A 70987-nucleotide genomic window follows, 5' to 3' on the forward strand; every position below is an offset into this window, starting at 1 on the left:
ATCCCAACAGGGTTTCCTAGCAAACTGCGGATCGCACAGGAATTGTGCGGCCGCAAATGAAGAACTGGAGATGAACTTTAGAGGGTGTGAAATTTTCCAAAGTCCAAGTCCCTCAAGAATGCGGACCGCACAAGAATTGTGCAGCCACAAAAGTAAAGATGCGAACCGCAGAAGACCAGGTTGCGGCCGCAGTGATAAATCTGTGGACCGCAGAAACAATGCCTCGCAGCCGCAGTGGCGAATTGTGTGGCCGCAGAATCCCAGCTCCTGCAAAGATGAAGACTTTTGCGGACCGCACATGTTTTCTCCGGCCGCAGAATCTCCTGAAGGGCATTTTTATCCGAAATTTCCATCCTTGTATAAATAGACGAGTTTCACAAAATTAGGTTAATTTTTGACATCAGCAAGTCCTATAGTCATTTTTCTTTTCTTCTTTTAGTAGTTTTCTATATTTTGGGATATTTTAACATAGATTTTGTCATTTTGACTTTCCAGTATGAGTTTAATTAGTATTTCTTCTTCTATTTCTTCAATTTCAAGCATAAGTAGCTAGATGTTTACTAGGGTTGTGACCCAACCCTAGTATGTAAACCTTATGGGTATCTAATTTAGTGTTTTTTTATGATTGGGTGTTTATTATTTAGCCTTGTTCATGATTTAATTTGTGGAATTAATGGTTGCAAATATTAGTTCATGCCTAATTGACTTAGTCTCTACTTGAGAATGAGAGACTTAGTCTAGAAAAACTTGGCTAACAAAAAATTGGGTCAATCGAGAGATTGATCAACCCAATTAAAGGGTTCAACCTAGAGATAGTAATAACCTAGCTTGAGCTCTTATCAACCATTTTGTGTGATACCTATTTGGATTTGAGAAAGCCAAATTGGGCAAAACTACTCCTTGACAGAGAGGTACTGAGTGGGTAATTGAGAGTTGATAGCTATAATACACTCCGATCAACAAAACAAGCATTAAGGTTTATATCCCATTAGGCTAACACCTAGGCGATGGTCATAACCCTAGGCTTTTTACAAACTTGAAAAACAACAAAAATAATTATCTTAGTTTTATTTCTTAACTTTGCAATCTTAGTTTTAAAAATAGAAATAGAATCAAAACCAATTTGTGTAAGTGTAAATTAAGATAGTTCAAACTCACGTACATGAATATATACTCCTAACTCCCATATAAACTCCCTGCAGATTTTATCCCGAATCTTTGTTGGGTTACTATTATTTTCAATCGATCGTTTCATATCCTTGTTTAGAGGTATGATTTGGACGAGATCAGCGCATATCCCTTCGTGGAGTTCTCTCATGACGTTTCTGACGCTCCTAAACACAGGGTCATCGGGCCTTGGAAAGATTTTCTATACAATTTTGAAGCTATAACGTGCAGCTTTGGGGCGTAACGCTCGTGACACTTTGGGATCGTCGGGCAACTTTTCGTGATTGAGGTAGTCGATTATTTCGTTTCTCCAGTCCCAAACTAGACTAGGCGAATTCACCTCATAGTAACCATCCGTATCAAGGACTGAACATATCAGTTGTACCACCGTTCCGGACTCCGATCCCTTTATTTTCGTCGAGAACCTAAGTTTGCTAATGCACCCATTTCTGCATTATCCTCGCTCAAGATATGAGTGATTGAACACTCACGGAATCGTGCCAAAAGAGCTTGGACCTTTATCACGTATTGCTGCATACGTTGTTCTTTGGTATCAAAGATCCCATAAACCTGATTTACCACCTACTGTGAGTCATATTTGATTTCGATAACCTCGGAATCAAGTCACCGTGCCAATTAGAGCCCTGTAATAAAAGCTTCATACTCTGCTTCATTGTTAGTTAAAGGAATTGTTCGGACCCTTTTATGTTCGAGGCTCCATCCGTAAATAAGGTCCAAACCCATGATGTCGATTCCAATACCATGACTGCCTCCTTGGTTGCCAGAGGTGGCAGTCCTGGACTAAAATCGGCCACGAAGTCAGCCAGGACTTGTGACTTAATTGCAGTCCTCGATTTATATTCTTTTTCGAATTCACTCATTTCGACGGCCCATTTGGCCAATCTGCCCTAGAGCTCGGGTTTATGAAGGATGTTCCGCAAAAGGAAAGTAGTCGCCACACCTATTGGGTAGCATTGAAAATAGGGCCTCAGCTTCCGAGAGGCGACTACGAGAGCTAAGGCTAGTTTTTCCAAATGTGGGTAGCGAGTTTCTACTCCCGTTAAAAATTTGCTAACGTAGTTAATAGGTACCTTAGTCCTCCCGGACTAAAACCTCACTTACCGCAACTTCTGAAAATCACGAGGTAGACTAGCAATGTTTCGCCTTCTTTTGGTTTCGAGAGAAATGGAGGGCTTGATAAGTACTTCTTCAGGACCCTCAAAGACTGTTGGAACTCCGGCGTCCATTCGAAATTGTTCTTCTTTTTTAGCAATGTAAAGAAGCGATGACACTTGTCCGACGACCGGTAAATGAACCTGCTCAAAGCTACTAACCTTCCTATGAGTCTTTGGACTTCCTTCACGTTTGATAATTGATCCGGGATATCGTCTATGGCCTTGATTTTGTCGAGTTTACCTTAATTCTCATTTGTGAGACCAGAAACCCTAGGAACTTACCTTAGATGACCCCGAACGCGCACTTTTCGGGGTTAAGTTTCATGTTATGCTTCCTCAAGATATCGAATATTTCTTGCAAATGCTTTAGGTGGTCACCTGCATTCAAGGACTTAACGAGCATATCCTTTATATAAACTTCCATGGTTTTTCCTATTTGCTTTTCAAACATCTTATTTACGAGCCGCTGATAAGTGGCTCCGGCGTTTTTTAACCATAAAGGCATTACATTTTAACAATATGTACCGAAATTTGTTATAAATGAAGTCTTTTCCTGATCTTCTAGGTTCATATTAATTTGGTTGTACCCAGAATAAGCATCAAGGAAACTCATCAATTCGTGCTCGGCCGTGGCATCAATCATTTGATCAATATTTGGCAGTGGAAATGAATCTTCCGGGTACGCCTTATTAAGATCTTTATAGTCTACACACATACAAAATTTATTGTTCTTCTAAGGATTTACTACTACATTGGCTAACCAATCTGGATTTCTTACCTCTATGACCGAACCGATTTTAAGCAAGCGGGTTACATCTTCTTTGACGAATTTATTCCTGGCCTAGGCAATAGGGCGCTTCTTCTGTCGTATTGGTGGTACGTTAGGATCCAAACTCAGTTTGTGCGCGGCTATTTTCGTCGGGATACCTGTCATATCCTCGTGCGACCATGCAAAACAATCATCGTTAATTTTAAGGAATTCAATAAAACCAGACCTGATCTCGGGGTGCAGTCCTGTTCCCAAGTGAAATTTTCTTTCTAAGAATTCTTCGAACAATGGCATTTGCTCTAGTTCCTTTGCCGTGGATTCGTTGCATTCGTTTCTTCCGAAACTTGGAAATATCTCGGCACCTGATATTGTTCTGACGATTCTGCCCCTGGAATAACCTCTTATAACTCGGGAGTAGGCGCTGATTCCTATAATTTCTATGCCGTGCGTTCCTTCCCTTTGCTACTGGAAACTGAGATTGCATTAATTTCCCTTGCTGCCGGTTGATTCTCCTCTTATCTGCTTGATTCCTTCGAGCGTTGGAAACTTTAGCAATTGGTGATACGTCGAGGGTATAACTTTTATCTCGTGTAACCATGGCCTTCCTAAGATGATGTTGTATCCCATGTCACCATCCACTACTTCGAAAAGAGTTGTTTTCATTACTCCTTCAGCGTTCGTGAGCACAATATCTCTCCCCAAGTAGTCACGCTCGCAAGGTTGAATCCAGAGAGGAGTTTTGTCTCCAGAATAATGCTTCTGATGAGTTTAGCTTGTTCCAATACTCTTCATTGTATGATATTAGCCGAACTTCCTGGATCCATTAGAAAACGCTTAATTTTAAAATCTAACACATTTAAAGAGATTACTAGTGTGTCGTTGTATGGTAACAGCAATCCATCTGCGTCTTCCTCCGTGAAAGTGATATCGTCCTCCTGGATTCTTTTGATGTGAGTTATCGATACTTTAGTCTTTTTCTCCACCGAAAAGGTGACCCCGTTAGTCTCGTTCCCACCAAAGATCATGTTGATCGTTTGGCGTGGGGTTTCTTATCCTGCTTTCGAAGATTCTGCGTTGTCTCAGTTGCGACACTAATTGTTCTTAGCTCGATCACTCAAAAAATTTCGGAGATAACCATTCTTCAATAGCGTTGCCACCTCATCCCGAAGATGTCGGCAATCCCCTGTTCGGTGACCGTTCGTCCCGTAGTATTCACACCATAAATTGGGATCCCTCTGGCTAGAATCCGACATCATAGGTCTCGAGAATCGTGCTTCTTTAATGTTCCTCATGGCTGACATGAGTTCCACTACACTGACATTGAAGTTATATTCTGATAACCGGGGATAAGAAAGATCTCGAGACCCTGACGTTTGTTTATCTTGAAGTGATTTATTGTTTCGACTACGATCAGTCCCTCCGTTAACGGTGAACTTATTTGCTTCTCGGAAATTTCTGCAATGGCTTTCGGTACGCTCGTAGGGCAAAACCCGACCCCTCGAAGTCTGCCTATCCACGTCATAGTCATCCTTTGATTTTTCTCTGTTCTTCTTCCGTCCTTTGGCCGATGATGTAGAACCGGCCTGGTAATATTCTATCCTTATCATTGACTCGTACCGGTTGTGAACATCTGCACAGGTTGTTGCTTGAAACTCAAGAAGGCTCTTCTTCAGCTTTCGGGAAGAGTCTGAACTTCTTGGATTCAATATTTTGGTGAATGCTTCAGCTGCCCATTCATCCGGAACGGCCGGGACCAACATTTTTTCTTTCTGGAATCGGGTAACAAACTCTTGTTATATTTCTGATTCTCCTTGTGCAATTCTAAATATGTCAACCTTCCGGGCTTGCACCTTTCTGGCCCCAGCATTAGCTTTAATGAAAGAATCTGCGAGCATCTCAAAGAAATCTATGGAATGCTCGGGCAGTAATGAATACCACATTAGGGCTCCCCTCGTGAGAGTTTCGCCGAATTTCTTTAGCAACATAGATTTAATTTCGTGAGGAGCTAGATCATTTCCTTTCACTGCCGTTGTGTAGGTGGTAATACGTTCCTGCGGGTCTGAAGTTTCATCATACTTTGCAACTTCAGGTATTTTGAAACACTTCGGGATTAGTTCTGGTGCCGCACTTGGTTTGTACTGTAATTGAACATACTTCTTTGAGTTCGGGCCTTTCAATACTGGTAGTGCGCCTAGAATTTGATCCATGCGGGCGTTTACTTCCCTTATTAACCGTAAAAGCTCATCTTTGAATGAACCGTTCTCGTTGTTAAGACCTTATCTGCTCCCCCTAGCCCCATTAGAGCAAACATCATCCCTAGGAGTATTGTTGTCGACTCTCTGCGTTGTTTGGTCTGCGAGAACAACGGGGGGAATTGGAACGCGTCTGTTTGCATTATTCGAAGCATCTGATAGCGCCTGCTTCAGTTCCGTCATAACCTGATCCTGCCGCGTGAGATGGCCTAGGATGATTGCTTGTTTCTCTTGCAGGATCCTCACATCATCCGCTACTTGCTCCTCGTCAGCATCATCGGGAGTTATCTCCCGAACCCGCCGAGGGTATCGCCTGTCATGCATCGATGTGGCGCAATTCTCCTCATTGCGGGTGTCACTAATTGAATCCTTGAAATGAGGCTAATCCCTTCAATTTTCAGGGCTGCGTGCATCGTTAATAATGTTATCTGCCATTTTTTGTGATTTTTTCTAAGACAAAATAATCAAAGCACGTTAGTAAAAAAGGCAAGGATCAATTTAATTGCACGGCTGTTTAGGCCCCACAGTGGGCGCCAAAATATTTACCCGTAAAACGGTACAGTTGAATTTATGTGTGATTTTTAGACAAGTGAACTAATTTGATCCTGAAATAATATAATAATCGAAAAAATACACAAATACTTGGCCTTAGAATGTAGATGAAATAGCAAATATGGTGATTCCGTGAACACGTTTTTCGAACACAGCAATGATGAGATCAAAAGGAAAGAAAATAAAATTGTATAAAATTCTGTATAGAATATTGTATATGTTTTTGCCCGAAAATTCGTGTACTTTATAATGGTAACTGAGCTCACTATTTATAACTATGCCTAGAGAAAGAGGTCCTAAGATCGTGCCCTCCTTTAGTGCCAATTATGAGGATCATTGATGAAGATGTAACGGTGAATATAAATGCCAAATTCTCTGTAACAGACCGTCGCTCTTAATGATGCAGAATATTTCTTAGTAAATGCCACCGGGCGCAGAGTATTCAATACACTTTCATGAACGTTATCCTTTCCGGTGACAAGCAGAGTGGCTGCGCTCGGTCCTCAGCCATCCCATCTCGGATTCCACGTGTCCTACTTTTAGTGAGTCACGTGTCATATCATATTTTACTCTATACAATTTAACCCCCTTTAACATTTTGAATTTAGGAAACAATAACTCCTTTAAATCGGGATAAAGAATCCTCCTTAACTTCAAAGTCAATCTAATAGTCAAATAAAGATATTGTAGAAACTTTAAAATATAAAAATTGTTCGTGTGGAAACATTACTTTAATGATGAGTCAATTTTCTGTAATTAAAAAGCTTTCATTTGATTTTTATGTCATGCTTTATATATTTCATGGTCTATTATTTCAAAATATTTCATTAGTTTTTGAACATGATCATACATCAACAATAACAGGCCGTTGGTGACTCTAAATACTCTTATTGGAAGTCGTTTGGGCACCTCGATATTAACTCAACACATCCTAATTGAATAAGGTCCTAAGTGCGTAGTGCTTAGTCTAACATATGTTATACACTGTTATTAAGCAATGTATATACATTATAGTCCGCCTTAAACGATATATATAAACCAATTTATTTATTTTTCTTTAAGCTTTGCTCCCCTTTGTAAAATGAAACATAGTATTTTCCCTCTTATATTAATAAGTAAAAAAAACTAAATGTTTACAGTATATGATTTTCATACGAATACTGCTCATAAACTTCACATAGGACTAATTCTTTAGCTTTCTAAATTTGAGCTAGTAGTAGAAGCGGAGCCATAATTTGAAGTTTATGAGTTCTGAGCGTATCATAATACGTCTTAATTCAGTTAAATAGTTATACACATTTACTAATTTTTTTAATACAAATATAAAATCTAAGCAAAAGTTACTGGGGTCGTTCGAACCCGTAAGTAGTACTCTACCTCTACCCCAGACTACTAGCTATCTCTTAGCAAACAAATAGACAAATTTGAGCAAACATTTAAAGGAAATTATTTGTAACAAATGGTTGCACCAAACAAGGTCTTTATAAAATTTAGAGGAGCATTATATACAAATTGAGGTGAGTTAATTTTGCTATATATATTCTTTTTCCATTATCATTAATTCTTGATGCGGACTTTGTAGTGTTTTTCTCTTACTTTTGAAAATTGTATTTCAAGTTCAATGAATGATATATACATGATATAATATTTATAAGAAGTATAAAAATAACCAAATAGATTTTCAATATATATTGTATTAGATTTTTCACGATATTATGTAAGAATATATATTAATTACGTTAGTTGTTTTTAATGGAAAATCCCAAGTATCAAAACAATTCCAACTTTCTGTGCTGACAATTTATAAATTTCTTACAATTTGTTCACTTGAATGGCATAAAAATAATAAAAATTATTTTATCGTACCAGTGTAAATAACTTGAAGATGATAAATATAATCTCATAATATGTTTCTTTTTAAAACTACACAAGTATCACTGTTTACAACTTGTTTGGATGGTTGTTACGTATCGTTTCATAATTTATCGTATTGTATTGTATTGTGTTATATTGTATTATATTATTTTGTTGAATATAACATTTACATAGATTGTATCATTTGTCGTCGTTTCATGATGTCATTCACTAGCAATATGAAAAAATAAATTTATAATATTATTAAAAGAGTATGTATAGGATAAATTTATTATATAAAAAAATATGATAAAAAGTAAAATAAAATTATTTAAAGAAGGACAAAATAAGAATTTTCATGGTTACATAATAACAAATTTAACAATATAATAAAATAAAATAAATATATTTAAAATAACAATATGAAAACTATACAATAGGTAACAAATTCTGTTTGGCCCTCTGTTCTTTGTCTGAAAGGCACACCTATGCACAGGCACCAACACACACACACACACACACACCTCATCTATCCATATTCTGGAGCGGTCTGTACTTGTCTATTTCCTTGCACCATCACAAAACCCTCTTCAATAATCTGAGCAAACCCGAGTTTCGGTCCAGAAAATTTGGTCACTTAACCGATCATCTTCTCCATTTGATTCTCAGGTTTTCTTATTGGCCCCTTTACTGAATTGCTCAAACATATATATATATATATATATATATATATATATATATATATATATATATATATATATATATATATATATATATATATGTAATCTAAATTCCAGCTTCCGATAATTATCTAAGTTCCTTTTTCCTTTTTACGTTTTCCCCCCTTGAATGTACTGGTGCTTTTCTTAGTTTTTGCAATTTTTTTTTTTTTAAATTAGGATCTGTAATTCTACTGAGTTCAAATACTTCTATTACTAATAATTTTGTTCTTTTGTGTTTTGATTGAACGATTTTGTGTCGGAGTTTTTGAGTTTTCAATTGCTTCTATAACTCCGTTCGGTGGTACCGAGAATTTGACTTTTATTGGTCAAAGTTGTTGGGTTTTGGTGATAGTTCCAAAGCTAATATATATTTACTGCACCACATTTTATGACTTGTATGTTATAAGTGTGAAATGAATAGAACCCTTATTTTGTGTTAAAAAAAATACTCCTATCTTAGTATTTGAGGGAAAATGAACTTGAATAGAGTGGTAAGGCATATAAAGGTTACCTATAGTCCACTCCAACTAATTTCGGATTGAGGTAGTTGATTGTTACATATTTTATTGTCTGACAATTTTTTTATATTAATCTTTTATCTGGATATTGATATACTTCTCCATCCTTAACAGAAGGCATGGATATTCTACTTTTTTGTTATTTTTTATTAGAATACTGAAAATTGTTCATGATTGCTATCTCAGGCATGAGCAATCAGCTTTGTACTTGTCGTTTAACGTTTTAGTTTCTACTAAATATCGGAAAATAGATTCTGTTGTAACCTTTTTCCTCTCTCAACTTCTTTAAATGTAGATCTTTTAGAGAACTCCTTCACTGGTGCTCTTAAGGACCTTGCGTTTCTCAAAATTGGCTCACATGCAAGGGGACAGAAGTATCTTGGATTCCTTTCCAGAGAGACTATTGATCTTAATCAGGGATTGATTTCTAATAATGCTTCCATGGATCAGACAGCTCCTTGGGATAGCTTTCTGAATCCAGTAGAGAATCGATTGTCAAATTCCATGCTTCCTTCCGCTGGAGGAAATCCTAGTTATGCTAATGGTGTTAACTATAATGCTCAAAGTTTTAGTAACTGGAATCAAGGTGAGTCCAGCTCCACCGCTAATTTGCATGACCGCATACGTGGCAGTGACTTAAAAAGAGGACAAGGTTGGCCTTCTTCATCTAATGATTATGCTATGACAAATTCAAGGTCCGAATGGCAATTGGAACCTTCTAATGTCTTTCCTACACGTGGTTATGGTGGCAATCGTCTTATGGGCAGGCCTCCTAGTATATCATCAAGCCTTGCCTCGGATCATAGTACAGGAAATGCTAATTTAAGTGGTAGATACAATAACGATGATGGTCGGATGGTGATGCGAACAAGTGTACCTTCAATTGTTTACAAATCTGACAGGTCAGAAGCGGAGTGTCCTCCGGCTTTTGGTGCATCTGATGACAGTGGTACCTCTTCAGGTAGTTCTGGTTATTTGGCAGGGACCAGTAATATATCAGGTTCGTCTATGGATAATTGGGGTTTATCCTGCAAGCGCAAGGTCCTTGAAGGCAGCTCGGGACAGCCTTTTATAGGTGGAAGTTCAAGCTCCAATGCAGGACATGAGAACATTGTACAGGATAACCATCCTAGTCATTATAATGCTTCTAGCAGCTTAAACATATCATCCCCTGCTGCAAATATGCAGAATGCTGGTTATCTGGAAAATCTTAATCCAAGAAATGGGGTTGGTACAAGTATATCTGCTTCTGATATATTTCCTCCTTTAAGTGCTGGTGGAGTTGCAGAAAGCTCTGCAAGAAATTTTTGTGTTAGAGCAAATCCTGCGAATCAGGATCACACTACATTTGGCTTACCACCAATTGGGACTACTGCAGGGCATTCTAGTGTCAGCCCCGCCCATGTTCGACCTGGACCTGCCTCAGTAACTAGATCTTTGGACTCGAGACAGCCATTTTCACTGCCAATGAATTCAGGTAACCTGGGAAGCCAGTCTCACATGATGCATGCTCCTGGTCCTTCAAGAGGCTTGCACTCACCTCCATGGGATGTATCTCCTAGTTCACGAGGTGGTAGTTCATCAGTGATTTCTAGAGATAGATGTGTTGCATCGGGGGATGAAGCTAACTTCAGTACTATCAGAAATAGTGGAGACTCCCATCCATTTTTTCCTGTTCCTGAGACGAGAAATATGGTACTTGACCCCACAAACTGGAGCTTAGCTACTGCAAATGCAAGCTCTTCTAGAAACAGTCCTAGTTCTGCAGTTGGTCCTGGTCCAAGCGGACACAATGCTCATACTGCGTGGACTAATCAGAACTCAGCAACTACCAGCCATCATACATTACCAGAATTTGCTCCTTGGATTCTCTTCCCACCAGTTGAGCCTGAGTCTGGAAGCCAGAGAGGTCATTTTTCTCTGCTGCCTTCGGCTCCTTCCTCAGAGGATCCAGTGATGTCCTCCCGATCTAGTAGCCGTGGTAACCGTCAGCCACGTCGTAGAGCAAGTTTGATGGTTGATCGAGGTGATGATGTGGATGGTTGGCGTGCTTTAGCTGCTGACGTTGAGGGTCGACACAGGCTGGTATGGGGTTTACTTTTCACAATAATATCTAAAGCTGTTGTATTTTGACTGTCCGTGTAGGTATCTGAACTTTGCTGTCTTGTATCTGGCATGGTGAATGTAAAGATATTTGCTCTCATTTGCTATTTTGTCCTCCTCAAGACAACTCTTTTTTATTGCTTTGGTTAATAGCTTTATTTCCAGTTGGATATTCGGTTATTTTTCTCCGATCTGGTTCACTCATATTATTTAGGATTGGGGGATTTTATGCTGGCCCCAAAATGTACATATTCTAAGAACACATGCAAAGAGTAAGTTTCCTCGACAATCAGCATCATGGGATCTTATAATGGTGTCGTAGAAGGATATTTCTGTTTACTTTCTTGATCACTTATGCAGCTGCTTTGTTTGTTGTTTATATGTGTCTTGATTATGAGATACTTTACACCCGCCAATAATTTTCTTCTGGATTGGAGACATTGTCAATGCTGATTAATCTTGCCTACTTATGTCCAACAGATTCGTCAAGTCCTGAATGCCATGCGGAGGGTCGAAAACTTTCGATCAGAGGTTTTATTTCAATCCTTTAAATAATCTATTGAATAAAGTAGCAGAAATGAGTTGCAGCTTGTTATTTATATATTGTAATAGATATACTTTTAATTCTTCTGTAGATCCCTGTAAACTTGAAAATATTTGCATTATCCTGATACTTTTGTAAGCTGCGCTATGTTAGCTTAGTAAGAAAAGTAGGGAAATTATATTGCCTTGCATGGTAAACATGATTGCCTGGATCGGGGAAAAGGACTATTTACCTGATTTTTCTTCTTTTTAAATTTTTGATAGGGTTAGTTTTAGTTGTCTGATTGCAATTTGGATGGATAATATTGTGCGCATTTTCATCTTGTAGTATTCCAACTTTATTTTTTCGATTGTCCTACCACGAGGTTTTAAGTGTTGGGAGCCAGTTATTTTGTTTGTCTTCGTGACAATATCAAATTTCAACTGGTTTTTTATCATGAAGCTTCTAACTTCTTGTGTTGTTGTTATAAGAACAATTTTCATTGGACAGTCTAATTCCAACCCTACATCATAAATGTGCTCATTACTTGGACCCAACTGATGAACATGTTAATGAGTCCCAATAGAACAACTCAATTTTGCTTGGCCACTTTATGTGTTGATTTCTTATTAGTAAATGTAGTTTTTGGTGACTTTTGTGGACATTTCTTATGTAAATTTTTCGCATTTCTTTCGTTTCTTAGGATTATATGTTGGTTGATCCTTTTATCAATGGAGCTGCTGAGTTCCATGATAGGCATAGAGACTTGAGGCTCGATGTTGATAACATGTCCTATGAGGTAATGTATTTCATTTTTGCTGTCACTAAATTTTGAGATGCGGGTCTCACTGATTGCTTCGTCTATATTAGGAGTTATTGGCATTGGAAGAACGTATAGGAAATGTAAACACAGGCTTGAGTGAAGAAACCATTTCGGTCCATATGAAACAGCGGAAGCACGAGTCTGTATATGGACGGTCCTCATCAAACTTGGAGCCGTGCTGTATATGTCAGGTAAGAATCTTATCTAATGTTTTTACATACCTGATAGTATTACTTTTTGGCAGATTTGTTAGCTAAAGTTTGTTCTATTTCTTGTTCTGTTAATCAGGAGGAATACACAGATGGAGATATCATTGGCATGTTGGATTGTGGGCATGAATTCCACACTAATTGCATTAAGCAGTGGTTATTGCTGAAGAATATCTGTCCCATATGTAAGACGACTGCGTTGAAAACTTGAAAGAATAACCTCACACAACTATTTTTTCATCTTTCATCTATACCCTCTCCTGCCCAAGTAAAGAAGACGACAATACGAAAAAAGAAAATAAGGGAGGTTCTTGTCAACTATACTTTTGTCACCTGGAGCCCTGCTCATGAGGGATCTGGAGGGGTTGTAAGTACAAAGATTTGTCTGTGTTGAGGGAATTATTTGTGCACCATCCTTTATTCATGTTACGGACATTTTCTTGGATTAATACATCACTTAGAACAAAGATTGGCTTCGGTGGTATTACTCATTTCTTGATTTGTTGTGGGATTGTAATGCGATAGATTAGGAGTCTCGAGTCCTATTGAACGATTTCGAGGGTGTTTGGATTGGTTTTTAAGCCGGTCAAATCAGCTTTTAAGTTCTTTTTAGCTATTTTCAGTGTTTGGCAAAATTAAAAAATGTTTTAAATAAGTTAAAAAAATTGCTTAAAACAAGTCAAAAGCAACCCCAATTTATTGCTTTTCGGCTTAAAAGTCATTTTTTTTTTTTAAAGACGATCTAAACGGGCTCTTGATCATGCCTAAAAGTGTGCAACTGCGTTGAAAACTTATAAATCAAAAACAAGAGAAAACAACCTAGCATAGATCACGCATTTGTAAATAAACTGATGTATGGTAAATTATACTAGAAGGATAAAAGCCAACTCAATCAGCTTTTAATAGTGAATCCAACACCTTAAATTAAGACTGTCTCAGTCAGCTGTAATACAGTTTCCAAGTTAACTCTCAACTAACAATTGTTAACAAAATTAAGACAAAGGATTTGCTTGGCAACATTAAACCAAAAAATAACTAGGAAAAAGTAATCCAACACGCCCGGTGGGACTCGAACCCACAATCGCCTGATTAGAAGTCAGACGCCTTATCCATTAGGCCACGGGCGCTTGCGTACATTTCCTTGCCAATTAATTTTTTGTTGAAGCTTTACGAATTTATGACTATATTTGTTAATTATTTAATACTTTGTAAATTATACCTTGTACTCCCTCTGTTCCAGTTTATGTGAACCTATTTTCTTTTTGGTCCGTTCCAAAAAGAATGACCCCTTTCTAAATTTGGTAACAATTTAGCTTAAATTTACAATTCTAACTTTAATGAGAACCTTTTATAACCACACAAATATTCTGGGCCCCTTTTTGACTTGTTTAGGACCACAAATTCAAAAAGTCTTCATTTTTTCTTATACTCCGTACTTAGTCAAACAGGTTCACATAAATTGGAACGGAGGGAGTATTTATCATTTCCTTAAGGGACGCGAAAAAAGCTGAAACGACAATTAAAAAGGGACAGAGTAAGTATAACCCAAAAGAAGAGAAACCACGTTGATTCTTGTTCTCCCCTACAACAAAAAGAAGCTTCACCCCTTAGTGATACCTTTCCTAGAGTTTGATCTAAAGGAAGTAAACAATGAGAAGAAATGGAATAAGCTTTTTCCTTAAATCTCAGCAAGAACCTCTTTCAACACCATTCTGTCTTTTTCCTTTTCCTTTTACACAAGTTAGTTATTCAAGACCATTATCTAAGATAAGCTTTTGATATAATGTTGAGACTACCTTCAGATTTTAACAACCCCACCAATTGAAGATGGAGAACAACAACAATATGTACCAACATTTGGTTGAAATAGATGAACCTGAGAATGACTTCTATCTCCCAGATTATGATGAAGAAGAAAAGGATTCCAACTTCATTTTCATCATCAACACAATCCTAAGTGGTACGGCTCGCCTCAACGTTCTCTTACCCACTGTCACAATCCTTGCCTTCACCATTTTTGCACCCATACTAACCAGTGATGGCCAATGCAACAAGTTTGAGCAATATATAACAGGGATTTTCTTGATCCTATCGGCTATTTCTTGCGTGTTTTTCTCTTTCACTGACAGCTTTAAATCAGCAAGAGGGAGACTACACTATGGGGTGGCAACATTCAGTGGCATTTGGACTTTCAATGGAAGAAGGATTAAGCCTTGTGTGCCAAGAGATTATAGACTTAGATGGTCTGATATTTTTCATGCATCACTTTCATTGATTGCTTTCCTTACCTTTGCAGCATCACACAATGATGTGCTTCACTGTTATCATTTTGTTGTTCCAAGAAAGGTCATAAATACTGTTCCATTGGTGATTGGATTTGTTATTAGTCTTCTCTTTGTCATATTTCCTTCTAGGAGAAGAGGGATTGGGTATCCCTTCTTGCTACAAAGTGATATATAATGCAGAAAAACTGAGGTGATGTTACAAGTTTTACTTTTTCATGTTATCTTATTTTATATGTTCTCTAAAAGAATATTAGAGAAGGTTTGATTGTACATGGAAAACAAGAAAATGTAATGTTCCAGAAAGACTTTTATCCTTGTGTTATATCTTTACTTCAGTAGAGGGATTGGGTATCCCAGATATGTTAATTACCTGGTTCATGTGATAATCTAACTACATTCTGTTTTGCACCTTGCATCTAATGTAATTCAAACAAAAAGCAGAAACTTTATGCAAGAAGCTCATTTACACAATAATACATACAGTAGGACAAGCCACAATCACTTATATATATACATATAGCTATCAACAATATGATGAAATAAGATCTGAATCAGATCATAATATCACATATTATAACTCCTTCCGTGGATCTAACTATTTTTCTGAGGTTGTACACTGGATTTGGCACCGCTGGAGGTCTACCAAGGTCCTGTTAGTGTCCTTCTCAAGCATCTTAACTTATTTCCCCACGGCATATTCATCTTTTCCATTAACTGTGATTTGATAGAACAGAATAGTTAACAAGATGACCAGGGGCATTTAAACAAGCAATCAAGTTTAACTGAATCACATGCATCACTCTCACTCCGTCGCATAGAACGCACATTCACTTTTAAAATTGTGACATCTTAACAGGTGATGCATTTTCACAAGAATGTATGATCACGCCATTCAACTCAGGTAACATGATTGACTGTTAAGTTATGTACTATAGGATTCATTTCACTAGCTTACCCTATGGTTCATTGATTGCATTACTTAGTGCTTTTCTGGTATTTTCACTTTGGTTTTCCGATTGGTTTGCTTGTTGTTGCCCCTTTCTTTTATCTTTCCTGAGCCGAGGGTCTACGGGAAACAATCTTTCTGCCTTCTTAAAGGTAGGGGTAAGGTCTGCGTACGCACTACCCTCCCCAAACCCCACTTGTAAAACTACACTGGGTTTGTTGTTGTTGTTGTTACCCTATGGTTCATATTTGTTTAACTTACGATTGCTGTATCTAGTCCATAATTAAGCAGGAAAGGTAGGTAGTTATCGAATCCAGCAAGAGGTACATGTAGTTGTAAAAGAGGTTAGTACCTGATCTTTCTGCATCTCGATAAATTCAGCCTACACGAAACATTGAAAAAACAGCAGTTATTACAGTAACTTTAGTGTAGGTGCTGTAAATTTGAACAATTGTCAATATACCTGTTTTTTCTGCAACTCTTCGTTTATTTCTTTAAGCTTCTCCACCTCAGCTTCCAACTCTAGAGTGTACGCCTGTCATATCGAAGTGTCATTACAGAGTTAATTCATTCAAAACCTAAATGTATAAACACGATTCTACCAATATCTCCCTCAGTCCCAAAGTTCCACCAGTTATATTTAAGATTAAAGATTCTAAAGCTTTAGTGAAGAGCATATGCACTTCCCACAAGTCAACCTGCAAACTTACTTGCTTCATAATGTTAATAGATAATGAATCCCTTTGTCAAGTTCTTTATTATTCACATTTTTCCGGGGAAATGTTATGATTATCTTCTTGACATGAAAATTGTTGAATGCTGAACTACCAATGGATGTTTCCATCAGCTGCACGAGTTAGTTTCATTGTACAACAGCACAAACAAAAAGATAATTTGAAGTAACTCAACATATAGAATATCAACATATGAGTTCACCTGCTTCCGAGCCCTTGATCTAGCTGCGGATTCTCTGTTCTTAATCATCCTCTTACGTCTTCTTTCCACAACTTTTTCCAAAGAATTGCATGATCTCCTCCCTCTTCCGCCTTCACCAAATGCATAAGGTGAAGGTGAAAGAGATGATGTATCCTGATCCTTCTTAGCAATCATGTCCCGTGACAGTTGATTTCCAGGCGATCCTCGTTTTGCTAGTGCAACTCCATTATGCAATCCGGCCAAGCCTTTAACACCACCCTGCATAACACTGCCTTGAACAATAGTACTAGTATTTACAGAAGGACTCAACATGCTGACAACAGGTTCCCTAGCAGCCGTGCTAGCCAGTTGGCCATTCTTCCCTAATTGCATAGGAGATGCAAAGGCCACATTCGGTTTTTGTTGTGAAGATGTGGCACTAACCACATTCAACATGTTTTTCTCTTCAAATTGATTACTGAACAGTCCAGGATTTTGAGTAGGTTGCTGAAAAGCTATATTCAGACCATTGTTGTTAGTACTAGGTTGACTTATACCACCGGTAAACCTAACATCATTCGTGCTTCCAGTTGGTTGCATATCTTCTCGGACCACTCCTGCTCTAACCAAAAACTCCTCCAATGTCATTTCACCCAATGTAGATTGACTCTGTCCAAGATTTGGCCATTCCGTACCACTTACATCTTTAGAACTAACTGTTGTTTCTTTCTGGAAATCTCTCCACAATTCATCTACAGTTTTCTGACTAAGCGTCCGAGGTAGTGTTAAAGAACCTTCTCTTTGCAAATTTCCAACACCAGCAGAAGATGCTACAACTTGAGACTCTTCAGCTGTCCAAATGTTCTTCAACAAGTCCTCCAAATTCATTGATCCGAGATCTTTTCCAAGTCCACAAGTACTCTGGAGCTCATCAAAAGTTAACGAGTATACGGAATATTGTCTTGCCAAAGGAAAATTACCACTTCCCATCGACATCCCACTGTTGCTCTCTGTCTGTGGCGTGTCAGCAAAGTTCTTGAAGTTCATGTAAGATCTGAAATCTGATCAAAAGTTCAGTAATAACAACATTACTTATCAACATTATTAGATTTGAATGGCGCAAATCTCCCAAAATTTCAAGACTTACAACAACAACAACAAAAAAAAACCAGTATAATCCTCACATGTAATCTGGAGAGGACAGTGTGTACGCAGACGTTACCCTACCTTGAGTTTAGAGCTATTTTCGATAGACTCCAACTCAAGGAAAGATGAAAAGAAAGTAGTAGCAACAAAGTAATAACAACAAGATAATAAGAAAACCAAAATATTGAGACTTATGTTTCATTATCAAAGCTTTATATGGAGTTATTAGAAATCCAAATTCAAACACAAAATCCATTGCCAAATTGAAGTAAAACAAAGAAAGATGCAACCTTTATATTCTTACTTCACTATAGCTTTGAAAAAACTGAAAAGTAGCAGTAAAGAAAATAGAGCTATATGTACAGATCACGGTTCAAGGTCAAAAGTTGATTAAAGAATCAACTTCAATCTCAAACTCATTCATCCAATATCAGCTATAAATGAAAAACACTCCATAATTAAAACAAACAGCATATATATTATCACAACCAAGAATTTTGATTTATAAGCCTTCTTCAAACTCATTTTGAATCCAAAAAGAAAAACTCAATCAGTGAAATTAATAATACTAACTACAGTAGTACGTCGTTCTAAATTTCAAAAACAAATCAAAACCAAAAGATAATCGAGCAAAAGGTTTGATCTTTATTGTTATTTTTTCAAAAGTAAAAAGGCTTGATCTTTATTAGGATTGCTGTTAGCAGTATCAGACAAAAGAATATTAGCAAACAAAGACAAAAGATGTAAAAAATCCAAAAATGAGCCAAAAACAATTTTGAAGAAATGCCCAAAAACGAATACCCATTACTACAACACCTCTATAATCTGAAAAACAAATCAAAATCAAAACAAGATCAAGAAAAAAATGTTTGATCTTTATTAGGTAATTCTTAGCAAAACAAACAATAGAATATGTGAAAAAGCAAGCTCATTTAAATCCAAAAATGAGCTAACTTTTTGTCAAGAATACCCAATTACTACAAGAGCATTCTAGTTTAAAATTTTAATCAAAATCAGAAAATAATCTAGAAATAGTTTTGAACTTTATTAATATGTGAAAAAGCAAGCTCATTTAAAACCCAAAAAAAAAGGAACTTCAGGAGACGCCCAGCAAAAGAGATAAGAACACCCAATTACTACAAAAACATTCTAGTATAAGAAATTAATCAAAATCAGAAATAATGAAGAAGTAGCTTTTAATTTTTATTAAGCTTGTTCTTAGCAGAAACAGACAAAAGAAGAACGTGAAAAAATGAAGAGAAAAATAACAGTAAGAAACAGAAATTTACCTTTTTTTGACAGAAGGAAAGAGAGAGAAATAGAGCAAGCGTGTCGATCCCTTCTTCTTTCGCTAGCTTTAAGGCTTGGTAGAGTCGACAAGTGTCTCTCTCTTTTTAAACTGCATTTTCTCACTTTTTCTTTATTTTTTTTAAAATGAGATGTGGTGGATGATCAACACGTGGGCCAATTAGAGGCTGTATCTTTCCCTGAGTGGTCTTAGGTCATTGTGAAATTGTCTCTATCACCTGTGGGTTACGGATTCGTCGTGTTACACAACAAACCATTATACTTCTACTAGTGTGGTGTAGGGCAAGTAGTTTATATGCATACATTATCTCTATCCTGAGATTGAGAGGCTGATTTCGATAAATACTCGATTATCTCTCTTCAAAAACTCCTCATATTATTCTTGGGTTGACTCGAACTCACAACTTCTTAGTTGGAAGTGGAGGGTGTTCTCCACTAGAATAATCCACTCTTGTCAAACATTAATTTGTGTTAGGGTAGGCTCTCTATATTATATGTCCGATCCCTCTTCGGATTCTGCGTGATTACTTTATGCATCATACTACTCTTTTTTTATTTAATTATTATTGTTATTGTGTAGCCAAGGAAATTGTGAAAAGTGGAAGGATCTGGACCATTAGTTAAATGGTTCCCGACATTGAAGTAGATGGCATTTGTTGATTTGTTGTTTTTTGTTTTGTGCTTTTGTCTTAAAGAAAAGAGAAAGAGAGAGTAAACAAGCGGTAAGCGGAGAGTGCGGAGACAGAATGAGACGGGGCTTGAGCGTGCGCTCGTTTGGACATATATTTTCCCTATTTTTTAACAAAACAAGTAAAAAATATTATTTGTTCATAAAATTTGATCAATAAAAAAAAAATCCAAGTTTCAAAAATTAGGTAAAAAAAAATCTTCCATTTACAAAACTACAACACGTGTAAACACAATTTAAACTTTCAAAAATTACTTTTCAACATACCTTTAATTTTTTAAGTTTCAACCAAATATATATATCCAAACACTAACTTAATCCTCCTCGGTTATACCAGTACAATCGACTTCCCAACTTGAAGACTTGGGGATCGTTTGGTACGCGAATTAAATTATCTCGGAATTATAATTCCGAGATTATAATACTAGGATAAATTTATACTGTCAACCGAATAAATTTAATCTCACATCTTATCCCACCTTATCCCTCGTACCAAACGACCTTGGGTACAAGTGTCACGACCCAAAATCTAGCCCGTCGTGATGGCGCCTATCTCAATACTAGGCAAGCCGACAATCTCAATAAACCACATATCTTTTAAATACGAAAACATAATGATTAATTTCAGCGGAAGGAAATCTCACAAGTACAAATATAAATACTCCCAAAATTCGGTGTCACTTAGTACATGTGTATCTAATATGAATGCAAGTCTGAAAAATATGGTATATAATAGTTTGAGACCAAATACAGTAAACAAGGAGATAGAGAAGGAGAGACAAGTTCTGCGGAACACGGGAACTACCTCAAAATCTCCTGAAAATCAACTGCGCGAAAGGATCAACACCCTCTATGTCCGGGAATACCTGAATCTGCACACGAAGTGCAGGGTGTAGTATGAGTACAACCAACTTAGCAAGTAACAATAATAAATAAGGAACTGAAGATAGAAACGAACTACACAGTTATGGTTCATTTCCAGTAATTCCAGCAAAGAATAGATATGCTATCAAATTGGCAGTTTAATGTCAAATCAATTTCTATACAGTTCCTGTTCATGTAATCCGTAGATAAAAAATCTTTCAGAGATTTCACAATAATGACAGATAGCAATTAAGTGCAATAACAAATGAAAATCAAGTACAACCTCTGAGGACAACAATCACTCACTGGGCTCTCAACCCTCATCACTCACTGGGCTCCCAACCCTCATCACTCACTCCCAATGGGTACCCGCGCTCACTGGGGGTGTATAGACTCAGGAGGGACTCCTATAGCCCAAGCGCTATAATATGCACGGACAACTCACGTATTGTACGGACAACTCACGTGCCATAATATAACTATCTGGATCCGCACGGTCAACTCACGTGCTATAGTATAATATAAGGATCCGCACGGCCAACTCACGTGTTGCACGGCTAACTCACGTGTTGCACGACCAACTCACATGCTATAGTATAATATAAGGATCTTCACGGCCAACTCACGTGCTATAGTATCAATATCTCACAATCAGGCCCTTGGCCTCGCTCAGTCATAAATCTCTTCAGTCTCTCGGGCTCTTAATAATCATGAAATCAGCCCAAACAACAAAGATATGATGTATCAATAATAACAACACAGAGTGAGATAAAATGTGCAAGTAAAAGCTGAGGCTGAGTACATATAGCATTTAGCAGGCAATTCAACAAGTACGCGACCTCTGTGGGTCCCAACAGTACTATCACATAGCCTAAGTATGATTTCTAACATGTTTTACGGTCAAAGTTTATCAACACATAGAGAGCATATAGCTAACAACAAATTATTTTAACTTTACAGTTTTTCGGGACGGACCAAGTCACAATCTCCTCGGTGCACGCCCACACGCCTATCACCTAGCATGTGCGTCACCTCCAAAATAATCACATGATACCAAAATTCGGGGTTTAATACCTTCAGAACCAGATTTAAAACTGTTACTTACCTCAGAGCGTGAAATTCTTTACTCTGCTATGCCTTTGCCTCGCAAATCGGCCGCTAAATGCCTCGAATCTAGTCACAAATAATTCTTTTCAATCAATAAAATTTATTGGAATTAATTCCATAAGAAAATGCTAATTTTTCATAAAAATCCGAATTTTAGCTCAAAAATCGTTTGTGGGGCCCACGTCTCGGAACTCGACAAAAGTTATAAAATCTGAAAGTCTATTCAACCACGAGTCTACCCATACCAATTTTACCAAATTCTGACCTCAACTCGACCCTCAAATCTACAAATCTTATTTCCAAATTTCTAAGTTCCAATCTCCGATTTACACCTCAAAATCATGTAATCTAGTCGGATTATTCGATAATAATTCAATATTATGGAGTAGAAATGATCACAAGGGACTTACCTCAAGTTTTCTTTAAAAATATATCAAAAATCTCCTCTATTCAAGCTCCAATTTATCAAAAATGGCGAATGGGACGAAGTCCCTATTTTTATAATTCTACCAAGACAACCTCGGATCTGCCTCGATCTTGGCCTTCGATCCTGGCCCTTGATCCTGGGCCTCGATCGTGGCTTTGACCCTGCCTTCGACCGTGGCCCTTGACCCTGGGCTCGATCGTGGCCCTCGACCCTGGGCTCGATCTTGGCTCGATTCTGATGGATTCTGGGCTTGATTTTGAGAGATTTCTAGGCTCGAATCTGGCAGAAGAAATTTCCAACAAAAGGAAATTGCAGCAGCTGTTGTAGTTCAATATTTTTGATCCGTTAACCATCCGAAACTCACCCGAGGCCATCGGGACCTCAACCAAATATACCAACAAGTCCTAAAATATCATACGAACTTAGTCCAATCCTCAAATCACCTCAAACAACGCTAAAATTATGAATTACACCCCAATTCAAGCCTATTGAACTTTAAAATTTTTAATTTCTACAAATAACGCCGAAACCTATCAAATCACGTCCGATTGACCTCAAATTTTGCACACAAGTCATAAATGATATAACATACCTATTAAAATTTTCAAAATCGGATTTCGACTCCGATATCAAAAAGTCAACCCATCGGTTAAACTTCTCAAAAATTCAACTTTCGGCATTTCAAGTCTAATTCCTCTATGGACCTCTAAAAATTCTTTCGGACACGCTCCTAAATCCAAAATCACCATACGGGGCTATTGAAATTATCAGAATTCGAATTCGAGGTCGTTTATATATAGGTCCATATCCGGTCCACTTTTCTAACTTAATTTTTTAATTATGAGACTAAGTGTTTCATTTCACTCCGAATTCCTTCCGGACCCGAACCAACTAACCCGGTAAGTCTTAAAACGACTGTGAAGCATAAATTGAGTAGTAAATGGGGAAACGGGCCTGTAATACTCAAAACGACCGATTGGATAGTTACATCAAGATAGGCAATGAATTGTTATTCCAAAGTCCTTAACATTCATATCATCTCGAAAAAGATCCATAAACCCACTACTATGTCACATGTGACACGTCTTGTTAGTCTCATCCCCATGATTATGTTATAGCACATTAGCTTTGAAATAGAGGCTAATCTAGAGTTTGAAATTTACGGTAATTTCTAGAGCAAATATGCAATAGCAATATTGATTCATAGTCAAATATTTATAAATATTTAATAAATTTTTAAATATATGCAGGATCTGCATAAAACCTATTGCGTTATGTAAACTCATAAGTTGCGCTCTGAATCCCCATCTTTGCCAATTAAGAGGTAGTAATTCATAAGTATTTCATACCATACAAATAAACAAAAATGGAGCATACAACGCATAAGAGGGAAGAAACAAAGAAGACACTGGGGCTATTGCAACATAGACGACTAGGCAGGACCTCGAATGCACACCATAAGGAAGAACCTTAGGAATTACTACTACTACTATTCAATTATTTTACTTCTTCGACACTCAATAGACTTTTTTTTTCGTTTAGTAGCATTTGAATGGTTAACTTGAACTAATTATACGTAAATATAACTTGGATGAAATTCAGTAGAATAAACCAAAAGTTGATCTAACCTTATCATGTTGATAGTAGATATATAATAGTGTACTATGTCACAAAATCAAAACATAGAGAATATGGCCGCCCATTTTCATTGGAGATATAATGTTACTGTGGAAAGAATCAAACCGACAATTGCCATATTTGTGCATGGCTAGCAATAGTCATACAGTGACGATTACGGACGGATTTAGTTGGTTCGACGCCAAGCATAAAATACAATTCACTAAAATTTTAATAAATATTAAATTTAAACTCATAATTTTATTTTAAAAAAATTACATATAAAGAATCTTAGATTAATCAATCAAATTAAAATCTTGAATTCGTTCTGTGCTGATGTATAGATGCAGCCAGATTTTGATACAACAACAATAACTCAGTAAAATCTCATTAATGGGATTTGAGGAGAGTAGAATATACGCAGACCTTACCCCAACCCCAAAAAAATAAAAAGATTATTTCCGGAAGAACCTGACTTAAAAGACAATAGATCCGCGGCAAGAACATAATCTAGAAAACTTCTTTGGAGTTTAAGTGGTTGAGAAACAGGTACAGGTATAGGTAGAGATAGCAAACCTCTACATCCCCTCTTATAAAAAAAAACGTACACTATTAAATTGTTGACGTATCTATCACTCTATTCAAAGATATAATAAAAAATCTTATCAACTCCCAAAGGGAGAACATGGCACTTTTGCTATCCCTTCTGAGGCTCCCCCTACCCACCACCACCCACCATTTTTTTTTTTTTTTTTTTTGGCATTATTGTTGTTGTTTAATTTGTTTTTGTGTGCTAAGGAAAAGAGGAGTGATTGGTTTCATTGTATTTGGGTGAGAAAACTTGACGCTGTTGGCCAGTGCCTTTAAATTAAAGTTCATTACTGTTCTTCTCTCTCTGCCGACTCATTACTCTCTCCTTTTTTGAATTCCACTCTCCTTTCATCCAAATTATGTTAAAAAGAAAAGAAAAAAAAAAAGAAAGAATCATTCACTTCACTGTCTTCACAACTGAAAGTTTGGTATATAATGAAGTGAAAGAAAATTTTATAAGTACTCCTAAAATATTTAAGTATTATGCGTCTACGATGCAAACGAACAAGTTACTAATCTAGATGAGTTAGATGATAAAGTCTAAGAAAACGATTACTAAGAAATTTGATATAGGTACTCAACAAAACCACGAATGTATAAATAAATGATTCAAACAATTGCATCCCTAGAAACAAATAAGATCATAGCCGTTTAAAAAATAAAATAAAATTGAAGGTCTCGTTTTTAGATTTCGCTTTAAGCCACCGAATATGTTGAGCCGCCCTGAGTTCTACGGTATAAAAGACATTTATTTATACAATCAGATTATGACTTATTAGGTGTAATTACAATTCACATCGTAAATTCCATCTGGCCCAATTCTTTTGCGATTTATGAGACAAGATGCATTTTCTTTCTAGCCTCTCTGCTAAAACAGTTAGGCTTATAGCCTGTTTGGCCAAGCGTTTCCAAATCCAGCAACACCTTTTTTCTTTAAAAAAAGTATTTTTTTTTTAAAAGTTGAAGTGTTTAGCCAAACTTTTTGAAGAAGAAAAAATATTTTTGAGTTGAAGCAGAAGCAGTTTTGGAAAAACAGAAAATTATAACTCTCCCTAAAAGCACTTTTTTGAAAAGCATTTAAAAAAAATACACTTAGAAGCACTTTTTAAAATTTGGTGAAATACTAATTGCTGCTCAGAAGTATTTTTCAAATTAATTAGCCAAACACAAACTGTTTCTCACCAAAAGTACTTTTAAGAAAATTATTTTAAAAAAAAATACTTCTCAAAATAAGTTAATTTTTGAAACTCGACCAAACAAGCTATTACTCTCGGAGGCATTTGGGTTATTATCCTTGAGTGATCGAGAGAACCACGTTTGGACTGGCGTTTCAATGTGTGGTGCATAGGTTCTACCGTTGATAAATCGGAAAAAGGTCAAAAATAACCTTAACGTATTAGAAATGGTTCAAAAATGCCCTCCTTCCACCTATAAGTTCAAATTTGTCCTTAATGTTATTTTTAGGCTTAAAATGACCCTCTCTTAACGGAAAGATGACATGGCATTAATGGACATTTTAACATTAAGGGCAAATTTGAACTCATAGGTGGAAGGAGGGCATTTTTGAACCATTTCTAATACGTTAAGGGCATCTCTGACCCTTTTCCGTTTTAATTAAACATGTAGCATTTATTTAGTCTGGAAAAAAGTGAATTTCTTTTACTAAAAATTGAAAAAAATAAAAATATTTTTTTTCCAGTTTTTACAAAAAAGCTACTTTTAAAAAAGCTGAAAATATATTTTCTAAAACAATATTTTTGTAAAAACTGAAAAAAAAAATTGAAAAGCAATTTTCTAAAGCAATATTTTTGTAAAAGCTGAAAAAAAATATTTCTTCTTCTTCTTCCGACCTTGTTTGTCCATATGCTTTATGAGTTCATTTTTTATATATATTTTAGTTCTTCTAATGAGTTAGTACATCAAAACTGAAATATTTTCGTTTTCTTTTTTTCATTTTTTAGTAAAAATAAATTTACTTTTTTCCATACTAAATAAATGCTACATGTTTAATTAAAACGAAAAAGGGTCAGAAATGCCCTGAACGTATTAGAAATGGCTCAAAAATGCCCTCCTTCCACCTATGAGTTCAAATTTGCCCTTAATGTTAAAATGTCCATCAACGTCGTGTCATCTTTTTGTTAAGAGAGGGACATTTTTAAGCCTAAAAATAACATTAAGGACAAATTTAAACTCATAGGTGGAAGGAGAGCATTATTGAACCATTTCTAATACGTTAATGACATTTCTGACCCTTTTCCGTTGATAAATTATACCACACTCACAAATTAGTTGAGTTAATTACTTTATAGGAGTATGAATTATTTACATCTCCATCTTGCTTTATTTAGGTCCAAGTATTCAAAAAGTTCATCTTAAATGAACTATTTTGTCTAGTTCGATCATTTAGTGCTCTTTCTAAGACACAACGTAGCTCAAGTGACTCATGTGAACAGAGGCGGAGCTAGGATTTGAAGTGTGTGGGTTCTAATTTTAAAATAAAATACTGTTTTCAGCAGAAATCGAACCCCCATCTTTCCCAGCGAACCCACAACCCTTACCGTTGAACCAAGACCCCTTTTGTTACTGGGTTCGGCAGTATATATTTATATAGATTTAATAAATATTTCAATACAAATACATAATTGCGAAAAAAGTTACTGCGTTCGTCCGAACCCACACCCACTATTGTAGCTCCGCCCCTGCATGTGAACGGTAATATTGTTCTATATCATTGAATTACAGCCGAGGAAGACGTCGTATACATAGAAAAACAGTCCCGAGATGAAAGACCATTTATTGTATTGGCCGTCAATGCACGACAATCTCCTAGTCATCATAATTAGGGCCCAATTATATTTTTCTTTTTACTTTTTCTATCTATACATATGTTATACACTAATTATATATTATATATGTTATGTATATATATATATATATATATATATATATATATATTTTAAAATAATCGACAACTATTTAGATTAATTATTCAAAACTAAAATCTTTTGCTATGACCCCTGATGACGTGGACCACAATAAAAAGCGTACTGAAACATGGGCCCAATAAAGCGCTCTCCAGGCCAACCCAATATGATTCGAATATACGAAATCCTCGTAAGATCTAACAAATATCCAACTCAGTCCAGCCCAGTAGTATCCCACTCCCGCCGACTAATGAAATTCCATAGTTAAATTGCGCTTATATAAAATCTCAATCAAGCTTTTCATTCCATAGCGGCGGCGCGTGTAATTTTCTGCAGACGTCATGTCGGAACGGGAAGCTCTACCGCCGCTATTCAAGCAGAAATCATGGTCTCCCGATATGCTTCGAGAAGAAGCCTGGCTCAAGCGAAAAGGAAATTACCGCTCGAAGCTCGCCGACCGTCGCCGATCGAAGAGCGTCACCGACGACGACCTCGAAGAGCTTCGTGCTTGCTTTGACTTAGGTTTCGGGTTCGATTCGCCTGATTTGGATCCGAAACTCACCGAAACCTTTCCTGCTTTGGAGCTATATCAAGCTGTGAATAAGCAGTACGGTTATACATTATCTAGATCTTCTTCATCGTCTACTGTAGCTTCAGATTTTGATACGGCGTCGTTTGTTGGAAGCTCAAGCTCTATTGTTGATCCAGGTAAATAGAAACTTCTAGAATTTTCTTGTTTCTTCACAAGCCGAAAATTGTTTTTCTTTTAAAACTTAAATTCGTGTTTTTTTAATGAATTACAGGTGAGGATCCGGAGATGGTGAAGACGAGATTGAGACAGTGGGCACAAGTTGTGGCTTGTTCAGTACGGCAATCATCATCATCTTAAAAGGCGTCTTCAAAAATTCGAAGAAAATTTTCAGCAGATTTTTTTTTACGTAAAAAAATATTTTTTAAAACAAAATTTTCAAAATTTGAAACACCACTTATTTGTTCCTTTCTCTTACTTACGGAAAAAGCAATCTCTTTACTTCCAAAAATCAACTAGGTACTAATATATTGTAAGCATTTATTTTCTGCACTTTTAGAGATTTAAGTGTAACCATTTATTTTTTTGCACTTTTTGCAAGTGGTGGATATTACTATTATTCTTGGTATATAATAACATTGACATGTTCGTTCTAAGTTCTACTTAATATTCAATACTATGATTCAATCTATCGCAATGGCATATGCTAGCATTTTATTTTTGCTTTCTCGTTTTCTTTTGTATTTAATCTCTAGCGTTTTAATGACTGTAAATATCTCTATGTTTCAATTACTTATTTTGTCCATTTTAGAATCAGATCTAAAATAGTCAATCTCTTTTCAAGATAAATATTTAGGGGCCCTTTGGCCATACAAAAATTTTCACCTTTAAAAAAAAGTACTTTTTTCCGAAATCAGCGTTAAGCCATAAAATCTTTAATTTTCACTTAACATGAATTTCGAAATTTTTCAAAAATTAAAAAAATTCCATAAGGATATTTTTCAAAATTTTCACTTCAAATCACTCATAAAAATTCAAAAACAATCTAAAATTGTATTCATGTCCAAACATAATTTTTACTTTCAAATATCATTTTCACTTATATTTTTTTTGACTTTTTCCCGAAATTTTACAATTCTTATGTCCAAACGCGTTGAACTTATTTGTCCCAAAATGTGTCACTTTCCCTTTCGCGTATCCAAAATAAATGGACTTTAAACAAAATTTTAAGATATATTCACCATCAATTTTGATACAAGGAAAAATGTATCTCATAGTGCTTTTGTGTAAATGTTGAACATATAAATTAAATTTAAACATTAAATTAATCTAGTCTGATTTGACTCCAACTAAATTAACTTTCGGTAAGCCAAACTGTCACTCGAATTTGGATGAAGGAATACATGCTATAATAATACATACAATATGATAAAAGCACGGGCGAAGCTATGTTGGTCAACTTACCAGCCTTTGCCGAAAAATTATACTACGTATAATATAAAATATTATTTGTTATTGATTAAAAATAGATTTTGAATATTCTTGCATAGCCCACTGACAAAGAGTGTTTAAAATTTAAACAACTTTATTGAATTTTCTGGTTTCGACACCAAATAAAATCACTATAAAAGATTATCAGTTTTGATTTTTTATTGCTTACTCTGAGTCTCTCACAAGGATAAAAATAATATCTTCCCTATGGAACCCAAACCCGGTTCAAGTAATTGTGAATCTGTGATAATCTATAGTATTATCCACGACAATGTAATTGAATCATTTTTTAATCTTTGACGATGACAACAGGATATTTCAGTAAGCACTATTATTGAAATTGCTCACTTTTCACTTTGGTCACTTTATTATATTCTCCTATTGCTATTATCTTATAGTCTAACTTCCATAATACAGCTAGCACTAAAAATATCTTACAGGTAGATGTATCCGGGGCAGGCTCTAAGGTGTCTTCTGCCTCAAATTTGGAGGGCCCCATTTTTTAGAAATATTGGATTTATAAGTATATAAGAAAAATATTTAGTACTTTTAGTACAAAAGTAGAATTTTTTACAACAGTTGCCTAAAAAAAATTCAAAATTATAATTGATAAAATCTTACCTAAGATCAACAACGTCTCAAGAAAGATTAAATAAATTTATTATACTCTAATTTGAAAAGGAATTATTAGAGGAATCAATTATAGAAAATTTATTAACAACTTTGCATCATAAAAAGGTAGAAAAATAAACTTTAAAAAAAAATTTATCATATCATTCTTTTAAAAATTTAGGCCTCCGATTAATTTTTGTCTTTAGGCCACAAATGTGATTGAGCCGCTCCCGGATGTAGCAGAAGATATCTTAGTGCAATTTTTCAAACACCTTTGGTTCAGACTTCAGAGCAAATAATGTTAAATCACAGAGACTTATATCCAAAAAATAGCTTAAACTGAAGCTTAAATATCAATTCAAATTGCTTGTGTTTCCCCTTCAAGATGTGTTTATTGTTGTGCACTTTCACCATGTGGAGATGTTTAGTTGTGAAAAGAGGGGTCGACTTTGCAAATCGTATAAGTTGGGAGGTGTTATTTGTGTATAGAGCCTATGATTTATTGAAAATTGGAAATCTTGATTAATATCTCTTTATTTTCATGATTCACTTGGGCTACCGATTATATTATTGGACCATTAGACATGACAAGAGACAACTAAAATATCTCACTAGATATTTGTTCATCTTAATCGTTCTTTATTTGAGTTTCATTTTTTTTGTTTGTTCTTCATTTGGAAGTTTTAAAAAGGTATTCCTCAATTTCATTTCCAATCTTTTGACTCCGATAGATACTTTACATATTCACTCGAAGGTAGAAAAGAATAAAAACAATAAATAAGGAAAAAGGAGATACATACTCCCTCACTTCAACTCATCTGATACTTTTTTCATTTGGAGACATTTCAAAATATTTCTACCAAAGCGACTAATAACAACCATTTTCGTTATGACTTTTACAAAATACAACATAAAATTATCTTTCTTAAGTTTAGTTTTCTAATATTATCATCATACTTATCAAACTAATATCACTTTGAATTTATATATAAGAGAGGAGGACTCATTTGTAATTGATATTTTAATGAAATCAAATATTTATTATATTTAAACAATAAATAAATATTACTTTACCGTAATTAAGTGCTAACTATATATTTCGCATTCATTCGTTTGGGACCAACATCCTGTGCAAATAAATATTTTTCAGCTCTAATATTAGATGGAGTGAATAAAAAGTGTAAAATTTCGAAAAAGAAATAAAAAAGTGTTAAAGTGCAAAGGGACCCACCCTTACATTGCAAGAACACCAAAAATATCTGGCTGGTATTGGCCGAAGATATTATCATTCTCGCTGACGTGGCGACGGGCCATGTTATTACACGAGGAAAAGCGTCGCCACGTAGGAATTCGTGGGCCCCGCCACCGTAACACACCCCGCTTTATCAGACGTCCCTAACCCCTTCACCCCAAACTTCAGACTCAGATATTTTTTATTTCCTCTTATTTTTTGAGATCTTACATTCTTCAGAGACCAGAAATGGAGGAAATTTACCGGAGGGATTCGCCGCTTTCGTCGGAAAATCTGCCGGAGAGTTGCACTGCTGAGTTGACTCGGTCGAATTCCGAGTGTTCTTCTCCGACTGTTGAGAATTCCAAAGATGATTTGCTTCACAGTGGAAATGCAACCACGGTAATTATATTATTTCCACTTTTTCTCCTTGTAATTTGATGTGTCTTATATATATATATATATATATATATATATATATATATATATATATATATATATATATATATATATATATATATATATTTGCAACAAATAATAAAACTACTTTCTTCGTTTTTATTTTAGTGAACAGCTGTAACACAATTTGCTAAAAGATCACCTGGTTGATTATCTTTTCGTGTTTATTTTTGTAAATCAGAAAGGTATTTTTGCTTAGATTTTGAGAATTTTACGAAAAATGATTTGCTTCAGAGAAGAAATGCAACCACGGTTAATTATATTTTTCACTTCTTCCTGATAAATTTTCTATTATCTTTCAGTTTTTCTGTATTTAGCTATTTGACTAAATTTTTCTTCCAATTTCGATGATTATGTGATGCAGCTGTAACACATATTGCTGAAAAAGTTACGTAGTTGATTGGATGTTCTTGTATCTTTGTGTACTCAGGTAGTTATTTGTTTAGTTTTTTAATTAGTTAATTCAATATCGGTATTTTTTCTCAGTTTTTGAGATTTTATGATGTGTCTGTAACACAATTTGCTGAAAAAGTGGCTGACATTGATTAAACTCAAGTAACCTAGATACTTGATTTAATTATTTGTTAGTTCCATAGTTTTACTATAAGAGAAAATTTATGCTGGTGACCATCTGCATTCATTGTAGTTCGTGTGCTATTATAGCCAGAACAAAACCTAGACAGGATATAAGAAGGATATTTGTTGCATACTTAGTAGAACTGGATGAAGAAATCAAACAAGTCCATTGTTAACTTCGGAGATCCCAGCTTAAGAGAAACGCAGAGAGGGTGCTAGCAGGAGAGATGTGAGTGAATTGGAGAAGTAGAAAATATCTTCATTGAATGTTGTCTGAAAGTACACCACATTTGGTCCTTTTTATACAGTCATTACAACCTCCAGTTAACCAAATAACCATGCTAGCTTAAGTATTAAATAACTACCGACTTTAGCTAATCAACTAACTGCACTGTAAAGACTATTCTACTCTCAACCATTCACTTTTTTAGAGATCGTATTGACAGTTCTATATGTGGTGTGTGTTATGCTTAATTAATCTCTGCTTCTGATCGTTTTAATAAAACATCTTGCATTGGTGTAAGTGTGATTTGTTGTACGATGAAATGACTGGACTATCCCAAAAAAGGTGTAAAGTGTTTTATAATTGGAAAAGAAGAGTGCTCCTCATTATTGAATTTGGTTAGAAAAAAAATAGACTTCTTTCTCTGTAAATATATGTCACCTTTCAAATACCACAGAGGCACAATCTGCAAATTTTGCTCACACAACTTCTGTAGCTGTGAAGCCGCAGTGGAGTTGTAACAAACATCAATCATCCTGTTGTACTAGTGTGCCTGCCGCCTGCGTGTGTTATTCTTCTCCTTTTTTATCCCTCTCTTTCTTTGGTGTCGGGGGGTTAACTCATATGACCAGGAACTTTTGTTTGCAAAACGAGCAAATTGAAACTGAACTAGGAGGAAGTAGAGGATTATCGATGAATTTAATCTTCCTCTCATGATTAGCCATTTGCTACTTCTCAAGAAAAGATTTTGCACCCAAGGGTGTGGCTTAGTGGTCAATGAAGTGGGTTGAGAATCTGAGGACTCAGGTTCAAATCCCAGCGGAGATAAAAAACACTAAGCGGTTTCTTCCCATCTATCCAAGCCTTGGTGGATAGAGTTACCTGATATCCATTGCTGGTGGGAGGTAACAGGTATCTCATGAAATTAGTCGAGGTGCGCGCAAGCTGGCCAGGATACCATGGTTGTTAAAAAAAGAAAAGAAAAGAAAAGATTTTCCTTTGTGCATTACCTGACACACGAGAGACTTTCACATTTTTTATTAGGTTTTCAGGTATTCAAACTAATCAATGGAAGGCTGGCTGTTGATTACTTCATATTAAATTTAAAATGGTTTTGTGGTGTTTTTGGTGTATCTTTAGTATAGAATTGACATATCTTGGCAAAATCGCCTTTTGTAATTAGCACTGATATGTGTTGAATCACTCATTTTAAGTAGTAGATAATCATATTTTACAAGTCAAAGCTGCAGAATATCATTTATTACATTGTCACTTTTAGAACACACTCTTCTTAAATGCTATGAGTCATTATTCAATAATAACAAAATATAGCCAAGTATTCTGATAACTAAAGTGAAAGTTTATATCTATCATAGCAACCAGAAGGTGCCTCAAAAAATTTACAAAAACGCTGGACCCGAATTCTTCAGGAATTGCAGGGGATCCTGGGAATCCAGCATTTGATCAAATTCACATACTACCTGATTTATTCACCAAAAATCCAGATCCTCAAGACTTAGGGAAAATTCTAATGCAAAATTTGCTTGTGGACGCATTAAAGTACGAGCTACCCTTTTACCCTGTGCATTTTTTTGTTTGTTTTGTTTGTTGTCCTCTTAATTTATTTCTATGTGCTTGATTCTCTCATGTCCACCTGAATTGACTTGTCAAAGCTTCTTCATTTGCCACTCCCTCATGATCATAGTAACATCGGGGCTGCCCGTGATTAGAGAATGTGTCCTTAACCTTCCTGAAGATCAAATTTTCAAATATCTCCAGTTATCTGCTAAATTAATCCAAGAACGACTGCACCAGTTAAGGAAAATTCTAGGATATCATGCCTACCATGGCTAAACTATATAGCACCTTATACAGATGATCTGTTTCATGGAAAAAGTGTAGGTGTAAATAAATGAATGGGAATAATCAATGATATGGGAACCAAGCTGATAGAAAGCTGCAGTTGAAATTTTGACATGTTTCTCTTTCACCAACCTGTTAAAAAAGTTAGAAAATTCACAGATTTGCATGTTTCACATTTTGACTTCAGGATGAGTTCATGGGATGGACAAATGAGAAGCACAATACATTTCTTGATTGTCTTGAAGCATCATTTGTTGAGAAGTTGCACAGATCAACAGTCTTGCGTGCTGGTCGTGTGGAGCTGAACAGGAGTTGCAGAAATTTGTCTCGAAAGCTGTCTGCTCCCAGTGATAAAGCTTCTAAGCAGGTCAGAAAATCAACGATAGTTACAATTCTCTGTTTCTGGAGCTATAAGATATACTATCATTTAGCTGCTATGCTTGAAGAACCTGAACCTCGCTCCACCATATACCCACTCCACAACTCCCCCAAAAAGAATCTTGCTTGAGAGTTTCTTTTTTCTCTTCCAGTTTACTGCTCGGCGAGATGGGTGTTGGAAGATCAATATTGAGAGCGACCAACCTGAGCTGTTTGTCAGGAAGGGTGATGAGTACCATCACGTTACGGACCTCCAATTATGTCCTAGACTCCCTACTGAGGAAAATCAAAGAAGAGATAAGAGGACTTCATCTCATGTACGTAGAGAAAGATCAGACCTGCTCTTTCCCATCCCTGCAGAACTTCAGAAACCAGTTAGCAGAATTGCTGGTAAGCACTTATAACATCTATGTGCAGATTCTTCTTACTTCAGGAGTTAAAGGTTTTAGTTGTTTTAGCATATTGTTTATGCCAAACTAGTGTAATATTTTCCTCCTGTTGTACTTCTCTCTCAGTTTTGCTTCTTCTGTACCACAGGTATTTTAGTGGAATTAAAGCATATATGAGCATTCATGCAGGCATTATTTAGGGTGGTTTTGCATTCATTTAGTGATCATTAACATCTAACCTGGTTCCTTGTATGCTCACGTAAGGCAACTGCATTAGTCATGTGATATACTGTTCCTTTGATAAGTATATATTTTGTCTGCATGTGGTCAAGATTGGTGGAGTTGGAACATGCATTGACCTGCTACTTAAATACTTGAATCATCTTCAACAATGTTTGGTTTTACAAGTTATTTAATCAGTGTGATAATCAGTTTGTTAAGATGACTCTGGCAGGGGACATTTTCCTTTAGGATTACAACTAACTAGTTCCATTTACGTTTAAGTTAAGCTTTCCAATTGGTATTTCTTACTTAGAGGAGTTTGAGGAACGGTGCCAGAGTGGATGGATGAATATATCACAGATGCTTTGGCTGCCTTAGTATCGTTTCTCCATGTTTCAGTGGATGTTTCTGATTTTTGTCTTGTTTTTTCTTGGAAGCTTTGGAGCATTTTTTGCTTGAACTTGGTCAAGTCTTGAAATGTGGAGGTTTCACAACTGCAAAAACCTTCTAAGTTGTCCTTTGCCTTGTCTGGTTAAGGACTAACAAAGGACCTATTTAAGTTTGACATTTGCATATTGTTGATTCAGTTTGATCCTTGTAGTAATGCCCCGTCTTTCTTTCAACCTTGTGAAAGGTTAGGATGAGTAAATTTATTTGGAAACATAGATTAATGAAGGAAAAAAGGATTGGTGTATAAACACTTTGAAAAGAAAGGGGCTACTAACTCGCAGCTGAGTCCTCATAACTGCATGGAATAACTGTTTAAAGTATATCTGTTCAAGTTCTGCAGTTACTCTCCATATTCTGTTGTCCGTTTGCAGACACCAGTTCTATTACCATTTCTATTAGGATAGAACTGGGAAAATATCAGCTGTCTTGGAGCCAGTGTTAATTGTTTGTATTGTTTCTTTTTCTTTTATGTTCCTTCTTTGGGTAATACAAGGCATGTTTGGAGAAATAACCAGCAAATCTGATGGTGAGAAGCAAATGCCTCAAATATGGAATTTATTGCTGTCGGTCTCAGCTATATTACTTCTTCAAATACTTCTCTTAGGTTTTTCTTTTCTGGGTGCAGCATTGCTCGTATTACATATATATACACACACAGACACACGTGTGTGTGTATATATATATATGTGTGTGTGTGTGTGTGTGTGTGTATTGGTGGTTGGTGGTGGTGAGTGTGCTTCTTTCTTGGGGGAGGGTAGTAGAGTTCTAAAAACTTGTTTAACGCTTGATTCCCTGGGTTCAGGAAATCCAGGGTAATGATATGTCTGATAGCTCATGTGAATTATACTTCTGTTAGTTTCTTTGTCGCTGAAATTTTAAATTTTTTTGCAGAAGGTTCGGGTCAGAATTTTGCGGATGAAGATTTCGAGGAAAACTCAAGGAGCAAAAGACTGAAGACAGCAATAACGGATACTGCAGATGATGAGCAAGTAATGTGCATCAACTTCTTTTTATTATGTCCATAATTAAGTAATGTTCTAGGTCCAATTTCTAATCAATGAACATGTACTTTTAGATTGTCTCAAAGGAACAGCCAACTCCATATTCTAGCGAAAGAAAGAAGTAAATCTTGAATGTTAGTAAAAGAACCACGACTTCGTCTGTCCCCTAGGTGATGTGAAGTTCCTTTTTTGCACGGCAGCTAAGGCGCAGTATAATATCTGAGAACACTGGCTTTACAAGCACAAGCTTCTTGCCATCAAGCTGGTCCGTGTTTGAAGAATGACATTTGACAAGTTCGGAGGTACTGACTACTAAAGATGAGTTTTGTTTTGCTGTAGAAAAAGGAGCCATTTTTTAGCTAATAGTTACTAGTAAAAGAATTATCTTGCTTGCATCTGGATAGAGTTTCTTCATTCCATTAAATTTGTAAATGAGATATGTTTAGAGATGTAGTTAGATGAGAGAAATCAAGTTTGAGATGTTATGTTTTACGTTATACAAAGTTCTTTTATTTTCGATTCAATATGAAATTGAATGAATGAATTGCCCGGTGCACAAAGCATCCTGCATTCACGTAGGGTCTGGGGAAGAGACACACTCCAAGGGGTGTGATGTAGACAGTCTAGCCTAATGCAAACATTAGTGGCTGCTTTCACGGCTCGAACCCATGACCTATAGGTGACACAAGATAATTTTACCGTTGTAGATAATTTTCTGTACACGGAAAGAAAACTTTCTTTAGTTCTTTCCTGTCTTTGTTCTTCCTTTACAGAATGAAATCTCTTAGTTCTTTATTACTTGTTATGCCGCTCGCTTTCATTACCTTAATATATTACTGCTGTTGTTGCTTGTTAGTGAGGGTTTATCGGAAACAATCTTTCTACCTTCATAGGGTAGGGGTAAGGCTGCGTACACACTACCCTTCCCAAAACCCACGTTTGGAATTAAGCTGGGTTTGTTGTTGTAGTTACAGAATGAAATCCTTTGACATGAAATGAAATTGACAAAAGAAACAAGAAGAAAATGAGAAGGATTGAAAAAGAGTTGTTAAAAATAATGTGGTGATTTAGGGATGTGGGATAGGGTGGGTGGAATCACAGCCATTTCTGTACCTACTTCAAAAACTTCTCTTGCAGAATATTGTCGAACATCATTAGCAGGAGTAACAACTTCCACATGACTTAATAATCAATCACAAGGAAATGGCTAATTGTTTGACTTTCTTTATTCTTTTTCCTTTTTATTTTAATAAATAGTCCGCAAGGATTAGGCATCCATAATTAACGTAAAAATAGCACGGGCTAGCCAGTTTTCGGATTGGTAATTAAAAAATAGCCAGCGTTTGTAAAGTCATTGAAAAATAGTCACTATTTTGCTGCAACACGGACTGGTCCAACATAATATACTGGAGATTGATGCACCTATGTATGAACTTCCAGCATATTTTCCAACACGCGCAAAGTTCCAGCATAATATACTGGAGATTGGAGCACCTGTGTATGAACTTCGAGCATATTCTGGTGGACCGATATATTATACTGGAACTCCAGTATAATATATTGGAGTTCCAGTATATTATACTAGAACTTCAGTATATTATGCTGGATTTTTTCCCGAATTTTGAACAGTGTTTTCGTTCAAATTTATCTTTATATGAAAAGTGGCTAAATTTCGATTACTTTTAAAACTGTGATTATTTTTCAATTACCACTTGTAAATTTGACTATTTTTGAATTTCTCCATCATTAACGGAATCATTCTAAGTTACCAACAGTTGCTCCTACTTAACCAACTTTTCCAGATCAGATGTTATGAGTTGCTGTTGAGCTCATATTTAAGTTGGATTCGGTTTTAGTGAGATTTGGTAATTTATGATTGATCCAACTAAACAACAGGGATATTAATACAATATCTTGACCATTTGATTGTCAATCTTTTTTTTTTTTATTATGACAGTTATGTTCGAGCCAACTTAAAACTCTGCCTACAAACTATCATTTCTACTCTTTTGCTTCATCACTTGTCTTACCTTTTGAATTACTTCTTCTTTTGGGGGTGTTGGTGTTAGATTGGGTTGAAAAGAATCTTTAATTAAATTAGTTTGAAAGAAAATTAAATAAATTTCAATCTAAGTAGATATTGACAGACGCATAAACAATGTCCAGGGGATAACTTTTCAGAAATAAACGAGAAAAATGCTTAGTGATATTTCATAAATGACTGAGGAAAAAAGTTAGCAAATTTTTCTTATTATTACTCGTTTACCGTTACATTTTTTTAAACTTTGGTATCTTAATTATTGTATTACAATTAAATGTCATTTTAGCTAAACAAATTTGGTCCAAAATAAATGTATATATATATTTGAAATCTACTGTTGCTTCAATAAATGATCTATAAAAACTCTAGAAAGTATTTTATCATTTATTACAAATTCTGAAAATAAATAAAGGATAATTTAATCAAAAAATTATTATGATTAATGATATATAAAAAACTTTCTCATAATTAGTGCAATTAAATAATTTTCTTTAATTACTTGTCAAAGCTACATCATAATATCTCCTTAATTTATTTGTGAACCAAACGACCCGGCAGTGCATAAATAACACTTGGAAAAACGAAACGGAAACGACAAATGTCAACTGAGACACCAATGTACGGCCAAAAAATAAAATAAAATAAAATCTAAGACACCAATGGTGGCGTAGACTTTACAGTGTTTATAGATTGACCAACAAACTCCCCTTCCCAATTCATATATCTGTCTTTGATCTTTTACTCCTAACCCCCCCCCCCCCCACCCCCAACTGTCCCACCAAATGAAGAATTCCCAAACCCTCTGAAGAAGAAGAAAAAAAGATCACATCTTTAGCTATTTTACTTCCACAAAAAGAACAAAATTTCGAGTTATTAATGGCAACAGTTATTCCAATTCAAAGGTTACCAAGATTTGAAGGTGTTGGGTCATCATCACCTACAAACGTTCCCCTTAAGAAATGGTCCAATTGGCTACCTCTAGTAGTTGCACTTGTGGTTATAGTTGAAATTACATTTCTGGGTCGACTGGACATGGCTGAAAAAGCCAACCTGGTCAACTCTTGGACTGACTCATTTTACCAGTTTACGACGTCGTCTTGGTCAACCTCCAAAGTGGAAATTAGTGAGACTGGGTTGGGTGTGTTGAGGAGTAGTGAGGTTGATCGGAATTTGGAAACTGGGAGCTGTGAGGAGTGGTTGGAAAAGGAGGATTCTGTGGAGTATTCTAGAGATTTTGACAAAGACCCAATTTTTGTTCATGGCGGCGAAAAGGTGATATAGTTTTCTTGTAAATGTTTATTTTTTTTTTAGAGCAGAATGAATATAGAGGATTCTTATAGTTGAACCCGAACAGTTTAGGAGGCATAGTTGATTGCTCTTTTTTTGATGATGCGTATTAGTTCTATACAGGGGATTCTTGGAGTAACGGTAAAGTTGTCTCCGTAGGTCACAGGTTCGAGCCGTGGGTTCGAGCCGTGGAATCAGCCACGATGCTTGCATCAGGGTAGGCTGCCTACATTATAACCCCTTCGTGCACCGGACTACTGCCCTTTAGTATTAGTTCTAGGCACTAACGATGCAAAAAAGATTTACGCCATAAGGTCACTTAAAAGGTAGTAGCAGCTAATTCTCCATAGAAACATTAATTGGTGATCGAGCATCTCTTTTAGACGATAATTTGAATTTTGTTGCAATTTATGTCTTGCTATTTATTACATCAGTTAGCTGCCAGAGCTCGTGTGTGTGTGTGTGTGTGTGTGTGTGTTCCAGACTTGTGGCTTTGGTAGGTGGAATGATAAAAAAATTGTTGTTTCAAATGATGCTTTGGCATTTTCTTCTAGCTTTTTTGTTCTTTTATCATGTTTACGGTCAAACATCTTATAAGGACTATTGACCATATTCCAAAACCGATTATATGGGTAAAAATACTCATGAATTTTATATACTAGTAGGGAATAAGTGGAGGAGCCTTGAATATCTTCTTTTTTCTTACCTTTTTTTCCTTCATTACATTGAATTCTTCATAGAGCACTTAAATGGAATGAGCAGAAATTAATCAGTAAAACTGCCATTTATTGCTTAAGTTTATCATGAGTAGTTCTTGTTCCCATGTTATCCACTGGCATGTAGTGAGAGCAGGTAACAGTTACCTGGTTACCATCTTTCTTCTTGATTTTTTTTTCCTTACCATATGCGAAAACTGATGTTCCTTCAATCATTATCTAGGATTGGAAGTCTTGTGCCGTAGGATGTAACTTTGGTGTGGATTCTGAAAAGAAGCCTGATGCGGCATTTGGGACACCACAACAGGCTGGCACGGCTAGCGTGCTTCGGTCAATGGAGTCAGCTCAATACTATCCTGAGAACAACATCGTTATGGCACGACGGTGGGTAAGCACATCTTGAAAAAGATTTAAAACATTCTCACCTACATTTGGCACCTGAAAGATAATAGCATTTGCCACATTTGAGTTTTCATCTTGTGATCGTATCTTAATCAAACATATCTCACTTGGAAGTTTTTGCTTGCTATTAGTTTCTGACTAGGCCTTTCTTTTAAGGAGCATATTATTAGTAAGCAGTACCAAGAAGGTACCAAAAAAGTACAAAAATTTAGACTTCCAAAGACAACTCAAAACCCGAATCTAGTGAGTTGAAGAACTCATTTGTACTAACTAGAGGATCGGTTTTATGCCAGCAAAAGAGATACTGTAAACATCTATTCTTTATAACTGAATTATGCTCCTTTCCCCCCTCAAAATATCTCGTGTTTCTTTCTTGACAAAATCTCCAAATAATACACAAAGGAATAAGCTTGCAGATCTTCTTCAGTCTTTTCTCCACTGTGCTTGCCAGCTGATGAGTCCACCTTTGAAATTTGTGGCATTACCCAGTATTACCCCCAAAATATATTTTTTATCAGTATACCCTCAAAATATTAAGGAATAAAGACCAGCTACTCCAAGAAAGATTACGATGCATCAGGAGATGACTAACAGATTCACAGACAATCCTGATTTGGAACCACACTGAACACGGCTGAGAATAAATCTATAAGTAAACCTTCATTACACTATTCATCACTCCAAAGCTTGACTTTCCCATCATTTTCAGCTTTTAGTTTTATGTTTATCTTTGAACTGCCTCCAAAAATTAGCTATTGGTCTCCACAAGCAACCCATAAGGATTACTTACTGGTTTTGGATTCTAATATCTCTCCATGCCATAAATCGGCTTTATAACAGCCTTCCATACTGCATATTTTCTATCATTACGAAAAAAAAGCAGTTGCATTTGCTCAAATAGCCTTTGGAAAGGGCATCTACAAATATGCAATCATAAAGCCCTCATAGACAATAATCTTAGGATCATGTTTTTTTTTATGATAATGGTAACATATATATTAATAAATAAAACAGCACTAGAGCAGTGCCAAGCCATATTTACAAGAAAACAGAAACCAGCTATGACAACCTAAGATTACAGTGCACCTATCAGGTCTACTAAAGATTCTGCCTCCTCTATCCAGTTTTCTTTACACCAGAAATAAAACAAAAGTAAACACTTCATCTTGATGTTCTGTAAAGAATTGCTTCTGTCTTCAAAAGTTCTTAAATTTCTCTCCTTCCAGACTGTCCACCATATGCACGCAGGAACCAATCGCCACCATTTCTTCTGTCTCACTATACCCTCATTGTAATTCCAACACTTCAACATATCACAAGTGTTAGCTGGCATGCTCCATTTAAGGCCCACAATATTAAGAAATAGTTGCCACAGTTGGTCAGTAAAAGGACAATGAAGAAACAAATGGCTATTAGTTTCTATAGCTGTACCACATAATAGGCATTTAGAGCATAGCTGAAAACCTCTTCTTCTCAAGTTCTCTTGGGTTAGACAAGCCTTTCTTGTAACTAACCATGAAAAGCATACCACCTTGAAAGGTGCCTTTACTTTCCAAATATTCCTCCAGGGCCATTGTTCTAACTGTTGGTTTGAAGCAGCGAGTAGAGTATACGCGGATCTGACCGTAAAATTCCCACTCCTTCAATGATTCCAGCATAGTTTATCTTCAGTTTCTCCAAGACCTTGGAATTGTTCCAAGATATTAAAGAAATTTACAACCCTTTCTAATTCCCAATCATTCAAGGCCTTTCTAAAAGTAACATTCCATCCTTGCTGACCCCAGGCAGTGTCTAAAGTGGATGTAGGTGATGTTGCAATGCTGAAAAATTTTTGAAAAAATTCTTTGAGAGGACCATGTCCTAACCAGTTATCACTCCAGAAAAGTGTTTTCCTTCCATTACCAACCTTTATGGTTGTATTATCAGCCAGAGTATTCCAGTGAAGTCTGATTGACTTCCATACCCCAACCCCATGTGAACTATTAACAGAGTTAGAGCACCATAGTCCATTTTGTCCATACTTGTCACAGATGACCTTTCTCCACAAAGCATTAGCCTTCAGATTGTACCTCCAAAGCCACTTCAAGAGTAAACTCTGATTGTGGGCTTTAAGGTTCCTAATGCCCAAACCCCCTTTGTCTTTGCTTGTGATAAGGGAATTCCAGTTAACTAAATGAATAGCTTCCTTCTCTCTGTTTCCTTGCCATATAAAGCTCCTTCTTAGTGCATCAATTCTTTTCCTCACCTTGCTTGGTAAGGGAAACAAAGACATTACACATGTAGGAAGTGCATCCAAGACACTATTAACCAATACCACCCTTCCACCCAAGGATAAATACTGGCTCTTCCAGGTTGATAGCCTTTTTTCACATCTTTCAAGAACCCCATTCCATATTTCTTGAGCTTTGTTCTTGGAGCCTAGAGATAAATCCAAATATATAGTTGGTAGAGAACCCACCTCATATCCCAGTATAGCTGCTAGGGCCTGGATATCATCCACTTCTTTAACTGGGAACAACATGCTCTTCCTCCGATTTACATGGAGCCCTGAGACTGCTTCAAATATAACAAGAATGACTCTTAGATATTTTAGTTGATCTGCCTTTGCCTCACAAAAAACTAAAGAGTCATCAGCATATAGAAGATGGGTGATCTCCACACTATCTCCCTCCCTGTTTGAAGCTTTAAAACCTTTCAGCCAACCATTGTTGTTTGCATTTTTTAACATTTGGTTCAATCCTTCCATAGCAAAGAGGAAAAGAAAAGGTGATAAGGGATCCCCTTGTCTCAAACCTCTCTCAGAAGGAAAAAATCCCTCTGGAGAACCATTCACCAAAATGGAAAATCTGACTGTTCTGATGCAGAAAGATATCCAGTTGATCCACTTCCTACCAAAACCCATATCCTGAAGAACTTTGAGTAAAAAGTTCCAATTAACATGATCATAGGCCTTCTCAATATCAAGCTTACAGAGAATTCCGGGAACCTGCCCTTTTAAGTCAGGAATCCACACATTCATTTGCAATCAAGGAAGCATCCATGATTTGCCTGCCTCTTATGAAGGCCATTTGATGCCCATTCACTAGTTTGTCCACCACTTTCTTGAGCCTCTCTGTCAATAGTTTGGAAATGATCTTGTAAATGCTTCCTGTAAGACTAATTGGTCTGAAGTCCTTGAGTTCCTTAGCACCATTCTTTTTTGGAATAAGGGCTATGTAAGTAGCATTGAAACTCTTCTCAAAATATTCATTGTTGTGGAAGTTTCTGATGGTATGCATGATGTCTTCTTTCACAATCTCCCAGCAATTATGGAAAAACCCCATAGAGAAACCATCAGGGCCCGGTGCTTTGTCAGCTGCACATATCTTCAAGGTCTCAAACACTTCTTGTTCTTCAAATTCTCCTTGTAGCAATTCATTATCTTCCTATAGTTCTCCTATAGTTCTAATTGTCTCTCAATCTTTATATCTTTAAATTTAAATTTTAGATCTCCTATAGTTCTTCTCTCAATCTTTATATCTTTCTCTAGGGAAATCTCTAACCAACTTTATTATTCTTTCTCATGTTTCAGAAGGGGATATGATATTGTAATGACAACAAGCCTCTCTTCGGATGTTCCTGTTGGGTACTTCTCTTGGGCGGAGTATGATATAATGGCTCCAGTGCAACCTAAAACTGAGAATGCGTTAGCAGCTGCTTTTATTTCTAATTGTGGTGCTCGCAACTTCCGGTTACAGGCTCTTGAAGTCCTTGAAAGGGCAAATATCAAGATTGATTCTTTTGGCAGTTGTCATCGTAACCGGGATGGAAATGGTCAGTGTATCTCCATATAATATGATGGTTCATTTCTTGAAGTAGTTACCATTAAAGAGCTAAATGTCTAGCATATTTCAATATAATGGGTTTGATTCTCTCTTCCTCAAGTGTATTATATCCCTTGAAAAGCCAATTTTACTGGCAATAGAAACCTTATATTTGTTTCCTTGCTAAATGGACACATACCAATGCAAGTTTTTTAAATAGCCAGATGTTCTGATAGTCTAAAGATTTCATTTTGTGGATAGGTTATTTTGCTGTTATTCTTGTTATCTTTTTTTCTTTTGGATAAGGTTAAGTTTTATTAATAGGAGTACCAAGAAGGTCACATAATTATATCAAAAGAAAGACAGCAAACACTTTTTTTATTTATCTTTTGAATACCTATTAGTTTGCAACCCATTAAAATAGAGTTGAAAGCAGACACATTTTGTAAATTCATTGCAAAGAAGCTAGTTCCCGATTAGTTAGAAAAGAAAAATTTAGAGAAAAGGTAGCCTAGATAATTTTTTTTTCCCGGAATGCAGAATATATTTATGCATACATGTGGTTTAACTGTACGTTAGATATAAATTCACGTAGAATAGAGTTGAGAAGCAGACATTTTTTTAGTAAATCCATCGTGAAGAAGCTAGACCTTGGTTTATTGGAAAGAGAAATGAAGAGAAAAGGTTTTTATCCAACAAAAAAATAAAATAAGAGAAAAGGCAGTCTTGATAAATCTCATATTTGAATGCAGAATATTTTTATGCATGCCTCTAGTTTAACAGTACACTAGTTCTTGGACACGTGCGTTGAATCCAAATTATAGATTTATTATATTTAACTCATCCCGAAATTTAATATTCATAAAGTAAGTTCCAAAATAACATAATGAGTTACTTTAGTTTACTTTGCTAAAAATTGATTAAATTGATGCCTTTAAAAAAATACGATAAAACAAATGATGGAGAGAAAGAAGAGGAATAGAAAAGGATTATGCGGCTTTTGAGTTTTAACCAAAGCACAGAAATAATTATTTAGTAAAAAACTAAGGAAAGAGAGAGATCAAGGTGTTTTTAGAGATTAATGAAGGGATGTGGCTCTTTGTGTAGTGCGATATTATAACAGTGGAAGATAAAGAAACAAACAATCAATGAATAATTAAGATAATTAAACTCAAAAAAACTTGTATAAAAAAACAATCAATGCCTACATTCACCCGGTTAAAAGTAATAAAAGTATTCATTTACTGGAAGGTCATTTTTTTGGCTCAAGGATAAAATTGTCATTCAGTTTTTTAAGGTTATATTAGTAAATTAACTTTGAGGATAGGATGTTCCCACTTTTAGTATAATATGATTATATCCTGTGAATGCTCACTTGTCATCTTGTTCTCAATTTCATGGCAGTGGACAAAGTGGAAACTCTCAAGCGCTATAAATTTAGCTTCGCTTTTGAGAATTCTAATGAGGAGGATTATGTCACCGAAAAATTCTTCCAGTCTCTGGTAGCTGGTATTAACTTTTGCCTGTTAATTTTGGTTCTGCTTTGTACGCTTAGTTTCTGATGTAGGATCTCTTATTTTCTCTCAGCCCCACCCCTCTACATTGATGCATTTTGTTCTACTTTTTCTGCAATGCCATACTTTCACAAAGACTTTGAAGATATTAGCTATAGAGCGTGCCATGAAGAACAAATATTGCAAAAACACAAACTTATGAGCATTTTATGGTACTTCAACTACATTTTGAACCTGGATTTGCATTTTCTGGTACAGCGCACAAATATGCTCTGCTCTATATTCATTTAAAAAGCTTTAGGAAAATTTTAAATGATTTTACATGAATTATCATTGTTTAATCATATTCTTTGTGCTCATAGTCAATATATTTTAGGCTAGATTTATGCACAGAATCCTGTTTTTATGATGTTTCACAAGTTACTACTTCAAAATTAAGATTTATGGTGGTCAACTCTGAAGTTCATGTAAACTTGCAGGATCAGTCCCTGTGGTGATTGGTGCTCCAAACATCCTAGACTTTGCTCCTTCTCCTAATTCACTTTTACACATTAAAGAGCTGAAAGACGCTGCATCAGTTGCCGAGACTATGAAGTACCTTGCAGAAAATCCTAGTGCATATAATGAGTCATTAAGGTATGCATCAATTAGTGGTGCTTTTCTTACGTGCTCTTCTTGATTATTTGAATTTTCCTGTCCTAAATAACTTTTCATTGGTTGTCCTGAAGATTTATCCACTCTCAAAGAACACCTTTTTCCAGCATCTTTCTGTACTTTTTCGGTATCATGTTATTGAGAAAATAACAACAGCCCTGTCTGTATAGTTACAAAAGTTTATTACCTTATCCTATTTACATACTGATATATTGTTTTGGTCTAACTAAAACTCCTGAATTGGGAAGATTGTTCTCCTTGTGTGTGTGTTTCCCCTCTCTGCTTGTCTGGAGTTGCAATTTACTCTTTCCTTTCAAATTTTTTTAAGGATTTCTTAAATTTCCTGTGTCTGGCTAACTAATGCTTTTTTTCATTGTTTAGGTGGAAGCTTGACGGTCCATCTGACTCTTTCAAAGCCCTGGTTGACATGGCAGCAGTTCACTCTTCTTGTCGTTTGTGTATCTTCTTAGCAACTAGTATTAGGGAGAAAGAAGAGAAGAGTCCAGAATTTACAAAACGTCCCTGCAAATGTACCAGAGGTTCAGAAACTGTCTATCATATATATGTACGTGAAAGAGGGAGGTTTGACATGGAGTCCATTTTCCTAAGGTATTCTCTATCTGTCATGACTAATTTCTATTCATGCATATATAAGTGCATTTTCTGTATATGTTCATGTGCCACTGTTCTTGTTTTTAATATGTACCATGGCGATCAAATTATTTACAAGTATTGGAATGAAAAGGGTCCGAACAGAGTGGAATGTACAACAACAACAACAACGACCCGTTAAAATCCCACAAAGTGTGTGTACACAAACCTTACCCATACCCCGATGGGGCAGAGAGGCTATTACCGATAGACCCTCGACCGAATAGAGTGGAATGTATATAGAGGATTCATATAGCTGATCGCAAATAGGGGTTGAGGCATAGTGATGAAATTGCTTGAGTAATTATTCACTGTGTCTTACTATCAATGTATGAGAAGTATATGGCTTGGCTGAGAGCCCATGGTCTATGGGCTAAGTTGCTTGGATACAGGTGCGGGTGTCCGACACGGGTGCGGATCTAGATATCAGATTCTTCGAGATATAAATTTTAAGATTCGGGGATATGGATCCTATTACTAGTAGGGATATGAGTGCGGAGATCCGGCTAAAAATAATACAAAAAATTAATAATATAAAAGTACTCTAAATTATGAGAAATTTTGTGGAATACTTAGCTTGTAAAGTGTGGATTTCTTTATTCTCAAGTTGTAAAAGATTGATTTCCTAGATAAGGTATGCTATTTTTTTCAAAATTACCCTTGCTAGAAGATGGGGTTAGCGGGTTAAAGTTGGGGGGGATTCAACCGTGAAAAAGAAATATGGACAGCAGATATCATAATGTGAATTCTCTCCTGCACTTCTCCTTTTACTTGCTTAGCATATACAAACTGTTTCATGTCTTATTGTCAAGTCTTATGTTATCTTTGAATAACCGTTATTGCTGGAACCTTTGCAGGTCATCTAATTTGTCATTGGAGGCTTTTGAATCTGCAGTACTGTCGAAGTTCAAATCTTTAAAGCATGTTCCCATTTGGAAAGAAGAAAGACCTCAAATACTACGCGGAGGGGATGAACTAAAGCTCTACAGGGTATATCCTCTCGGCATGACACAACGACAGGCATTGTACACCTCCAGATTCAAAGGAGACGCCGATTTTAGGAATCACATCGAAAGCCACCCATGTGCAAATTTTGAAGCCATATTTGTATAGATCAAGTCCAAACCTGAGAGTCTCGACAGCAGCTTGTTGTAGGCCATAGCGTAATGCTCATTCTTACTCTATGCCCCACTGTCTAACATCATTCTGGTTATGAATTCGTCGTGTAGAGTAAGGATTTGATTATTACATGGGGCCAACCTAATTTTGGGTGGAAAGTACTGATCTTTTACATTTACAAGTAAGAAGGAACAAACTCTGAACCTTGAATGGACATGCCTAACCTCCCAAAGTTGTGCAGTTGGGAAATTGCGGGTGATATACAAACTTGGACTTGGTTTTGCTAGCAGAAAATTCTAGCTGATCAATTTGTAATCTAGTTCAGAGGACATCTCCATCGTGTTACAAGTAATGACAAGTGCAGAAACTAATTAAAGGTTCTTTTCGGTACTTGTTTTGTTTAAATATTTGTCATTTTATTTTTTATTTTTTTAACAATAGTTATTTGACGGATTGTCTTCCTGAGCCGAGGGTCTATCGGAAACAACCTCTCTGCCCCATCGGGGTAGGGATAAGGTCTGCGTACACATTACCTTCCTCAGACCCCACTTTGTGGGATTTTACTGGGTCGTTGATTTAGTTATTTGGCGGATGCTGCAATATTATCTTGTGTTCATTCTACTACTGCGTCAGTAGGAAAAAGGTCCAAGTTTACCCTTATACTACAGAAAATATCTTAATTTACCCATCGTTATACTTTTTGGCCAATTCATGTTAGTAAGTTATCTTGTTTTTGGCCTTCAGTTTAATGAAATTCTAACGAGGACTTTGAATAATGGAGAATAAAGTAAAAGATATTTCATATAATAGAGAGATATTATTGACAATTTTTCTTTTTGTCTAACAAATACATATCATTACAGCAAAGTACAGGAAGTTAAGTTATTTTTACAAAACATTAAAAATAAGAAAAGGTGCAGATATGTACATGATCAAGAGATCAATTTTCTTCAAGAGAACCTCAAAATTCTCCAAAAACACCCCAATAACAAGAAAATTAAATTTCTTCCACCTTGGTTAGATCGAACGATATTATTGCTTCCTCCATCTTCAAATCCTATCAGTTATCTCCTGAAAAACGAATAAAATAAGTAAGGAAGTTAATAAGTAATAATATAAAATAACTCGCACTCACTCCAAATCCACTAACTGGATTACCTGTGACATTAGCAAACATGTCATTGCAGAAATCAGGTGTCTTTGTCTCATCTATTCTATCTAAATCTCCACCATTTTTATCACCTTTCTGTGGCAAAATTTGAGATCTTTTCAACCCCAAACGTTGCTTCCAACTTCTCATCCCTTTTCCCATTCTTGGAAATATATCATCATAATCATCGTCATCATCAACAAGAAGCTCATCTTTAAGAGTTGTAGCTCTACAATTCTCCCTCAATGGCAACAATTTACCTTTGGAAAAAAGTTCATCTGCAGAGATCATGTTGTAGCCTGGGACAGAGAACTCGAAATCCGAGGACACGGGAGCTTCTTTGTAGCCATTTTCATGCCTTAAGGGAGGTTGTTGAGTATCAAGAAAATCATTAGAAAAGGATATTCTTGGACCCATTGTTGTGTAGAGTCCTTGTTGATCATTGTTAAACATGTTTAAGCATGCCATATTGGGGCAATCAAGAGCAAATTTTCTCACTAAATTTCAATCTTTCTCTTCCAATATGAGAACTCACATGTTGCTCTGCTGGTCTTTATATAGATGGTAACTAGCTCTATATGGTCAGAGTTATTTGGTACATAGAAGCAAATAATTGAGCTATACTTAAGTCAGAGGCGGACCTAGGATTTGACGGTCGCGGGGCACCATGACATTCAATATAAATTTATCATTGCTCTAAAGATTGATCCGGGGCATATGCTAACATCTGACTATTTTTTTTTTTAAAGACATTTGCAAGTATATATGGAGTTTTTGCCGAAGTTTCAGGGTGCCGATGACCCCTCACCCCATAATGTGCGCCCGCCTCCGGCGTAAGTTGATCCGGACACTATTATTATTAAAAAAGGAAAAAGAAATATATATGAAGTGTCTGTTATAAGACAATGACCACATTAACATTACATTATGACAATCAGATCTGTCGAACTGTTACAGACCGCATAACAAAATAATACTATTATTTTCTCTTTTTGCTTTACATGTTGTTCAAACAACTATTTTGAACTTAATCTAACTCTCCAGACATGCGAGTCCATTAAAATAAAACACATTGCATGTGTTATCTCCTCTGTTATCTCCTCTGTTTCTTGAAAGTATTGTCCGGGCTAGTTTGGGCACATAGTTCATTGAATGTTTACTACCTTTCACGTTACGTTACGTGCATCTCAACTATTTTATCGAATATCTATTGTTATCTGCTATATAGGATACACCCTTGAGTACTAGTCTATTAGTATAAGATAGTCTGAGGAGAAATAAATATGCATCAGCATTATCCTTTCCTTGAGATTAATGACAGATGTATTGGATAAGGCAGCTAGTTCTATAACATATTATTTAGTACTATTCTTGCTCCTTTTGTTGACTATTTACCACTCCAAAGATGAAGGTGGGGGAATATAATATAATATGGATCTATGGGATTGTGAACACATTACTTTTCCTTAAACTTTAAATGTACCTGCTGTTGCAAACCGTCCATAGTAATTCTCAATGATAAAATTCAAAGTTTGAAAGGCCTTATGCTTCCAACTACCTTAATTTATGTAGCAGAAGTTATGTATATTGATAGTGTAAAGATCTTTACATTTTAAATTGTTAGTGTAATTTAACTTATTAAAACAAAATACATTGCATGTGTTATCTCTTCTGTTCTTTTAGGATAGTGTCCGGCAGAGGCGGACCCAAGATTTGAGTATCACTGGGGCACCACTCTAAAAAATAAAAAAATAAAAAATTATGCATTGTATCGAGCCCGGATTCAAACCCGGGTCATCAAGGGAGTGAAGGTACTTAAGCACTTTTACAAACCAGCTCCTCTGTCCAGACTTTGTGAATTTAGGGGGCCGCATAAGATATTTAAGGGTTCTCACTATATATATATAAATATATATATATGGTTTTTGCCGAGGCTAACGGGTTCCGATGACCCTCTTATCTCCATGTAGGCCCGCCTCTGTTGCTCGCTCTATTTTGGGCAGACATAAAGCTATATATTCACAGTGTATTTACTAATTTTCAATTTATGCACACCTCGATTATTTTTGTCGAATTTCTGTTACCACCTACCAAAATTTACCAGACAACTTTGTACATTAAAGTTTAGACTAATGAAAAAAAATACCTAATGTGTTTGTTTCTGTAGGGATTTGAATCCTTATCTCTTATCGTTTCCAACCATTTAATGACTGATCACCTTGATTACTTATCTTTTTTTGTTATAAGATAGTCCTCTGTCTGCCACCATCAAATAGGAAATTAGGTTTTTGGCGACTTCTATAGTCGCCAACAAAGATATATAAGAGATGAGTAACGTCGCATGTCCAAATGGCGACCTATACTTTAAATGCATATACTTTTTGTGGCGATCATAGTCGCTGCAAAAGCTAATAATAGAACAATTCAGCTTTGTTGACAACTGTGCTCGCCACAAATAGTAAACAAATAAGTCACAAATTAGAGTTAATGTAGGTCGCCACTGGACGTGTAGTTATTCGGCTCTTACCTTTGCTGGCGACTAATTTAGAAGGTCGTCACTGAAGAGCAGTAAATATTTTTACCTTTACCTTTGAGAGTAATGACAGATGCATTGGATAAGGCAACAAGTTCAACATCCTATTGTTTATTATTCTAGGTCCTTTGTTGACTATTTACCACCCAAAGATGAAGGTGGCAGGAACAAAGAAATATAATATGAATCTATATATGGGACTGTGAACACATTACTTTTCAATGTACTTGCTGTTTCAAACAGTACATATTAATTCTCAATGATAAATTCAAAGTTTGAAAGACCTTATATATGCTTCCAAAAACCTTAATTATGTAGCAGAATATGTCTCATGTAGTGGAACAACGGGATAAGTTATCGCATTTAGTTCATCAAGCGCTGTCGCATTTACAAATAATGTGAAAACACTGTTGTATTTAGTAAAGATTTTCACTATTGATGTAACCTTTTTTTCAAGATTATAAATCAATATTAATTACAGCAGATTACCCTGCTACGACCTGATTGTATAAAATTATTATTTATACCATTAGTATATAAATTTGAGCAGAATAGTATGAAATATTTGGAGAATTTCTAGCATGGTATTTGAAACCCTGCTTTCTTTTAATAAACTACAGATTGAAAATGAACATGAATAAGAAATAAATAAAAGAACCTCCGCAATAAAGAGCAATTTCTAAACTAGGGGCGTCGCAAATGGTTTTAGTTTTCTTCCTTTTTAAAGCGTTCCAATCTTGTTTCTTTGATGTAGACAACTGTGATTTCTGCTCTGTTCTGTACTTCTGTTGGAGAATTGGATGGAACCTGAGAATTTAATTTATTTAATTTGACGATACACCAACGTAGAATTTAACGTGTACATTTGGACCACTAAAGCAATATAGAAAGCCAATAAGTTCTAATGTTTTGAGAAGAGAGTCATTATTTGTATTACATTACAAGAGGGCTTTTCTTTTATCTCAAATTACAAGCATTGAAGCGATTGAGAGAAAAGTTAGAAATGATAAGTTATGTATATTTTTGTATTTTGATGATCTAACAAACTTTATGATAAGAACTAGATCGGGAACCTGTTACACATCTTCAACGTGCTCAAGAACAACAAGTCTCAAGTCTGTCACAAGTTTCGACAACTAGAGTCAAAGAGACGATAGAAGAAATAAATGAACATCAATTCCCTTGTTGACAATACAAGTCAACTCCCCACAGCTGTAAAGTCGCTGCACTATTTTCTCTGTACACATGCAACAGTGCAAACAATGCAGCTGTCACTTTATAAAGCATGCCTTGTACCAAATAATTGCTTGCATCATCCAAGTGACATCATTTGTATATTATCAACATGAAGCAAGGAAAATACACACACTTGAATACTTCGAAAACGATTAAACTTCTCTCTCAAGTGTGCTGCCATCTTGGAAGTGACTTCAAGGCTTCAAGAACGAAGAACAACAGAACAAAAGACCAGATTCCAGCACTGTGTTACCATATGTCCTTAGTTGTGTTGTACCTTTGTTAGAGTGATCTATTTGTAATTCCTACTTAGCTTAGCTAGAAGCATTGGGTAGGAAACAATTTATAAAATCATAAACCTTGTGTTTGTGTCTTGGCTAGAGTTAGTCGAGTTGTGAGCTTTGCAATATAGTTATTACAAAGAGGCTTGTAATAGAGTTATTACAAGTAAGTGAGGGATTAAGAGTTTAATTCCTATGTTACAATAGTTTGTAATCTGAAATTTGCTCAGTAGTGAAGTTAAAATCTTACGAGTGTAGGTCGTGATTTTTAATCCCGTGAGTTGGGAGTTTTCCACGTAAAACTCTGTTGTGTCATTTACTTATCTCTGATTGTGTGTATTCTGTGGGAACTGATAGAGAATCAGGTTCTTTATACAGTTTGATGGACCCTAAGTTTTCATCAATTGGTATCAGAGCAGGTTGTTTCTACAAGACTAATACCTAGAAAAGATCCACATGGCTGCTCCACCAAACTTTAAAGAAGGTCGATCAATCTACAGACCACCAAGATTCAATGGACAATATTACGGATAGTGGAAGACAAGGATGTATGATTTTATCATGACTGAGGATTCTGAGCTCTGGATGTCATCTGCGATGGCCTCTTCGTTCCCATGAAGATCGTTGGGGAGCCAGCAGTGACAGTTCCAAAAATAAGGAAGAAGTACAATGATGCTGACCGCAAAGCTATAGAGAAAAACTTTCGAGCAAAAAAAATCCTCATCTGTGGTATTGGTCCAGACGAGTATAACATAATCTCTGCTTGTCAGTTCGCCAAGGAGATCTGAGAAGCTCTCCAAACAGCAAATGAAGGGACAACTCAAGTGAAGTAGTCAAAGATCGACATGCTCACTACTGAGTATGAACTATTCAGGATGAAGGACGATGAGTCCATTCAGGACATGTATACTCGATCACCTCCATCATCAGTGAGCTATACTCTCTAGGAGAAATCATTCCAAGAAATAAACTTGTCAGGAAGATAATTAGTGTATTACCTGGCTCTTGGGAAAGCAAAGTTAATGCCATCACAGAGGCAAAAGATCTTCAAAAGCTGACCATTGATGAACTCATTGGCAATCTGAAGACTTATGAAATGAAGAAGAAGAAGAAGAAGGATCATGAAAGAAGAGAGCCCAAAAAGGAGAAGAACCTGGTCCCCAAGGCTGACAACAATGACTCAAGTGGTGAGGATGCTGACATGGCCTACCTGACGAAGCGATTTCAGAAAATGGTTCACAAGAATGGAGGCATTCCAAAAAGGGATAGCTCCAGCAAACCAAGAGGTTATGACTTGTATCATAAATTTGGGAAGCCAAGATATTTCATCAAAGAGTGTCCTCTCCTCAAGCAAGACCAATACAAGCACAACATATACAAAGCAGTCAAGAGGAACCCAGTTCCTGACAAGAAATTCAAGAGAAAAGATGCCACTGACAATGTTGTGAAACAAGATCTTGCTGCATGGGGAGATTCTTCCAGTGAATCTGCGGAAGACAATGAACAAGGTGACACCTCCATGATGGCAGTTGAAAGCGAAGCAACTGATTATGACGTTATCTTTACCCTGATGGAAAAATTTGACGATGACGAAGATGATAATGATGATGAGGTAAACTTTCTAGACGTTCAAAAAAATTTGAAGTCTTACTCTCAAAAGAAGCTTATATCCTTGGCCAATGTTTTAATTGATGCTTATCATAATCTTATAAATGATAAAAATGGGTTAACTGTAAAACTAGGAGAAGTAGAACATGAGAGAGATGATCTGGTAGTTGTAGTGGTTGACCTAAAAGAAACCACTGAGGTTCTAAAGAGAGAAAATGATGTTTTAACTGAAAGAATTGAAAACATAGAGCATGAGAGAGATGACATGTCAGTAGTAGTTGTGGATCTAAAAGAATTAATTGAGGAATTATAAAAGGGAAACAGTTCTGGGAACATCCAAAAGGGAAAAGAAGTTGCAAGTGAGGCACACATTAAGATTGAAAATGAACTCAAATTGGTGAAATCTAGTCTGTGTGCTGAAGTTGAAAGAAATAGACAACTTCAAGAAGATCTAGGCAGAGTTAAAAATGACCTAGAAAAATTTCTAAAATGGACCTGGTCCTCTGATACAATTATTGCCATGTATACAAGCAATGGTGGGAATAGGCAGGGAGTCGGGTTCCAAAAGGAAAGGACATCCTACAATCCACATATCAAGTATGTTATTGTCCTTGATAACTGGCTTTGCATTCACTGTGGTAACACTAGGTACTTTAAAGAAAACTGTAAGGCTAGAATTCAGTCCCAACAGAGAAACAAGGGTTTTTGTTGAAAAGGTAACTACTGCTAAAGAACATGGTTCCTCAATTAAAAAACATATAATGCCTGCTTGGACAAAAAGAAGTCTAATTCGCCCTTTTCTCACTACAAGGGACCCAAACTTGTTTGGGTTCCTAAGTCTAATCCTTGATTTTCTTATGCAGGGAGCAGTGAAAGAAAGTAGCCAAAAATAGTATATGGATAGTGGTTGCTCTAAGCATATGACTGGAAGCATTGATGATTTTCTTTCACTCAAAGCCCTGCAAGGAGGGCGTGTGTCCTTTGGCAATGGCAAAAAGGTATATATTCTTGGAGTAGGAAGAGTTGGGAAGTCGCTCACTCATTCACTTTAGAAATTGTACTATGTGAATGGCTTGAAATATAGCCTGCTGGGTGTATCTCAAATCTGCGACAAAGGAAACAAAGTGAAATTCTTATCAAAAACCTGCACAGTCACAAATCTCGTAACTGGTGAAGTGGTTCTGTCGACAAAAAGATTCAAAAATATCTATGTTGCTCATTTTGAGTCTTTGCACAATGGGGATCTTACATGTCTGAGTGCTATTGATGATGATGTTGAGCTATGGCACAGAAGATTAGTAAATGAAAGCTTTTTATTACTGAACAAGTTGGTCAAGAAGGACCTGGTCCGTGGGCTGCCCAAGTCAAGATTCAAAGATCACAAGGTGTGTGATGCATGTGTAAACGGAAAGCAAGTCAGGTCCTCTTTCAAGCCCAAGAATGAAGTAAGCACCTTAAGGCCACTTGATCTCCTTCATATGGATCTATGTGAACCTATGAGGGTGCCAAGTAGAGGAGGAAAGAAGTACATTTTAGTCATAGTTGATGACTACTCCAGATTCACATGGACCCTATTTCTCAGAATCAAGGATGAAACCTTTCTAGTTTTTGTTGCATTCGTAAAGTAGATTCAAGTGAAAATGAGCCACAGTGTTGTAAGTATAAGGTTTGATCCTGGCACAAAGTTCAACAATGCAAAATTCGACGAATTCTATGCTAAAAATGGTTTAAGTCACAATTGTTCTGCTCCCAGAACACCCCAACAAAATGGTGTTGTGGAAAGGAAAAATAGGACTCTAGACATGCAAAGAACTATGCTAATTGACAGTGGTGTAGCAAAAGGCTTTTGGGCAGAGGCAGTCAACATTGCGTGCTACTTGGTGAACAAGTGCATGATCATGTCCCTCTTGAACAAAACCCTGTATGAACTGCTGAACAGGAGGAAACCCAAGCTAACCCACTTGAGGACATTTGGCTGCAAATGTTTCGTTCTCAACAATGGTAAGGAAGCATTGGGAAAACTTGATGCCAAGAGTGATGAAGGAATCTTTCTTGGCTATTCATCACAAAGCAAAACATACAAGGTCTACAACAAAAGAACTTAATGTGTTGACGAAAGCATACATGTGATCTTTGATGAATCACACCACTTATGTGGGAAAGATTCACATGATAAGGTTGATCAAGACGGAGAGCAGCCAAAGGTTCCTGGTGAAGTCATTGATATAGCAAATGAAAAGGTTGACATGATGAGTCAAGTCAAGGAATCCAATGAAGATGATGCAACTGAATCTCCGGTTGATATAGAGAAACCTCGTTCCTCTATCACAATAACTAAAGCAGAGAACAGAGTTGTTGATGCCGTGCAAGGAACTCCTGATGTTGAGCCAAGAAGTGGCACTTACTCCACCATTAATACCAACAATGGATCTCATTCAGAGGAACCTGAGTCTTCTCACAATGAGATTCATGTGTCTAACTGGAAGCACAAAAGTTCACATCCTCTCCAAAATGTGATCACTCCTATTGACTTAGGGATTCAAACCAAATCAAGGACAAGAAGTTCACTTGCCTTCTCAGTTTTTCTTTCTCAAATTGAGCCTAAAAATATCAAAGAAGCATTGAAAGATGCTGACTGGATTACTGCTACGCAAGATAAACTCCATCAATTTGAGAGGAACAATGTATGACACATGGTTCCTCGACCCTTGGACAGAACTGTTATAGGAACTAGATGGGTGTTCAGAAACAAGCTTGATGAATTTGGGAATACAACAAGGAACAAGGCCAAGTTAGTAGTGCAAAGGTGAAATCAAGAAGAATGGATCGACTATGATGAGACTTTTGCCTCAGTTTCTTGAATGAAAGCCATCAGAATCCTCACTGCCTTTGCATCTCATATGGAATTCAAATTGTTCCAAATTGATGTCAAAAGTGCATTTCTGAATGGATATCTAAAGAAAGAAATTTTTGTCAAACAACCACCTGGTTTTGAGTATCATGAGCATCCTGAATATGTATTCAAACTTGACAAGGCATTATATGGACTGAAGCAGTCCCCTTGTGCATGGTATGAGAGGTTGTCCAAGTTTCTTCTTGAAAATGGATTTACAAGAGGAAAAATCGACAACACCCTATTTCTGAAGAAACAGGGGAGGAACCTGCTCATTGTGCAAGTCTATGTTGGCGACATCATCTTTGGTGCAATAAATGATTTCTTTTGTGAAGAGTTTGCAAAGGTTATGGGAAGCGAGTTTGAGATGAGCATGATGTGGGAATTGAATTTTTTGTTAGGGTTGCTAGTTAAGCAAACCCCTAAGGGAATAATGATAAGTCAGCAGAAGTACATTAAAGAGATCCTAAAGAGATTTGAAATGGAAAGTTCGAAGACCATTGATACTCCTATTTCCATTGCTACTCGGCTGGACATGGATGAACCTGGTTCTCCTATGAACAAAATCATGTACAAAGGTATCATTGGTTCACTCTTGTATCTCATAGCTAGTAGACCTGCTATCATATTCAATGTGGTATTATGTGCTAGATTTCAATCTAATCCAAAGGAATCTCATATGAAAGCTGCCAAGAGGATTCTAAGATATCTCAAAGGAACATAGGACCCGGTTCTCTACTATCCTTCAAGAGATAATTTTGACTTAATTGGTTATGCTGATGCTGATTATGCTGGTTATCTGGTGGATAGAAAGAGCACATATGGCGTGGCACATTTTCTGGGATTGTGTTTGATTTCATGGGGTACAAAGAAACAAAACTCTGTGACTCTTTCAACTATAGAAGCTGAGATGTGGTAGCTGCCTCTTGTTGTGCTCAACTGTTGTGGATCAAGCAACAACTGGAGGACTTTGGTGTATTTTTTGATTGTATTCCATTACTGTGTGATAACACTAGTGCTCTCAACATGGCAAAGAACTCAGTTCAGCATAAGAGAACAAAGCACATTGATATGAGACATCATTTTCTCAGAGACAATGTTGAAAAAAGTCTTATCTGCATAAAGTTCTGCAAAACAGAAAACCAAGTAGCAAATATCTTTACCAAAGCACTGAGCAGAGAGCACTTTGAAAAGAATCGATTGGCATTGGGGTTGATAAAATCAAACTGAGCACCAGGTCCCTCAATGATTGGCCATGAAAGAATGAACAGGTAAAATAGCTAAAAAGTGTATTCTGGCAAGTTCTAACTCATCTCTACATCGTTACAGGTAAACACGCATGGCAACTACAGAGCAAACAAACAGCTAATAACGCTGCATCTTGGTAAAAGGATGAGCCTCATATTTACAAAACTAAGTGAGGGAACTTGGTTTCCTTGACTCAGGTTAGTAGTTCCTTTGTACTCTCATGCACATTTTTAACGGCTATAAAAGTGCCACATCATTAAATGTTTTCAGTCTCTCTCTCTCTCTCATCTCTTTAGAACTCAAACGTCACACCCTTTACTAAACGACCCGTCTACCTATTAATTCATACCCGTTTGTAACTGGTCCATCACTTCCTCTAAATAAGTCCAAACGCTATCTCTTTCCTCACTATCCACATCAAAGCCAAAAATTCCCTTTTCTCTCTCAAATCAAACTCTCTTCTTCTCATGTCTTTACTTTCAATCTCCACTATGTCTCAGAATCTAGAAATTCCAAACACTTTCAATGTCGTCCCCACTGTGTCTTCGTCTCACGAAGCATTGGAGTGAGAGTCTGAGTCCTAATAGTTGCCCAATCAAAACCCCATACCAGATCAACAACCACCTACTGCTTCCTCTCCAACCCAATCGAGTTCTTGTTCTCACCACTATCATAAGACTCAGAACCCCAAAAGGTTCATTGTTGCGACCTCTCATTCTGGCTCGCTGGAAAAAATGGCAGAAGACGAAATAGTAGATAGAGACGAAGGACAAGAAGTTTCTAGTCCGAAAGTTGGGAAAAGTTTCGAGACCCAACAAGATGTGGTCCGTAGTGACGAAGTTTCAGCAGTGGTCGTTCCAAGCTTTGATCTGAATATTGCCAATCCTACAGGTAATGTTCTTCCTGTATCCTCTAATTCTGTTTTGGGGGTAAATGAGCAAGAAGCCATTGAGAACATGTTACTAATTGCTGCAGAGGGAGGTTTGGTTGGTGGTTATAAGGGTGATTATGAGACCATTAGGTATCAGGGGGAAGGTGAAAATCACAAGGATGAGGGTAGGGAATTGGTGCCCTTTGACAATTTGGCACCTGTCAGTACTACTGGGGAAACAACAGAAGGACCTGATCTCTCTGCCCAAGAAGAGCACTATGCTTCTACTTGGGATGAAACCCCTTGCTCCTCAAAAGAGCCCCAGGTCAGTACTTATCCTGCTCATTCTCCTCACTTTGATGCTGAGTCGTTGAACTTTGTCATTCCTGAGGTGAGATCTCTATCTGAAGAGGAAAATAAAAATAGTGAGGAAGACTATGACAATGTGACTGTAGCTTCTAGAAGTGGAAGGGCAGCTCCTAAAGAGCTCACTCTTAAAATACCCACTACTAGGTTGCAAAAGAAGGAAGCCCTTGAATCTATTCGAAAGAAAAATAAAGAAGAGAAGAAAATGAGGAGGCTGCTGAAAGGTGCAAAGCTAGTGAATGAGAAGGAAGTGCCTACATCATTTGTTGTTGATGTCGACAATGAAGATGCGAATGAGGAACCTACTTCCTTAATTCGTAAGTCCTCTAAGAAACTTGTGATTTCAAAACCCAAGAGAGAGTCATCTATGAAAACTGTGGATGAGAAAAATGTAGAGGGAGAGAAGTATGGTGAGAAATCTTCTGAGAAGTTTGAAAAGAAGGAGAAGAATGTGAGGTAGTTTGTGAAAAGAAAGGCTGGTGACACCGAGGAACCTGGTTTCTCCAAGAGGGCCAAAGTGATTGTGTCAAAGGATGAAGGCAGAGAAAACCTCAGGAAGTAGAGGGTACTGTGGGGCAGAACTTTTACTCCTGACATTCTTGACATGACAAGGATGCGTCAAGTGGTTGATATTTGTGAGTTTCAAAAGTGGACACACTTGTTCACCAATGAGAGCCCCAAGGTGTTTGAGGAAGAGGTACGTAGCTTCTACGCAGATATACAGTGGAAGATGATAACATTTCCTTGAAGGTCAACATAGTAGATTTTGTGATGGACGAGGCTGTGTTAGGGAATATTTTGGGAGTGCATACTGAAGGGATCTTATCCATTGAGGGGACCTATTCTCCAAATTTTAGAAGTGCCATTTTGAAGGATGATGTTGTGCAGCAATGTGAACGGGTACATGATCTCGTCCAAGTCACACCTCTATTCGGGGTTGTAAAATGATCGATTGCAATAATAATACCCAACAAGGAGTCGAGATCGAATCCACAGGGAGCTGAGATGAGATTAGTGGTATATATTTGGATAAAGCACGTGAAGTATCTTGGTTGCACTTCTACAAATATGGTTTTGTTTTTACTTCTAAAAGTACGTTAAGGATTACAATTCTAAAAATATAAAACTAGAGAATATTATTTTTGGATGGTTTTCAAATATATAAAAAGTCATAGAGGTATGACCTTCACCTAGGTGTTTGCCTAACAAGTTGTAAACTTTAAAGCTTGTTTTATTGATCGGGGTGTAGTATAGCAATCAACACTCAAATACCCACTCAATACCTCTCGGTAAGAGAGTGATTTTTCCCAATTTGGCTTTCTCAAGTCCAAATGGGTATTGAACAAAACAGTTGATAAAATGCTCAAGTCGTGTTTTACTATTTCTTGGTTCAACCATTTAATTGAGACTATCAATCTCTTGATTTTATCCCAAATTCTTATTAGCCATGTTTTTCTAGACTAAGTCTCTCTTTCTCAAGTAGAGACCAATTCAAATAGGCATGAACTAGTATTTGCAACCATTAATTCTACAAGTAAAGGCAAGAACAAGGCTAAATAATAAACACCTAACCATAAACCATAAATCAAACACCCATTAGGTTCACACACTAGGGTTGGGTCACAACCCTAGCTAAAATTCTAGCTACTCATAATGGGTATAGAGAAAAATAGAGAAGAAAAGATGATAAAACTCATATTGCAAGATTAAAAGATAAAAATTCAATGTTAAATCGCCAAAGTAAGCTAAAGTTGCCTAAAGGGGTAAAGAAAAATGGCTACACGACTTTCAATAATCAAAACTTGACCTAATTTCGTGAAAGTAATCTATTTATACAAAGCTAAAATTTTCGAACAAAATTGCCCTTTCGGAGGTTCTGCGGCCGCATAATTATATGCGCGGTTCACACTTCTCTTAAGATCTTGATAGGAATTGACTCTACGGCCGCATAATTCTGGATTGTGGTCGCATCTCTCATGTTCTGCGTCCGAACAATTCTGGGTGCGACCGTACTGGGCTCTTCTGCGAACCGCACATTTCCTGAGTGCGGTTGCATAGCTGTTTCTGTGGCCACACAATTATTGTGCGGTCCGCATTTCTTCTTGAGCTTGAAATGAAACTCTCTAATATTTGTCTCTTACGTAGCTTCTATGGCCACACAATACCTGTGCGGTCCGCACTTTGTACTGGGGCTCTATTGATTTTCCTTCACATTCTGCGGCCGCAGCTAAAAAACTGCAGTCAACACTTGAGCTTCTGTGCCTGATTTTTGTCCTTGTTTAGATCACTCCTCCTTGAGTTGGATTTCATCGTAGTGGCTTATTTTCCAATATTCCTGCAGGTAAACATATTTCATCAATTTTCGGGAATACAATTAGACATTTCTGGACTAAAATGAAAGCTAAAAGGCGCTAATAAGTAGTCAAAATTTCCACTTATCAGTACACAAGAAGGCCCTCCTTCCAGTTTATCAACTTCTATTTGAAATGGTGAATAAGGTCTTGCTTCCACGTGCAGAAAGGCGTTCGATTACGTCAAAAATAGACCTATTCCTCATGGAAGCACTGGATGCCTATACCACTATCAATCTGCCTGGTCTTATGATAGAGCATATGAAGAAAGTGGCAGACTTCAGGGATGGTAATCATGGTTTTCCCTGTGGGTTCTTGCTCACTAAGGTGTTTAACTTCTTCAAAGTCCCTCTAGGAAAAGCAACAGTGGGAACTCGCAAGTAGACCTTCTCAAAGACCACCTTGGAGGAATGTGAGAATATTGCTAAGAAGGGAGGTGTTGGCAGCAATTCCACTATCTCTTAATTGATTGATGCTTAGAATGTTGTAAATGAGGAGTTAAGGAGGTTGAAGGCACGAAATGCCATTCTTGAAGGGCAGCTTAGTCAGACTCAGGAGGCACCTGGTTCCAGCAGTGCACAAGGCACAGAGGTTGCTTGCCTAACAAAAGAAAATGCAGATCTCAGGAAACAGGTCGAGGACCTGAAAGAGTGACTGCTTAACGAACAAGTGTCTTCAAATGCTCGAATGGATATTCTCTTCATAACCCTTGCCTTCTCATCCCTGCCTCCCCTTCTAGTGCTCCTTAAAACAGTTCCTTTCCCAGTGTCCAGTTGAATGATGTATGTCCTACCTTAGTCTCTATTTTGTTGTTTCTATGACTGGTACTTTTAAGTTATTTTTTGTGAATGATTGTGTAACAATGGTACTACTACATCTATTCTCTTCTCTTTCAAATTAATGAGCATCTCATATTTTGCAAGCATGTTATACTTTTGCGCTCTGTTTTTAGCCATGTTGTGTGCACACATATGGCATGAGTTAACTTTTCTAGACTTTTTTTTGCCTATTACTTGTGTATAATCTTTTTATGATGCCAAAAAGGGGAAGAAAAATTGAGAGGGGGAACAGGGGTTGGAGCAGGTTCTCAGGGGGAATAAGAGTCTTCTTACAGGAAATATTGTATGGAGATTTGGTTATTAGGGGAACTTCAATTATAAGTTTGTCATCATCAAAAAGGGGGAAATTGATAAGTTATGTGCCTTTGTGTATTCTCGTATGACAACTTTTCCCCATCCTCGCCGTCTTGTTCTTCTTCTTCGTCGTAAGGCTCAAAGACAAGTATCCCTTGGTCAGCACTTATGGCCATATTTAGTTCCATATCATGAGCACAAATTGCTAATTCTTCAAACATTTTGAAATTTATGCCTTGTAAGATATAGCGAAGACCCCAATGCATGCCTTGAATGCACATTTCGATGCCAGAAGTTTTGCTAAGACGATCTTTGTAGTTGAGGCTTAAGATTCTCATCCTTTTGTTGATGAGCGTTTGTAAGTTCGATCATGCTTACGATGCGTCTTGTGCTATAGAAACGATTGAGAAACTCATGCTCTAACTGCTCCTAACTATCGATGGATCCAGGTTCGAGATCTGTGTACCAATCGAATGCATTACCTTTGAGAGATCGAACAAATTGTTTGACAAGATAATCACTGTACATTCTAGCATTGTTGCAAGTTTCAACAAAGTGCGCTACATGTTATTTCGGATTTCCCTTGCCGTCGAATTGGTGCAACTTAGGAGGTTGATAACCAGCATGCATCTTCAAGTTATCAATTCTTTGCTTATACGGCTTTGCATATGTGAGAGATAATTTGGACGATGACTCGGGCTTATCTTGGATAGCCTCCATGATGAAGTCCTTCAATTTCTCAACGGGAATTAGACAATATCTTTAGTTGTTGTTGCTTGCTTTTCGGAGGAGTCCCGTTTCTCTTGTAGCCTTTGAAGATTTAAAGGTGTTTGTATGGATTCTCCTTCTACTATTCTATACAACTTATTTGTTAACTTGGAATGTTTAGTATCTTGATCTTGCACCCGTTTTGACAAGCCTTCAACTGCTTTCGTCAAATTTGCGAGTTATTCTTCTACGGTAGAAACTTCAATAACCATTGCTTGCATGATGTCTGCAGAGGATGATGAAAGAAATAGATCATTATTGGGATAGATCTTGGAGGTCGTATTAATGGAGACTAAAGTAGATCAAGAGCTCAAGTCATCATCATAAGCTAGCATGAAAGGTTTCTCAGACTTAGATAAACTAAGTTGGGGAAGAACCTTTTCGATCTTTTTGGCGATGGTGTTCCCTTTTTGGGTCATGTTTGTAGAGGATCTTTCTCCTTTTGAAGATAAAGATCCGAAAATAGGGGTTGACGCGGACGAAATTTGGAGTGCTTGTTGTCTTAAAGAGCTTGCTTTGCTCCTTGTAACTGGCCCAAAGCTTCCAAAAGTAACATCGATGATGCTTTCCACATCAGCATAAAACTTAGAATTAGCAGCCTCACTGGAAGTTGATCTGGAGTTAATTTTTTGTGAAGCCATTTCGATGTTCTTGGACTTTGGTGATTGAAAAGTTAAGATGAGAGGTAGAGATTGTCCCACCGAGCGTGCTAGAATTTGTAGACAATAAATTGCTTCAAGAAAAATAAAATCAAGACCGAAAAATATTGCAACGATCATAGCATTTTATTTCAAACAATATGAGCGTTACAATCTCTATGAATCCTCTGATTCTACTTTTCGACAGTAAATAAAAAAGCTTTCGAGCTTAATCTTGAATTTTATTTTATTTTAATCCAAGTGCTTGAGGTCTGATCTTGATCTTGACGTATTTTTAATCCAAGGGCTTGCAACTTGTTCTTGAATCTTCGTCTTGATCTTTTAATCCTTAAAATACTTGAATGATTGTAGCTTTTAAAAAAATCTACAACGTTTGATCTACGAGCACCCTCTTGCTTCTTGTTATAACTTCTGGTCCTTTTTCTGAGTTATGAAGACCTCTATTTATAGTTGTGGGAGGGAAGAGTTATGATAAGAACAAACTCTTTCCGACCAATCAAATTGAAGTATACAAGGCCGCATTTGGTTGGCCAGAACATGTCACTTGCACACGTGGTGCAATTACATTGGCCCTTTAATTTGACTTGGCATGTCTTGTCATTTTGACACGTGGCCCGATCCTATTGGCTATTCCGTTTGACTTGGCGTGTCACGTGATTTGACACATGGCACCAAATTGGGCCTCTAGGAAGAAAATATTTTGGGCTTAATGAAGTAGGCTATCATTTGTTGCCAACTAAATGGGCTAACCCAATAGATTGAGACTTATTTATTTAATCCATATATGTTAGACTTATATAATTAATTCAATTATATTAGCCCATAATATTTATTTAGATTAAATATTTAATATATAATCCAAGTTATTTATTGAATTTGAATCCAATAAATTTTACATGCCTACACTAGGTTACAATAGTTTGTAATCTGAAGTTTTCTCAGTAGTGAAGTTAAAATCCTACGAGTGTAGGTCATGGTTTTTAATCCCGTGAGTTGGGAGTTTTTCATGTAAAACTCTGTTGTTTCATTTACTTATCTCTGATTGTGTGTATTCTGTGGGAACTGATAGAGGATCAGGTTCTCTATAGAGTTTGGTGAACCTTAAGTTTCCATCAAGAAAACTATTGCATACACTAAACAAATAGCGAAGAGATGGAAAGCGACTTTGATGTTATGCTGACATTTACTTCGCCTACTATTAAAGGGGTTGGGTTTGACAAATCAAGATTGTAGCTTCATTTAGCCGCTCAAGGCCGGAGTTAATCCTTGTTCAAGAGGACTCAATTGAGCTTATCTATTTTTTAATGTATACAGTATATACAATATGTTGAAAGTAGAAAAACTCTGAATCTGATGAATAACAATTTTTTAGTATGTCAAGGGTGGATTAATGAATGACTGCTTAGAAATTTGAATCCTGATTTTGCATGAGTTTCGCTAACTTCATTAACCATTAGATCACCTCTCGAGATTTAATTTGCCTTTTTGTTAAGCTACAAAATGCATCAAATCTCTAGCCCCGCCATTCGTGCAAATTTGGCCAACTAGTCCATGAGAAAATTAAAGCTCAATCATTGTGTAAAAAAATGGTCATTACTAAAATGCAGAACATGGGAAGCACAACGTAACACTGCCTTTAACAAAAAAAAATGGCAAGCTTAAGAACTTAAGTCTTGATAAACTTTTCCTTTCTAAGGCACAACCCATACTCTCCAAACCTATATGCTCGGACTATTCAAAATTATTGTTCGTATTAGTGTCGGATATTTAAAAAATATATTATTATTGAAGGATTCGACACACACTCAACGACATTTTTAAAAAGTCCGAGCAACATAACTTTGAAGTTGTCAAAACTTCGGCTTAGATATTTTTGGCAAAAATCATCCTTGAACTATAGCCCAAACCTATATTACATCCTTGTGATGCTTTAGTGAACAAAAAAATCCTTGTACTATTTAATCTATTGCAAGAATCATCCTTCCGTTAGTTTTTGTCAAAAAAACTAACGGCCAAGCAAAAAAGCATACCAAGCACATGAATTTCCTCCTAAAGTTTCCAAAAGTGCCCCTCCTGCCTAATCATCTTTCACCTTCATAAAAATTAGTCTTGCCTAAGAATATCATTTTGTTTCTACTGACAAGTGCACTAACACCACTAATTCTTTATTTTTGTTAAGGTGAAGTAGTGAGACGTTGCAAACTCTTGAGCAAAAAGAGAAGCAAGAGCTATTGTTTTACGTATCACGAGGAAACAAAAATGAATTCTTTGTCAACAATTGATGCAGGAGCAGACAATGATGATTCTCATGATGATGATTTTGAAGATTCTGATTATACCTTAGATGAAGATGATATATTATTCTCCAAAAATATTGATCCTTCAGCTGAATCTTTTGAGATCAGTATACATAGAAAAAAGAAGAAATATGATGGAAAGAAAGATTATGTAAGTGAAGGGATGCAGAATAAGGAGGGTGACTCAGATTGTGTATATTTTGATGATTTAAAGAGTTTGAATAGTGACTGCAATTCTGAAAATGAAGATTGTGGCTTCCCCAAGCACAACCCAAAAACCGATGCACTGAATCCCAAATTAGAGTTGGGAATGATATATGGTAACAAAAAAGAGTTTAAGGAAGCTGTGATTGCAAATCAAGCCAAAATAGGAAAGTCAATCGAGTGGAATAAAGATGACAGAGAAAGAGCTAGGGCCAAATATAGAAAGTCTGAATGTAAGTGGAAGATATTGGGCTCACCAATGCAAAGGGACATAATATCTTTCCAAATAAAGACGTTTGAGTCCGAACATACTTGTTTTGAGTGGAATTATAACAATAGAAGTATCAATGCTAGCTGGATTGCAATGAGGTATGTTGATAGAATTAGGTCAAACAAGACTTGAAAAGTATCAGAAATCAGAGATACAATGAGTAGGGAATTACATCTCCATGTGAGTATGCATCAAGCACGAAGGGAAAAGGAAAAGGCTATTGCAATGATTAATATATATATATAAATGATCAATTTAGTATATTATGGGATTATTGCAATGAAATTGTTAGAAGCAATCTAGGGACTTTTGTTTTTATGAACCTAACTCCTAATGAAACTCATAACAAGCTGATGAGATTTCAAAAAATTTATGTTTGCTTTGCAGCTTGTAAAGCTGGTTTCAAGGCTGGTTGTAGAAAAATTATTGGGGTTGATGGCTGTTGGCTTAAGGGCACTACGTATGAGGTATAATTACTGTCAGCAGTTACTTTAGACAGGAATAACAATATCTTTCCAATAGCATACGCAATTGTCGATAAAGAAAATAAAGAAACATGACAATGGTTCTTAACCTATTTGATGAATGATCTTGAGATTGAAGAGCAGTACTTGTGAACTTTTATGTCAGATAAGCAAAAAAGACTCCTTGAAGCTTTTGAAACAGTGTTGCCTAACGTTTCTCATAGATTTTGTGTGCGGCATTTGCATACCAATTTCAAGAGAGTTGGGTATAGTGGCATGGCTTTAAAAAATTCTCTTTGGAATGCAGCTTCAGCAACAACTACTGACAGGTTTGATGCTTGTTTGGCTGATTTATTTGAATAAGATGAAAATGCATGTGAATGGATTTCTACTAAATTACCCAGTGAATGGTCAAGATCATATTTCTCTTCGCTTCCTAAGTGCAATATTCTTTTGAACAAATTATGTGAGGTGTTTAATAAGTTTATTCTTGATGCGAGAGATAAACCAATTTTAAAACGTTTAGAGACCATTAGGCACTTGCTCATGACTAGAATTAATTCAAATAGAGAGAAAGCTGAAAAATGGAATTTGGGTGATATTTGTCCTACTATTAAGAAAATATTGGTCAAAACTATGAAGGACGATGCTAGTTATATTCCTAAAAAGTCGAACTTGGATATGAAGTCATTGGACTTATCAAAGGTGATACTTGGGTTGTTGACTTATATAACTAAACATGTATTTGTAGGAAATGGGAACTTTCAGAAATTCCTTGTAAGCATGCTATATCGGCCATTTGGTTGAAAAATGATGAGGTTCTAGACGTTGATGATTGCTACAAGATAGAGACATATAAAAAAAATTATGAAGCTTTCATATTGCCTATGAATGGCCCTGATTTGTGGTCTAAGTCACCAAATTCTCCACCATTGCCACCTTCTTACTTGAAGAAGAAGAAAGGAAGGAAACAGAAATTAAGAAGGCAAGAAGATGATGAGCTAGGAGCTAGCAGGACGAAGTTAAAAAAGAGACCGAAATCAGTTGATTGTAAGAAATGTGGCAGACTTGGCCACAACAGTAGAACTTGCACTTCAACCTTAGATAATATTGAAATTCATCCATCAGATTACCCTTACAGTTTGGACTCCATTATGGCTGAGGGAGCGTCAAGTTTTTATAATGTTGAAAAACTACTGGTAAAAAATTTATTTCAATTTTTTAAATTTATTATAGTTTACAAATAAAGAGAGTCGTATTTAGTGTTTTAATTTGTTCTTTCAGGTTAGAAGCGGCACATCGCTGATCACTCAACAAAGTTGCATCTTTTCATCATCTCAACAAAATGACAATTCTTGAAGAATTTTGCCTTCTCATTATATTGAAGAAATATTGATTCTTTCTTGTCTTTAATTCGTTTTCTGGTGTTTGGAATTTTTTTTATTTCTTATTAATTAGCTACTGGTTTCTGCGTTGGTGTTATGTTGCTGGTTTTTATCTTTAATTAATCAATGGTATTGCAGTATATGGATGCTGATTTTTGCTGAAAGTTTTTGTT

General features: G+C 36.4%; 7 protein-coding genes and 1 non-coding gene across 12 annotated transcripts; 5 read left to right on the top strand and 3 right to left on the bottom strand.

Moving 5' to 3' along the window:
* The first annotated feature begins 9304 nt into the window (after positions 1–9304).
* Positions 9305–13134, top strand: LOC107767353 (E3 ubiquitin-protein ligase MBR2). Its single transcript, XM_016586328.2, is given in 6 exon segments — positions 9305–9403; positions 9406–11094; positions 11593–11643; positions 12339–12434; positions 12506–12649; positions 12747–13134. Coding segments are annotated over 6 exon segments (2148 nt in total). The 5' UTR covers positions 9305–9367; the 3' UTR covers positions 12879–13134.
* Positions 13135–13721: 587 nt separating this feature from the next.
* On the bottom strand, positions 13722–13794 carry TRNAR-UCU (transfer RNA arginine (anticodon UCU)). The gene has a single exon. It is a non-coding gene; the product is annotated as a tRNA-Arg (tRNA).
* A 700-nt stretch (positions 13795–14494) lies between these two features.
* On the top strand, positions 14495–15127 carry LOC107767355 (protein DMP2-like). The gene has a single exon (XM_016586331.1). The coding sequence runs from the start codon at positions 14495–14497 to the stop codon at positions 15125–15127; it is 633 nt and encodes a 210-aa protein (XP_016441817.1).
* Positions 15128–15397: 270 nt separating this feature from the next.
* LOC107767352 (ABSCISIC ACID-INSENSITIVE 5-like protein 7) lies at positions 15398–19334 on the bottom strand. Of its 4 annotated transcripts, none has more exons than XM_016586325.2 (5): positions 19249–19334; positions 16835–17874; positions 16362–16433; positions 16251–16280; positions 15398–15666 (listed from the first exon to the last, which is right to left on the bottom strand). In XM_016586325.2, exons 2-5 carry the CDS (start codon positions 17858–17860, stop codon positions 15592–15594), a joined length of 1203 nt encoding a protein of 400 aa, XP_016441811.1. In that variant the 5' UTR covers positions 17861–17874; positions 19249–19334; the 3' UTR covers positions 15398–15591. The 4 variants fall into 4 exon arrangements, with proteins under 4 accessions (XP_016441811.1, XP_016441812.1, XP_016441813.1 ...); XM_016586326.2 differs by lacking the exon at positions 19249–19334 and adding an exon at positions 17998–19224; XM_016586327.2 differs by lacking the exon at positions 19249–19334 and adding an exon at positions 17961–19224.
* Positions 19335–27685: 8351 nt separating this feature from the next.
* On the top strand, positions 27686–28633 carry LOC107767357 (uncharacterized). The gene is made up of 2 exons (XM_016586333.2): positions 27686–28193; positions 28289–28633. The coding sequence occupies exons 1-2, from the start codon at positions 27827–27829 to the stop codon at positions 28372–28374; spliced, it is 453 nt and encodes a 150-aa protein (XP_016441819.1). The 5' UTR covers positions 27686–27826; the 3' UTR covers positions 28375–28633.
* A 2893-nt stretch (positions 28634–31526) lies between these two features.
* On the top strand, positions 31527–37401 carry LOC107767350 (cold-regulated protein 28-like). Of its 2 annotated transcripts, none has more exons than XM_016586323.2 (5): positions 31527–31750; positions 34657–34836; positions 35000–35237; positions 36800–36897; positions 36984–37401. In XM_016586323.2, the coding sequence occupies exons 1-5, from the start codon at positions 31598–31600 to the stop codon at positions 37032–37034; spliced, it is 720 nt and encodes a 239-aa protein (XP_016441809.1). In that variant the 5' UTR covers positions 31527–31597; the 3' UTR covers positions 37035–37401. The 2 variants fall into 2 exon arrangements, with proteins under 2 accessions (XP_016441809.1, XP_016441810.1); XM_016586324.2 differs by having other exon boundaries at positions 36803–36897.
* A 2297-nt stretch (positions 37402–39698) lies between these two features.
* On the top strand, positions 39699–49484 carry LOC107767349 (glycoprotein 3-alpha-L-fucosyltransferase A-like). The gene is made up of 7 exons (NM_001324945.1): positions 39699–40222; positions 41177–41337; positions 44927–45168; positions 46563–46667; positions 47152–47308; positions 47708–47935; positions 48835–49484. The coding sequence occupies exons 1-7, from the start codon at positions 39827–39829 to the stop codon at positions 49088–49090; spliced, it is 1545 nt and encodes a 514-aa protein (NP_001311874.1). The 5' UTR covers positions 39699–39826; the 3' UTR covers positions 49091–49484.
* A 447-nt stretch (positions 49485–49931) lies between these two features.
* Positions 49932–50882, bottom strand: LOC107767356 (uncharacterized). The gene is made up of 2 exons (XM_016586332.2): positions 50255–50882; positions 49932–50167 (listed from the first exon to the last, which is right to left on the bottom strand). The coding sequence occupies exons 1-2, from the start codon at positions 50712–50714 to the stop codon at positions 50157–50159; spliced, it is 471 nt and encodes a 156-aa protein (XP_016441818.1). The 5' UTR covers positions 50715–50882; the 3' UTR covers positions 49932–50156.
* Positions 50883–70987: the final 20105 nt, after the last annotated feature.

This window comes from Nicotiana tabacum, chromosome 24 (assembly GCF_000715075.1).
Source record: "Nicotiana tabacum cultivar K326 chromosome 24, ASM71507v2, whole genome shotgun sequence".
Lineage (NCBI taxonomy): Eukaryota > Viridiplantae > Streptophyta > Magnoliopsida > Solanales > Solanaceae > Nicotiana > Nicotiana tabacum.

What these genes read in the sequence shown, in the direction of transcription:
- LOC107767355 (XM_016586331.1), top strand. Translation starts at nt 14,495, where the DNA reads ATGGAGAACAACAACAATATGTACCAACATTTGGTTGAAATAGATGAA.
- LOC107767352 (XM_016586325.2), bottom strand. Translation starts at nt 17,860, where the DNA reads ATGAACTTCAAGAACTTTGCTGACACGCCACAGACAGAGAGCAACAGT. An exon ending in GATCAAGGGCTCGGAAGCAG is followed by an intron (nt 16,434 to 16,834) that starts GTGAACTCATAT and finishes TCGATATGACAG; the next exon opens with GCGTACACTCTAGAGTTGGA. An exon ending in TCGAGATGCAGAAAGATCAG is followed by an intron (nt 15,667 to 16,250) that starts GTACTAACCTCT and finishes ATCAAATCACAG; the next exon opens with TTAATGGAAAAGATGAATAT.
- LOC107767357 (XM_016586333.2), top strand. Translation starts at nt 27,827, where the DNA reads ATGTCGGAACGGGAAGCTCTACCGCCGCTATTCAAGCAGAAATCATGG. An exon ending in AAGCTCTATTGTTGATCCAG is followed by an intron (nt 28,194 to 28,288) that starts GTAAATAGAAAC and finishes AATGAATTACAG; the next exon opens with GTGAGGATCCGGAGATGGTG.
- LOC107767350 (XM_016586323.2), top strand. Translation starts at nt 31,598, where the DNA reads ATGGAGGAAATTTACCGGAGGGATTCGCCGCTTTCGTCGGAAAATCTG. An exon ending in ACAGTGGAAATGCAACCACG is followed by an intron (nt 31,751 to 34,656) that starts GTAATTATATTA and finishes TTTTGACTTCAG; the next exon opens with GATGAGTTCATGGGATGGAC. An exon ending in GTGATAAAGCTTCTAAGCAG is followed by an intron (nt 34,837 to 34,999) that starts GTCAGAAAATCA and finishes TTTCTCTTCCAG; the next exon opens with TTTACTGCTCGGCGAGATGG.
- LOC107767349 (NM_001324945.1), top strand. Translation starts at nt 39,827, where the DNA reads ATGGCAACAGTTATTCCAATTCAAAGGTTACCAAGATTTGAAGGTGTT. An exon ending in AACATCGTTATGGCACGACG is followed by an intron (nt 41,338 to 44,926) that starts GTGGGTAAGCAC and finishes CTCATGTTTCAG; the next exon opens with AAGGGGATATGATATTGTAA. An exon ending in GCATATAATGAGTCATTAAG is followed by an intron (nt 47,309 to 47,707) that starts GTATGCATCAAT and finishes TTCATTGTTTAG; the next exon opens with GTGGAAGCTTGACGGTCCAT.
- LOC107767356 (XM_016586332.2), bottom strand. Translation starts at nt 50,714, where the DNA reads ATGGCATGCTTAAACATGTTTAACAATGATCAACAAGGACTCTACACA.